The 72,089-nt window shown below is 43.2% G+C and overlaps 2 protein-coding genes across 2 annotated transcripts in view; both read left to right on the top strand.

Annotated features, from left to right (window-relative positions):
- LOC310671270 (keratin, type II cytoskeletal 75-like) overlaps positions 1-7,723 on the top strand; it is a gene marked incomplete at both ends in the record, with an annotated part of 10,385 nt that extends 2,662 nt beyond the window's left edge. The window contains 7 exons of the mRNA XM_083427015.1: positions 753-964; positions 2,265-2,325; positions 4,020-4,115; positions 4,773-4,937; positions 5,059-5,184; positions 6,886-7,106; positions 7,687-7,723. Coding sequence (XP_083283141.1) covers positions 753-964; positions 2,265-2,325; positions 4,020-4,115; positions 4,773-4,937; positions 5,059-5,184; positions 6,886-7,106; positions 7,687-7,723 — 918 coding nt within the window. The remainder of the gene's footprint in view (positions 1-752; positions 965-2,264; positions 2,326-4,019; positions 4,116-4,772; positions 4,938-5,058; positions 5,185-6,885; positions 7,107-7,686) is intronic.
- A 34,533-nt stretch (positions 7,724-42,256) lies between these two features.
- Positions 42,257-55,994, top strand: LOC310671434 (keratin, type II cytoskeletal 71-like). The gene is made up of 9 exons (XM_083427492.1): positions 42,257-42,863; positions 43,384-43,595; positions 43,756-43,816; positions 45,536-45,631; positions 47,005-47,169; positions 49,106-49,231; positions 50,813-51,033; positions 53,275-53,303; positions 54,738-55,994. The coding sequence occupies exons 1-9, from the start codon at positions 42,390-42,392 to the stop codon at positions 55,505-55,507; spliced, it is 2,154 nt and encodes a 717-aa protein (XP_083283618.1). The 5' UTR covers positions 42,257-42,389; the 3' UTR covers positions 55,508-55,994.
- The last annotated feature ends 16,095 nt before the right edge of the window (positions 55,995-72,089 follow it).

Raw genomic sequence — 72,089 nt, 5'->3', positions numbered from 1 at the left:
AAACTAGTTTCTTTAGTAAAGCGACAAATGTGAACTGGACTTATTTATTTATTATTATTTTTAATGGACTTTCCAAGCTCTGGTTCTGTGTGGCTTGCTCCCAGGCCAAACCTTAACTTGATTAACAATTAAATTGATTATGACTGAACGCTTAGATAAAACGTGCTTGGGAGTAAGCCCCATTCAACAATAGGAGGGCAAACTGTCGATTCTGAGTCAATAAACATAGGATTGCACTATAAGGCTTGCAGCTCTGTCTATTTGCAAACCATTCTTTTCCCCAATGACAGATTTAAATGCTCTTGTTCCATAGCTTGTCACTGTATACTTAAAAGTAGTCATTTCTTCTCCGATAGCATTCCCTAAGCAATTAGCTGTACTGCATAGTATACTACCCATCAACTCAGTTCCTGGGAACCACAAGTGGGAGAATGGTGTTACACACAAGGTACTGCTTGTGGGTTTCCCACAGACATCTGGCTAGCTACTGTGAGAACGGAACAATGGACTACAATGGGCCTTTGGCTTGATCCAGCAGAGCTCTTTATGTTCCTAGATAATTGTGGGTTTACTCTGTTTCTTCATTGTGAACTCAACTCTTCTGTTTGCTTTAGAAATGCATGAAATGCCAATGCCTGGTTCTGGCAAAACAGCCCAACCCACTGGATTCAAGAACTGAGGAGGAGATTTTTCTCCACCTAATAAGTTCCTGTGTTTAGTAGACTATCACCATGGCTCCATTTTAATTGCAGGTGAGGCACTTGGAGCAGCAAAACAAGCTTTTGGAAACCAAATGGAATTGCCTGCAGCAACAGGGGCCTGTTGAGAAGAAAACCATTGACCACCTGTTTGAGAACTACATTGCAACCTTGAGGAGGCAGCTGGATCTTTTGCTGAATGAGCGGGAGCAGCTGCAATGCGAGCAAGCTAAATTCCAGGATGTGGTTGAAGAGTATAAATGCAGGTAAATGGTTTGCGTGCTGAGATCCCCCAAACACCCCTAGCCCAATAACTCACACATCATACATTAATTTTTGTTTAAGGTTTTTGGCATAATTTTGGCCGCAACTTTATTCAACATACAAATTGTGAGTGGTTGCTTAGGCATTGGTTATGACTATCTGTCCCCCCCCCCCCCCGCCTTGGGGACAGCACTGACTCCCGGATTCCAGCGGAAGCCAGTGTGGAGGAACAAGATCGGGGATAACTGGAGCTGCGACACAGACCCTCAGCTTCTCCCCGCATGCTCCCAGGGGCTTACGCGGTCCAAACCCGATTCCAGGGGTTTGGACGAAAGGATGGTAAGCCCCTGAATTCCTTTAACGGAATTCCCGTGCAGCAGCAGCTCTGGGGGGGCAGGCACAGCCAATCCATACCCCTCCACCAACCAATTTAAACCAATGCCTAACCGCCAACCTTACAAGTTGTGACGATTTGCTACGCAGTAGGCGAAAACCAGATGGCACACACTAATCAGCCAAATGGAAAAATTCCTACCGGGCCCCCGCATCAAAGCAAACGACCCCATGACAGGCATAGCAAGGTCAAGGCACAAGCCCAAACAAGGGAGGGCGGGCGGGTGATCCGATGCCCACAGCGAAAGAGAAAGGAACTTGTTGTGGGCCTTACTTAAATATCCTCTGATCCCACCCCCAAATTGGCAACATACAAATTGCCCCAGCAACAACACATCCAATCCATGCCAGGCCCCTTCCTTCAATTCTGCCTGGCAATTACAGGGTGCTTGTCTGGTCCCAGCCGCAACACATGCTCTCCTTTAATGAGAACACGCTTTGCTGTCTTCCCCCCAAAAGGTCTGGTTTAAGAAATGAATAAGGGGCCTATTTCTCCAGGGATGTCCACTAACCATTTGTGATGGTTCTAAGGCACAGCTATCGGCAATTTGAGAAGAATAATGCTGGCCCACCTTATAGGGCTATTGTAAAGATTATGGTGGTAGTGTGACTAAAATGTTTGGACACTTGAAATGTGCTTTATAAAACATGTGCTAAGTGTTACCTTTATGTTATTTTCATTCTGAGTTCTACGAGGTAGATTCAGTGGAGAAATATTGCCTGGTTCAATATGATGAACATGCTCGCCCTTCTTTCACCCTGTGCTTCTCAGCCATGCTGAGTCCCAAGCCAGAATCTCCCCAGTGCAAGTCCAGCCCTCTGTCCATGCTCAGTCAGTGGCTCCCAGACACTTTGCAGTAGAGCTGATTCTCAGGAACCTTTGTATCTCCTTCTGTTCTCCACTGCAAGGTATGAAGAAGAAATCAACCGGCGTATGGCTGCTGAAAATGAATTTGTGTTGCTGAAAAAGGTGAGTCAAATTGGTCTCGAAGAATGGAAAAGGCAATTAATTAAAATGTTCAGAGAGTTGGAGGCATGGCATGGTCACTACACTTTGCCCTGCTTGAGAAGCTCCCCCCAAAGCATCTTCTAAGCACAGTGCTGGAAAAAGATCTTTCTTTTTATCCATCATATTCTTCTTACTAGGTACCTTATAATAGGCCTATCTTTGTGTGCACGTTGTCTATATTATAGTGGGATGCGGGTGGCGCTGTGGGTAAAACCTCAGTGCCTAGGACTTGCTGATCGCATGGTCGGCGGTTCGAATCCCCGCGGCGGGGTGCGCTCCTGTCGTTCGGTCCCAGCGCCTGCCAACCTAGCAGTTCGAAAGCACCTCCGGGTGCAAGTAGATAAATAGGGACCGCTTACCAGCGGGAAGGTAAACGGCGCTCCGTGTGCTGCGCTGGCTCGCCAGATGCAGCTTGTCACGCTGGCCAAAGTAGGGAACTGATGGCCTTCCAGAAGTTGATAGACACAGCCCCACCATTGGCTCCAGCCAGCATAACCAATGATCAAGGATGGTGGAATTTGTAGTCTGGCAACATCTAGAAGGTTGTGTGTACCCTATACCATTAAAAAATTTTTTTAGAATGGCCCGATAAAATCATAGTATACATACGTATGCAATGCTACAGTGATTTTTCTTTCTTTTAATCTAAGAGTTGAAAGCATGTAAAGTGCAAGTAGCTAAATAGGTACCGCTCCGGCGGGAAGGTAAACGGCGTTTCCGTTCGCTGCTCTGGTTCGCCAGACGCAGCTTAGTCATGCTGGCCACATGACCTGGAAAAACTATCTGCGGACGAATGCCAGCTCCCTCAGCCTATAGAGTGAAATGAGCGCCACAACCCCAGAGTCGTCCGCGACTGGACCTAATGGTCAGGGGGTACCTTTACCTTTTTTAGAATCAAGCAAATATCAATGGATGTCAGGTTACAGACAGTAAAACTGTGGGGTTCACTCTGTGGCAGCTACAGTGGATTGCAGGGAGTGACATGGTGCAATTCTAAACATCTCTATTCAGAAGAAAGTCCCATTGAGTGCAGTAGTGAGAGCCACTTCAAATGCATGAAAATATACCAATATGGGAAGCACAGTCCCATAAGTATATATTGTTTGGAAAAGTTCTGGTAAGTTGCACATTGATAGAAAGATTCCCTTCCTCTGACTGTGCCACTACTTCTCCCAACTCCACTTGAGACAAGTACACTGGAGAGCCAGTGTGGTGTAGTGGTTAAGAGTGGTAGTCTTGTAATCTGGGGAACCGGGTTCGCTTCCCGGCTCCTCCACATGCAGCTGCTGGGTGACCTTGGGCCAGTCACACTTCCTTGAAGTTTCTCAGCCCCACTCACCTCACAGAGTGTTTGTTGTGGGGGAGGAAGGGAAAGGAGAATGTTAGCCGCTTTGAGACTCCTGAAGGGGAGTGAAAGGCGGGATATCAAATCCAAACTCTTATGTGTTTCATCCATTCATAGCATGCAAATAAGCAGATAAGCTAAGCATAAGAGGCCTTTCCACAAGAATGGTTGATTTAATTATCTGCCATATTAAAGCTCAGGTCTTTCTTGACTGAAAGTATGGAGACCTCCTCTCCTCTCCTCTCTTTCTTAAGCAAGCCTTGTTGTCACTGAATTACAAGAGAAGTATTTATTGTGTCTTGTCTTTCAGGATGTAGATTGTGCTTACACCGGCAAAGTGGAGCTGGAGGTGAAAGTGGAAGCTCTAAGACAGGAGCTGGAGTTCCTCAGATGTGTCCATGAAGCAGTAAGTATTTCTCATGATTTATTTTGGATCTCTGTTTTCTTAACTTAAATTCATTTTTTTCACATTTCTGCAGCAATTTTTGAAATAAGAAAAACAAATGCTCATGAAATTCCGCCTGCAGTTTAGCATGAATATCTTCTAATAAACACATTTTATATGAAGTTTTCACCAATGTACATTTTTTTTTAAAGCAATGTCCCCTAAAATAAAGCAATTTTGCATGCTATTTCCCCCAGCATATGCATTCTTGTGAACATTGGTTGGAGAACTGCATTGTAAAAATGGATAGATCCACCTTTAAATGTGAGCTGAATCAAACCAATTCCCCATGCCAATTTCCAAGGCAACCGGAAGAGAACTTTAGATAGCTCATCCATCTCTACAGCTAATGAAGTAGTGTCTTCTATTAATATTGGATACAGCAGCAAGCTTTAAAAATACAAACTAATCATCATTCACATTAAAATTATTACCCGCCCTTCAACATCAGGTACCCTGGTGGGTTACAACACTTTAAAAGTCAGAACTAAAACCATTTAAAAGGTGTTACAGTCACAAGAATAGAGTGGCCACATGGAACAGCCCAAACTGTCTCCCTCCAGTATGGACAATTGATGACCTGCTAAAAAAACAACACCAATTATGTTTTCTTTTCAGGAAATAGAAAGCTTACAGACAACAGCAGCTGACACCAACGTTGTTGTGTCTATGGACAACAACCGAGAGCTGGACATGGAGGGGATCATTAACTCTGTGAGGTGTCAGTATGAGGAGATTGTACAGAGGAGCAAGGACGAGGTCAATGCTCTTTACGAAACCAAGGTAAACATGATATAGGCCTGTCTGTAACAGAGAGAAGGAAATGGCATTGACGGTTACCACTGTTTTAGATAGCTGAATCCACAGAGGCAAAAATAAAGGCATCCTTTCTCTCTGATTTTAGTTCAAAGATCTGCAGTCCACCTATGGGCATCACTGTGACGCTTTGGCTAAGGGCCGCCATGAAATCCAGGACCTGACTCGCCTTATCCAGCGACTCAAGGCTGATATGGAAAATGCCAAGAAACAGGTGAGAGAGGTGAAGGCGAACAGGAGAAGGTTGAGCAGCAGAAATAATTTTCCTGGTCTTGATGTACACCAGGGTTAGTCAATGAGGAACCTTCCAGGTGCTTTTTGTCAATGGGAGCTGTAGTCCATCAGGGATGGTAGGAGCCAACAGCACCTGGAGGGCACCTCATTGGCCACCCCCAGATTCACACTGAGCTTTGTGCTCACTATTCAGAACTGAAAGAAACATTTTGTATTTATTCAAAAATGGGAGGCAAAGGAAAGAAAATTCCCGGTTCTGCTGTAATAAAAGTTAAGGCATTAATGCCGTCTTAGCTTGCTAGATTCATTGGTTTATATTCTACTCATTCCAAAACCTGAAACCTCATTGATAATTAAAAAAATCCACCTGCTCATACATAATTTCCATTCCTGTTTGTACAAGCTGCCTTCCTTTCTGATTCTCCCCTCCAAGAAGTCATCTGATTTCCCCCCCACCACCCTACATTTCCTCTTTCCTGCCCCAGCTGTTTCCTTCACACCATAGAGTTTAAAGACACCTCTGGCTGCTGCTCATTTCTTAATTTCTAATGATTAGCCTGGACTAAACTGAATCAAAAGAATCACATACGGCTCCAGAATCTGGGGCTGCAGGCATACCGTATTCTTAAAGCACATTCTGCTGCCCTCCCCCAATAATCCTGGGAACTGCAGGTCACCCCTCAGAGAACTATAACTCTTAGCATCCTTAAGAAACTACATTTCTCAGGATTCTTGGGTGTGTGTGTGCTTTGAATATGCTTCAAAAGTATGGAATGCATGTAGTCTGTGACTATCTACTTAGACTGGGCCAGGAGGCAGAATATGTGCAGATCTTTCTCCTACTCATTGAATGTTACTAACTGAGGATGACTTTTCAAGCCCTAGACAGCCTCGGCCCAGTATGCCTGAAGGAGCGTCTCCACCCCTATCATTCTGCCTGGACACTGAGGTCCAGCTTTGAGGGCCTTCTGGCAGTTCCCTCACTGCAAGAAGTGAAGCTATAGGGAACCAGGCAGAGGCCTTCTCAGTAGTGGCGCCCGCCCTGTGGAACACCCTCCCATCAGATGTCAAAGAAATAAACAACTATCTGATGTTTAGAAGACATCTGAAGGCTGCCCTGTTTAGGGAAGCTTTTAATGACTGATGTTTTAATGTATTTTTAATCTTTTGTTACTGGGATGCAGGTGGCGCTGTGGGTTAAACCACAGAGCCTAGGACTTGCCGATCAAAAGGTTGGCGGTTCGAATCCCCGCGACGGGGTGAGCTCCCGTTGCTTGGTCCCTGCTCCTGCCAACCTAGCAGTTCGAAAGCACGTCAAAGTGCAAGTAGATAAATAGGTACCACTCTGGTGGGAAGGTGCGCTGCTCTGGTTTGCCAGAAGCGGCTTAGTCATGCTGACCACATGACCCGTAAACTGTACGCCGGCTCCCTTGGCCAATAAAGTGAGATGAGCGCCGCAACCCCAGAGTCGGACACAACTGGACCAATGGTCAAGGGTCCCTTTACCTTTACCTAGTCTTTTGTTGGAAGCCGCCCAGAGTGGCTAGGGAAACCCAGCCATATGGGTGGGGTATAAGTAATAAATTATTATTATTATTATTATTATTATTATTATTATTATTATTTTATATTTATTATTCATGGACCAACTCTTTTCTCTCTTTATCTGTGCCTTTTGAAGATTGATGTGCTACAGACAGCTATCGCTGACAATGAGCAGCGTGGCGACTGTGCCCTGAAGGATGCCAAGGCAAAACTTGCGGAGGTGGAGAATGCCCTGCAGTGCTCTAAGGATGAACTTGCCCGCCTGCTAAGGGATTACCAGGATTTGCTGAATGTCAAGATGGCTTTGGACATCGAGATTGCTATGTATAGGTCACTTCTGGAAGGAGAAGAGAGCAGGTGGGTGGGGAAAAATATAGCTCCCATGCAATACTCATAAATCCTTGATGGAACGTTGCTTATATTGCTCTTTGGAATGTAAATATAGAGATTTTTGATGAACAACCTAAAATCAACAATAATATTGCATTGATAAAACGAATACAGAAAAATGAATAGATTACTACATCATAGAAGGATCACTCCTCAGGGAGCGCTTGGGTTAAGATGCTGAATTAATCAGCTGGAATCCAGGAAGAAATCCTGTTATCAAGTTATTTCAATATTGTGTGGTTGATTCTTCACTATTGATAAGTTTTGAAACGTGGGGAAATAATATATGATGTGATTGAACCTTGTAAGCTTACACAAAAATCTTGCCTTTCAGTTATTCACTATTCCTCAAAGTCACATTTCGAAAGTGAGATTGGGAAATATTAAAGAAAATTTCAAAATAATTTGAATTCTGAAATATTTGGGGGGGGGACACAAAACACATTTTGACTACTGCTGCTACTTCTGCTGCTATTATTAAATCCCCGATTACTACAGAATTGTGGCACTCTTGGAATATTAACATTTTCTTCTCTTTTCTCAACAGGATATGTAGTTCTACTCCAGTTAACATAGGTAAGTAACTTTAAAGCTATATATTATTGCATTTGAACGCGGGTGGTGCTGTGGTCTAAACCACAGAGCCCAGGGCTTGCTGATCAGAAGGTCAGCAGTTCAAATCCCCGCGACGGGGTGAGCTCCCGTTGTTTGGTCCCTGCTCCTGCCAACCTAGCAGTTCAAAAGCACATCAAAGTGCAAGTAGATAAATAGGTACCACTTTGGCGGGAAGGTAAACGGCGTTTCCATGCGCTGCTCTGGTTCACCAGAAGCGGCTTAGTCATGATGGTCACATGACCTGGAAGCTGTCTGCAGACAAACACCGGCTCCCTTGGCTTATAGAGCGAGATGAGTGCCGCAACCCCAGAGTTGTCCGTGACTGGACCTAATGGTCAGGGGTGCCTTTACCTTTACCTTTATTATTGCATTGAAAAATGCTATTCATTTCACTGAGAGGCCTTAGATGTGTGTGTCTGAGTAACTGTTTCTTTTTCTCTACTCTTGTAGCTGTGTTGGGTTGCTCCAACATCTCTCCAGGTGGTGGAGCTGCATATGGTGGTGGAGGATTCAGTTCCAGAAGCGGAAGGCTGAACTACAGAGCTGGATTTAGCTCTAGGAGTGGAGGGTACCTTTCGAGATGCACAATGAGCTCTGGATTTGGGCAATGCAATACCAGTAGTGTGGCTGCCTGTGGACCTAGGGATTGTGGCTTAGGATCCATAGGCAGTGGAGGCTTTAGTTCTAGGAGCAGAGGATACAGTTCCAGAAGCGGGGGTTGCAGCTCAAGTGGACCATGCATTTCCTCAGCTGGCGGAGGCTACACCACTGAGAGCACAGGAGGCTGTGGAGTGACCCACACCTCTGAGTGTTCAAGCGGTGGCTACGCCACTGGTGCTGCTTCTTCCGCTAATGCCGGATGCAGCAGTGGAGACACGAGACGCAACTCTGGGAGTGGATGTCGAACAGGGTATGGAGGAAGCTGCTCCATCATCAGATAATGTTCAGGCCCAGAATATTATTTGAGGGCAGTGGGGGATGTTTCTGCTTGCTGAGGAAAACAATATACCATTATCCACCACTGCAATTTGTGTTAAAAACGAGGGAGATCTTGGCATTGGGGAATTCCCTTTCTTTGGCCTTTTAACTCCCCCCACCCCTCCCAAAGTCATAATATATGTTGGTCCAGAACACCTTGATTCTGAACACCACTACAGAAGTGGTGGGTTTTTGCCACATGATGGGTTTTGCCATAGTGGTGAGAAGGATGTCAGAGAGGGCAACCTCACTGAGAAACCTCCACCATTTCAGTCATTGCATTGTATCCAACTAAGTTACAATCAGAGTAGACCCATTTAAATTAATGGACCTAAGTTAGTCATGTGTCCACTAGCTTCAGTGGGTCTCCTCTGAGAAGGGCTAACTTTGGTTACAACCCATAATTATTGACAACCTCTTGCCTCATGATATGGCGCCATCCTTTCATGAAGATTTCTGCACCTAGTAATGTTCATTGTTTGCTGGGTGACTTAAAGTAGTCAATAATATCCATACTGAAGCCCAGAATCCCAGGGAAGACATTTTGGGTGGATTTCAGCATCATGCTGTGGTGAATGTCCCACCAGCACAAGCACTGCAACTTGCCAGGTGGAATGGTCCTCTCTCTTTGCCCCTTGTGTGTTGTTCTGGAGGTTCTCCTAATGCCCTCCAAGCCCATTTCAGGGGTGGCAGGGGGCATAAGAAGGTGGAAAGCCCTTTTGCATGAGGGGTGGCTCTCACACAGGGCTTGTGCTGATGGGACTCATTAGGTGAATCCCACACTATGTCAAGGGCATTGTAGGAAATTGAAATGGCTGATCTTCAGGCTCAGCCACGTAGTATGAGGTGCTGGAATCCCAGCAGCTATATGAGGACGCTGTGGGTTGTATTCAACCAACCCTTACTTGGGTAGATCCATCAAAATCAGTGGCCAAGGCTAACTGGGGCCCCATCTGCGCTATGCATTTAAAGCAGTATCATGCCACTTAAAAAGTCATTACTTCTCCAAAGAATTCTTGGAACTGTAGTTTGTTGAGGGTGCTTGGGAGATCCCATTCCTCTCACAGAGTGACACCTCCCAAAGGCCCCTGGGAAGAGAGACTGGTGGATAAACCACTCTGGGAACTGTAGCTTTGTGAAGGGAATAGGGCTCATCTAGCATCTCTTGGCACCCTTGACAAAACACCGTTCCCTTGATTTTTTAAAAGAGAAACCAAAACTGTTTAAAGTGGTGTGATACTGCTTTAAATGTATGACACATGTCTCATGTGCATTCGTTTTATGGGTCTGCCTTGTGTAAAAGTTACTTGAACACAACCCCGTGTTTCTAATGCTAGCCTTTGTGAACAGGTTCAGAAACTTAATCGTAACAATTTTTGGAGGTAGTTTAATTGACCTGTGAGATGGTGGAGGTTGATTCCTCCCATTATAGTATTTATTACTCAATGGATCAGAGAAAACCATTTTAGGTCCATTACATTAGATGAGGGGTAGGGAACCTCTGGTCATCCAGATGTTTTTGAATTATACTGACTGGGGTTGGTGGGAGTTGGAAGCCAACAGCATCTGGAGGGCCACATGTTCCTCATCCCTGCATCCCACAGAACATCTGTGTTTCTTTGATCATATGTGCACTATGCTTGCATCAGAGTTATATTTGTTCAATTATGGAGTCTCAGAAAGAGACCTGGGAATTATTGTTTGGTGAAGATGCTGTCTGTTCCTAGCTCAGATAACTACAGTTTCCAATTATTCATGGGAAAGCAAATACTGTTATATATTCTTTTTTGTAGTTCCCAGTGGAAATAACACTTTCCTCCTCGTTGCTACTGGTGGGAACAGATTTAATAGTTATTCCCATTTTCCAGAGATCCCAGGGGATTGTCATTCTGTGAGAAGGAGCTAGAATATTCTATAACAGAAAATGTTCAGTACTCCACTAAACTATCACTCTCAAAATCCTTAGGGTAGCTGTTAAATGTTCAAAAAACCAACACGTATTTCTCATGTAAATATGGCTTCATCTCTCTGCTGTGTAATTGTATCTTCTGAGGTTAAATAAGGATCAGTTGATAAATCTCTTTGTAGTACTAATGGCTTACACTTCTTATTTTCCACTCCATATACATGAAAGAAAAGCTTTGTGATCATTATGCATATATGTGATTACTATCACACTGCCTGCCCGCCACTTATCAAACAGCTCTCCCCTTTTCTTTGTCTGGCAAATAAACAGTATCTGTAAATCTTCTTGTGTCAGATGATTATTTTTAATATGAGGTGGTTCAAGGTAGGGATTGGGGATAAATTTGATTCTGCTCACATTAAAAAGCGAACCTACCTATTTTACAATTTCTGAAACAATGTGTGAACAAAAATGCATCCATCCTTCAAAAATCTACATTTTTCTGAATTTTGCAACTGTGTAAAAAGTGTGCATAGAAATGCATATATTAATGAAATACAACAAAAGTGCATTATATTAGAGAGAAATGCTTTGCAAATATGTATGTATTGGGCATACAACAAGTATAGACATTAGGAGAAATTTGACTAAAACAATTCTCAAACTGCCCATCTGTAGCTTAGGGTCAACCTGTAAAACAGGGGTAGTCAATGTGGTCCTCTCCAGCTGCTGTTGAATTCAAAGTTCCATCAGCCCAAGCCACCACATTCAGTGCGTCAGAGACGATGGGAGTTGTTGTCTAACAATATCTGGAGGATGGCAGATTGGCTGCCCTTGCTTAAAGATTCCAAGTGTTCACCAATGGCCATCTAAACCAGGCTTCCTCAACCTCGGCCCTCCAGATGTTTTGAGACTACAATTCCCAGCATCCCTGACCACTGGTCCTGCTAGTTAGGGATCATGGGAGTTGTAGGCCAAAAACATCTGGAGGGCAGAGGTTGAGAAAGCCTGATCTAAACTGTAGGATACAGCAATATTATCACAACTGCCCAGAAACTGAACACATTTATTGAAAGTTGGATTCCTTTGTTTGGAATGATAGTTATAGGTGGAATATTATGCTTTGAAATAACATTGCTTCATTTATAATTTTGATTGGAAAGTTATATGGCCTTGAGATTTTTAAAAAATCCACTTTTTTCTACCTGTTCAAAACTCGATTGTAAAAAGAGATTTCTTTAGGAGGAGAGTAATCATTGACCCGTGGGATGCAGGTGGCGCTGTGGGTTAAACCACAGAGCCTAGGACTTGCCGGTCAGATGATCGGCGGTTCAGATCCCCGCAACAGGGTGAGCTCCCATTGCTCCGTCCCTGCTCCTGCCCACCTAGCAGTTCGAAAGCACATCCAAGTGCAAGTAGATAAATAGGTACTGCTCTGGTGGGAAGGTAAATGGCATTTCCGTGCGCTGCTCTGGTTCTCCAGAAGCGGCTTAGTCATGCTGGCCACGCTGTATGCCGGCTCCCTTGGCCAATAAAGCGAGATGAGTGCTGCAACTCCAGAGTCGGCCACGGCTGGACTTAATGGTCAGGGGTCCCTTTACCTTTACCTTTAATCATCGACCCTAGCCTCTGAGAAGTAGAACAGAAAAGGCAATGATTGCACTACCAGGAGGTAGTTTTACACTACTTACATTAGTCCTTTGCATGTACCTGTCCCATACTTTGCTACACTATATGTGCCCACTTCCAGAACTGCCCCCCCCCCCTTCTGGAAATTGTGGAAATATAAATATAAGTTTGTTCTGGATCATCTGAGAACAAAACTACAAAAAAACAATTTTGTGTGCCCTGTGAGAATAATATACACTCTTTTAGATTCAGACAAGAGTATCAGTGTCATATACACTCCAAGTTTCAAGTTTTATTGTGGCAAAAGCCAGTAACACTAAACACCACAAGATCAGACAAAGAGAATTCAACAATGGGATCAGAAAAAAAAGAAAAAGAATTACACAAGGGAACTTCACATTGTGCCATTCAACAGAAGAGATTTACGCTTCCTGATTACCAAAGTGCAGAATTTGGCCACCTCATATGATATTGAGCTTGAGGAATCTTCCAGAAGGTATTTTCATAAAATTTCGGGGGAGGATTTCAGTGTCATATACTCTGAAAAATTATATCTTGCTTCCCATGGAAAATTTTTGCACTGGGACATTATTTGATGTTTATGAAATTCTCCCAGGATTATTATTATTATTATTTTTAGGGGGAGAGCAAGGATTACCAAATCTTGTTTCCAGAATGATACAGTTTTATGTGTTCAAAATCCAATCACTATGATATATATGGACTTTGTGCAGACTGCTGTGTGTATCATTTGGTATATTTTTGTACAGGTTACAATGATAGCATCACAACCCCAAAATGATGAGATTGTGGGATCACAACGGCACCTTCATTCTCTCTCCCCCTTTGCTCTTAAAAGTGGGGCCCCTGTGTTATACTTGCTTGGGGGCAAGGCCTGCATTCAAGGCCTTAGTTTGCCCCTCTGCACCACGTGTTAAGAAGGATGCTGATCAGGTGTGGTCTCACCTGTGGCCCTCCAGCTGTTGCTACAGCTGTTGTCCTGCCATACCATTGGCCAGGCTGATGGGAGTTGGAGATCTAATTTGTTTCCCTGCGCCAAACTTCGGTTCACTGAAGCTGTCATTTGTGCCTGCACAATGGCTGCCTGAAATGTACAGACCTCAGCTTAACTATGGCTTCCATTTTCAAATCGGATGGAAGCTGGTTTGAGGGGAGAGCACCTTGAACAGGGGCATTTCTTAAGAAGCTAAGGTAAAGGTAAAGGTACCCCTGCCCGTACGGGCCAGTCTTGACAGACTCTAGGGTTGCGCGCCCATCTCACTCAAGAGGCCGGGGGCCAGCGCTGACCAGAGACACTTCCGGGTCACGTGGCCAGCATGACATCACTGCTCTGGCGAGCCAGAGCCGCACACGGAAACGCCGTTTACCTTCCCGCTAGTAAGCGGTCCCTATTTATCTACTTGCACCCGGGAGTGCTTTCGAACTGCTAGGTTGGCAGGCGCTGGGACTGAACAACGGGAGCGCACCCCGCCGCGGGGATTCGAACTGCCGACCTTTTGATCGGCAAGCCCTAGGCGCTGAGGCTTTTACCCACCGCGCCACCTGCGTCCCACTCTTAAGAAGCTACAGGACACCTATTGATTGTGGCTAATATGATGTGTACTCAGCTTCAAAATCCAGCCATGGGAGGGCGCTGGAGCCACTGTAAGTGGTAATGTGTACACATTATTCTGCTGCCCCAAAGGACGGGACTGGAATTAATAGATTTATGTTACAGAAGGGTAGATTTCAACTGAACATTAAAAAAAAAGTCTTTACTGTTTACAGTAGGTTGACATTGGAACCGATTAGCAGGGTTGGTAGTCTCCTGCTTGTTGGAGGATTTCAAGCAGAAGGTGGACAACCACCTTAGATCTTGGTTTCCTGCATCAAGCAGGGGGTTGATCTATATGGCTTACAAGGAACCCCACAGCAGCTCTACAGTTCTATGGCAGTGACAGCCGATAAGATCCTTGCTAGTGATCCATCTAGTCCAGCATCCTGGGCTCACAGTGGCCAATCAGAGGCCTGTCCTGTGGGAAGACCAAAAGCAGAACCAGAGTGAGACAACACTCCCCCTTCACACACACAAACACTTGTGTTTCCCACCAACTAGCATACAGAGTCATGCCGTCTCTGACAGTGGTGGGAGAACACAGCCACTGTGCAAGCATTCACACCAGTGACCGGGTTACGGTGACAATAGTGATGGGCTTTTTCACAAGAAATATAAACAAACAAACAAGCCAACAAAAGTCCAGGCACACCAGCAAAATATTAGAATATGTATTGGCTAGCACCACCTAGTGGGAAAGGAATGGCAGAGAGTTTTTGTAAGGATTAGTTCTAGAATAATTTGGAGAGGAAGCATTCTTCTTTACTGCCGAAAGGTTGGATTTGAATTTACTTTCTCTCCTGCCCCCCCCCCATCATTTTCTGTTATGGATATTCGTGGAAGGCTTTCTGGGGGAGGGGGAAATAAAATGTAAAGTATTGGCTTGGAGAAGTCTCCATTTAATTTCCTTGAAATCCATCAACAACAAAAATGTGAGAGTGATGGGCAAACACCTACAGCTTGTTTTGGAATGGGTCTGCTTAAAGCAAATAGTACTGAAGAATGCTCAATGCACATTTGAACACAAGCCATTTTTGTTTGACATCATGCCAAATTAGGTGCCAATGAGCCCCCAGTGAGGAACTCAGGAGACAATGGGGCTTAGAGACTTTGCTCCAGCTGAAGCTGAACGTAACATCAAGGTCTCCCTGCTGCAATAGCTTCCCCCTTTCCTCAAATTTGCTAAGGCAGGGGGGCAGCAGTGCAGAGATCTCGTTGCAACTGTAGGTCCATCTGTGTCCATTGACAATGGGAAATATGGGGACTACATTTCAAAACAGGTAGATTGAAAGACCTGTTGATAGAATAAACCTATTTACTGCCATTTCTATTAAAAGAATAAGGACTGTTTACAACAGATAGGAAAATGCAGCACATGGCAACAAAAAGAACAACAGTGAACTAAAACCTACAAAAGAAAATATAAAAACCAAAATATAATAGAAAAAAAACTGACAGATTACTGGGTGCAGCTGGCATCCACCTGAGAGTTCCCAAAGAACTCAGTTGCAAAATTGCTGATCTTACAAAAATGCCCTTCTCAGGTGAGCCTCCATACCTGAAGACCAGAAAGTGTCCAAGGTAGCACCCATTTTTAAAAAGGGATCTGGGGTATGACCTGGAAATTGCAGGCCAATCAGCTGTACGTCTGCCCCAGAAAAACTGGTGGGAAGTATTGTTAAAATAACAATGCATAAAGAAGAACAAGCCTAGCTAAAGCAGAACCAGCATGGCTTCTGCAAAAAAAAGTTGTGCCTTGTGAACCTATAAAAGTTATTTGAGAATGTCACCAAGTAGATAAAGAGGTGGTCTGGTTGACACAATGCGCTTCAGGGATGTCTGAGCTGAACTCTGAGCTCTGTCTTTGGAGGGAGGGGCATGACATCTGAATTTTACCACATTGCTAGGCTTGATCCATTTCCATTTGCATGAGAGGGGAAAAGGTGCTTGAGCTTCTTGTTTCTAATAATGGGTTGCTGTGCTATTTTATATACATACTTACCAGGGAGGAAGAATAAAGACTTTGCATCACCCCCGCCCCGTCCTAGAGATGGATTGTGCTATATGGGTTTCATATCCCGCAGTGTCACTCACCTGGTGGTTAAGTTTCTGTCAATGGAATAAAGATTAAAGCAATTTTCAATTCTCTCTCCTGCAGTCACTCACCCCCGATACACCTCAATCCTCTGGACCAGATTGGGGGGGGTGGGCCTGCAAGGTAGAGGGGGTAATAAAAAAGGCGTCTCTCCTTGTTCTGCTGATAGACATCTTGCCAGCTGAGCAAAACCACTGGGTATTATCCAGTGTTCTTTAAAAGTATCCCTTGAAACTGAATTACTAGCATGTCATTTGTCCTGCATTGTTCAAGAATCTGTAGTCTCCTACGGAACACTGCAAAAATCACAGGTTGGGATAAAGAGTAGAAGCAAGGCTGTTTGTCTTATTTGTTCCACTTGTTTGCCCCTCGCATGCATGTAATAACTACATAATTCTATACCTTGCCAGGAAACAGAACAAGTTGTGAAATTTCTTTCTCTGGTTGCTCTTAGTGACTGGAGCAGCATACCTGAAAGGTGGTTTACACCTGAGGGCATCCTCTGATGCAGGATGTTGACAGATATGTGCAGTCCCTCAACAGTGTTGATTTTATAGTATGTGCTGACTGTTTTCACACATGAGTCTGTCAGCTGTAATAATGCTAAGATTAGCATCTGTTGCATCAGTGAGAGAAGAGGTGTTTTTTGGCTTCTGGCTATTCCATAGTGGTAAGAAGCTTAGTTTTAAAAATAATAATAATAATAAGGTGGAAAGCCAAGATGAAAAGTGAACCCCATATGTAAGAAGTAGAGCTACATTTCTAACATCAAAGAAATGCATGCTTCTGGTTCTACAGGTTTTAATTCCCAACACCTTTGACAGATTCTGAGCAGAGCAGACATACTTGATGGAACTCCACTGGAGGGCACTTTTAAATCATGCTGCTCTGCTCGGCCTCCTCCTCTGAACACAAGAATATCCCTCCCAGATTAGACCAATGGACCATGTAGTCCAGCGGCCTTGTCCCACAGCGGCCAACCAGATGCCTACAAGAAGCCTATAAGCAAAGTATGAGTGCAACAATGCTCTTGCCCACTGCTATTTTTCTAGAAAAAGAGGTGCCAAAACTCACCGTGAACACCTCCCTCGTCCTCTTAGAATGGCAATGGAGCCCACCTGGGAGGTGCTGGAACTGAGTTCCAGCTGACAAAAAGGCCCTGCTCTTGCCACTAGTGATTTCCAGCAACTGGTATTCAGAGGCTGACCATCTCTGTCGCTGGAGGAATTACGCAGCCATAATGGCAAGCAGCTATTAAGAGCCTTATCCTCTGTGATTTGCCTAATTCCCTTTTAAAGGCACCTAAGTCAGTGACTATTTCTCCTTCTTGTCTGATGTTCATTTCTAGAAAGAAACAGTTTGGTTAGAGCAGATATAAATAGTGACCATCTTACTGTTTTCTGAAGTGTTCCTCTGAGCACCTGGCCAAGGATGAAGTGATGCTGGGGACTAGACACTCCCCAGATCCTGACATATTGCTTGTACAATTGGAACCATAGGTAAAGGTAAAGGGACCACTGACCATTAGGTCCAGTCGCAGACGGCTCTGGGGTTGCAGTGCTCATCTCACTTTACTGGCCGAGGGAGCCGACGTTTGTCCGCAGACAGTTTTTCCGGGTCATGTGGCCAGCATGACTAAGCCGCTTCTGGCGAACCAGAGCAGCGCATGGAAACGCTGTTTACCTTCCTGCCGGAGCGGTACCTATTTATCTACTTGCATTTTGATGTGCTTTCGAACTGCTAGGTTGGCAGGAGCAGGGATGGAGCAACAGAAGCTCACCCCGTCGCAGGGATTCAAACCGCCAACCTTCTGATCGGCAAGTCCTAGGCTCTGTGTTTAACCCACAGCGCCACCCTCGTCCCTTAATTGGAACCATAGTATGCCACAAAAAGAGGAGCCCCATCAGAGAGGACAGTGCTTGAAGGTTATTCATTTATCGTCCTTCCCACCCCCCAAAAAAAATAACCCCAAGTGATTTACAAAATTGACTTAAAACCAAATTCAATGATAGAATAGAAATAAAGGCACAGCAATACATACAAGAGACAGATCTAATATATCCCCTTCCACTAAAAGAGGCCATATTCACTTAAAAACTTCTAAATTAAGGGCTGAAGGCCTGGGTTAAAAGAAAAGTTATGGCAGTTAAGCAGGGCCAGCTCAGCTGTTAGGCAAGGTGAGATTCCTTGCCGGCACTGCTGCCTCCGCCAGCAGCTCAGAAATGTCAACATTGGTGTTGATTTGGAGTGAGATCTCACCCAAAATCAGTACAATATTGTCACAGATCAGTGCTGATGGCGGTGGTAGATGAGGCAGGGTGTGTGGCAGCAGCAGAGTGGGCAGGGGAGGCAGCGGCAGATATGGTGGTGGCAGGAGCGGCCGCAATGGCAGGGCAGGGCAGCATTTCCCATCTCACCTCAAGCAGCAAAACAGGATGCACCGACCCTGCAGATAAGGTGGGGGAGGCTTAATGAAATGTTGAAACTCCACTCCTTGACTTCTGACATTTGGAATCAAAGCATGCCCTCTCTGCAATTTTCTTAAAAACTGTTCCAGTGATGAGCATGCCACAAAAGGTAAGGGTGATGGTGCCCATTCACTCACCCAAATAATTTGAGCGCTGGTAGAATTTCACTTGGGACGCGGGTGGCGCTGTGGGTTAAACCACAGAGCCTAGGACTTGCTGATCAAAAGATCAGCAGTTCGAATCCCCACGATGGGGTGAGCTCGCGTTGCTCAGTCCCTGCTCCTGCCAACCTAGCAGTTTGAAAGCACGTCAAAGTGCAAGTAGATAAATAGGTACCGCTCCAGCGGGAAGGTAAACGGCATTTCTGTGTGCTGCTCTGGTTCGCCAGAAGCGGCTTGGTCATGCTGGCCACATGACCTGGAAGCTGTATGCCGGCTCCCTTGGCCAATAAAGCGAGATGAGCACCGCAACCCCAGAGTCAGCCACGACTGGACCTAATGGTCAGGGGTCCCTTTACCTTTACCTTTAGAATTTCACCTAAAATGTTGCTTTTCACCTAAAGCAAAAGTTAGAATTAATTTGAGGGTTGCTCCGCAGGTGACACATCCAAAAATTTGGAAGAAAGCCCTCAAGGACTGGCAAATTTGCTTAGGGGAAATGGCTGCACATCTGCATCTCAAAGTGAATCAATCCAATCGACTTGAGCAAGAAAGCCAAGCCATGGCTTGCAAGGAAAGGCTGGATGTTGCAATCTGCTCTGGTCATCAGTCAGATCCTGAGAGGAAGCAGAACCCAGCCACAGTGTCACCTAGCAATAATATTGGGTGCAATATCACAACAGCAACCAACATCCTCACTTCCATCTGACTCACTTCTAGCAGCAGCTTGGAGCTCTCCTTCTCACGAAGGCTTCATCATTAATGCCACGTGACAGGGCAGCTCTGAGAGCAAGGGTGTGCATGCATAGCTGCCTTCTCCATGAATGGGCATGAATGGGCAAGCCCACACTTAGAAGAGTTCTATGTGTATGCGGGGTTCTGGGTGAGGGTACTTATTTCTAGTTACATCCCAATTTATTAGAAGAGCCAGGGGGATATTTACTGATTACATATATTTCCCACCTTCCACCCATCATGTGTAATGATCTCTGGCAGGCAAGTAAGCCTCAATAAGAAGTAATGACTTTCCGGCAGTTTTATGTACGTTTATTTACAAAACAAAACAAAACACCAAAACCCACATCTAGAGCATGGCTTCTCTCCTGCTCACATTGATGATAGTTGGTCAGTCTGAATCTTCACGCCTCCCATGGCAGGAAGGACTCCAATCTCCTGCCTTTCCTCTCTTGCTCTTCTGTTGCCCTCTGATCTTATCCAGTATCCTTGAACGGGGTCTGAGAGGCTGGCCTCCGCCCTCCCCACTTCCACTTGACACAGTCTCAGACCTTTGCTTATCTGCTGATTGCCTAGCAACACTCTGGCTGCCTTCCAACTCTTCCTCTTCTTGAGAGCTAAGAGAGTCTTCCCCAGGAAGGGGAGTCAAACTGCCCTTTCTCGACTCTGTCAGCCAGCTCTCCTCTGCAGAGTCGGTCGCTTGTTCACTTACTTCAATTTCTGAGTCTGACTCTTTCCCTGCGCTCCGGGGGCCCATGTTCCTGACATCATTGGAAGATGCTGCATGTGGGATACTTAGGTGATTTCCCATCCAGGCACATACCAGACTCCCAGACCAGCTTAGCTTCAGTAAGGTGGCAGCCCCAATTGCCTTCACGTGTGATTGTAATTCATTTTTATCACATTTCTAACCTACCATTCCTCAGGGTAGTTCTCTCCCTTATATGTTGCTTATGGCAACCCTGTGATGGTCAGTTAGGCTGAAAGACAGTGACTCAAACATCTTGGTTAATTTGTATTTGGGTGGTAGCAACTCTAACAGAATGGCGTTGCTAACAGAACAGGCCATGCTACCTGTTAAGAATATTACAACTGAGAGGTGTCTAAATGTAAATAAGCAATTGGGCATCACATAATTTTTATAGTCTTATTAAATTGGGAGCCATGGGATGTAGCCCTTATAGCAAGCCACCTAGCAAGGCTGTTCCTGCAAGTTAGTATTGGAATTACCAAACCTAGAATAAATTTGCTAAACTATAATTAATTCAGAGAGTTCCTAAAATGCATAATTTCTTGTGCAGCAGCTTTGCAAATGAAGCATTTATATAGATCCCCCTTAGCATTTCGCTGGGGAATTTATGTTTACTTTGCTGTTTTGCAATGGTGTTTTAACTGCTGGCAGGCAAAAACCAAACCCAAAGGAAGGCCTCATATTACTTTTTTTCTGGATTAACCAAGCCCATATATTGCAAACAGATATAAAGCAGAAGCTTGAGAGTGTCATATTAGAGGGGACCCTTTCTTGTTTTTCTGCTGCACCGACATTGTCTTACAAGGCTTGGGCATGAGCCGACAACTATACATGGCAAACTCCATCCATGCAAGAAGAAGGTTCTCTTCTGCCTCTGACATATGTGGTCTAAGCAGATGTAGACTGAGTGCATCTTCTATATCCCAGCCTGGTGGAAGAAGTGGAATTGGTGGCTATAGCACCAGGAGTCTCTCAACCATAGGTGGAATCAGAAGAATTTCTTGCGTTGGAGGCTACCAGATTGGGGGCTATGGAGGTCTTGGTGTTGGACATCACATTACCTATGGTGGTCAGAGCTATTGTGGCATTCCAAGAAGCTACGTTGAGCTCCAAAATTATGCTGGCAGTGGTCAAAATGACCATTTCCATGAAGTCAGCATCAACGAACGCCTTCTAAAACCACTCTGTATAGGAGTTGACCCTGAGATCCAGAAAATACGCACTAAAGAGAAGGAACAGATGAAATCTCTCAACAACCAGTTTGCTTGCTTCATTGATCAGGTCAGAGTATGAATGACTAGTCATTCATTCAATCATTCACTCATTCACTCATGAAGTAGGAAGTGGCAAATGAGGTTTCTTTCTATGGGGCAGTAGCGGGTAGATGACCCAATGCAACATGTGGTGGGAGGATTCAGTCCAAGAGCAGGTGCTTGGTATGTGTTCAGATACCACAAAGTTTGCACATGAGAGAAATGCTTGGGAAATTTTGATCTGAAGCAATTTTATGCCAGGGCTCTTTGAGGTATGGTGTGTGTATATGGGGAAGGGGACAGGGGTCTGCTATTTTGGCTCACTTCAGTATTTATTCATTTTGATACAAAATGACTGCAAGATTCAGCTACAAATAGTGTAGTTGTGTATTAGCTGTCAACTTTTATCATGTCCAATGTTCAATAAATGCCAAATATCCTGAATGCTAATGTACCATGTGCACCAAAGTGAACAAAGTCTAAAATAAAACTGACCATACTGCATTTAAAAAAGTAAATTGTGTTCATACTTCTTTTTTAAAAAAAATTCTAAGTGTGGCAACTGATCCATTTTAGAAAATCCTAAAGCAGAATTCTTGCAGTATTTTGCTGATATTGGGTTGGTGCTATTGTTACAGCAGAGTCTACCATTGTCAAATGTGGTGAAGCCGGGAGTAAATTTGCTAATCATGGAAAAGCTCTTTTCTTTTACCTCCAATTCCTCCAGATTGATTCCTTGAAATGGTCAGGACTGTCCCAGTTCACCATAATATGTAATCTGGTGGACACTTCAGGTGTAGAAGTCAAAAGAAAATGTCCTGTGTGAATTATTTAGACAGTTGATGGAATTCCACACAATGATGGACAGTTCAAAAGTGCAAGCATTAGATGATAGATAGATGATAGATAGATAGATAGATAGATAGATGATAGATAGATAGATAGATAGATAGATAGATAGATGATAGATAGATAGATAGATAGAGTGGCTACTATGTTAAGGCATGATATGGGGAGTGAGTGTGGATGGGGGGAATTCAGTTCAGTTCGCCCATGAAAAGTGAGTCTGCCTAATTTGCACTTTCCAAAATAAACAGCAAACCAAAACACAGCCACCCTTTGAAAGTTGTATTCCTTCAAATTTTGCAGTGCCGTTCTCCAGCCATGTGTACAAAAATGCACATTCTGGGATAAGTATTGCATGTATTAGTGAAAATAGCATACAAAATGCATTGCATTAGGGAAAACCACTGCTGAAATGCGTAGCTTAGACAAAATTGCATACAAAAATGTGCATATTAGGATACCTTTACACTAACATGCAGGCAGATTTTCTTGAGGACTCCCCTCCAATGCAAACTGATTGCAGATATGGAGAATTGACTTAACATTGGAAAAAGGAGAAACAGAGAAGTTGAAATTGTCAGATTCACCCATCCTTTGGGCTGACAAAGCTGGACAGCTGAATATAATCTCCACACTGTTCTTATAGATTTTCAGCTGTAAGCCTTTGTACAACGTCACAACATGCATTATTGTAAGCAGCTATGCCACTGCAATTAATTTTCAAAGTGCACATGCTGTGCACATCTGTAAGAGCAATGTGGCAAATAATATGTGGGAGAGAGAGAAAAGGTAAAAAGAAAAGAGCTGTGTATAGGGGTAAATAGATGGGTGTCTATATTTAAAGACAGGTACAACACACTATTCTGACAACATTAAAGGAGTGTCATCCTTTGACCCACAAGTGTTTCTGAGACTGTTGCGCTAACTGCACCAATAATCATAGAACTGTAGATTTCAAAGAGACCATAAGGGTCGTCTGGTCCAACCTCTTGCAGTGCAGGAAATAAAGCTAAAGAATCCCAACCTCTGTTGAAAAGCCTTCAGTGGAGGAGAGTCCACCATAAATAAATCTATTCATTTTCTGAGAAATCTGCAAAACTGGTGTGGGTGGGTGTATTGAAAGACAGATGGTGGGAGGATGGATGTTAGATAGACAGCTAGATCAGGCATAGGCAAACTCAGCCCTCCAGATGTTTTGGGACTACAATTCCCATCATCCCTAGCTAACAGGACCAGTGGTCAGGGATGATGGGAGTTGTAGTCCCAAAACATCTGGAGGGCCGAGTTTGCCTATGCCTGAGATAGATACAGCTTTTCTTAAGCGCTGCAGCTGAGGCTGAAATAGAATGACTTGCCAAAGGCAACCCATTCATAATCCATGACAATATAGGAACTGGAGTATTTTACCTCAACATGCTCTTGACAACACAACTATGCCACTTGAATTGAGTGTCTTTCTTGTCTTTAATTAACACTTATAAAGTTATTCTTCTGAAGGTTCCTCTATTTCATGCTTTTACATTTGATTTTATGTTGCTTTTAGGTTCTATGGGCAGACATTTTTTCAGTGGTGACCTTGCTGTGGAAGGGTGACTGCTGCATTTTGTCATGTACATCATTTTTATTTAGTATGCTTGCTGAAACAAAACAATGTCTTTAGCAGGTGCCGAAATGGCAACAGTCGAGACACCTGCCTGCCATTCAACAGAGGGCGTTCCAAAAGTAAGGTGTCACCACAGTTCTGACACCATGCAGAAGGGATCTCCTGACAGATGCCCTCTTCTGAAAGATGTCCTGCAAGCATACATTGATGTGCGATTAACTGTTACCCACAGTGCAATTTGGAAGACTAACGCAAAATAACTGTGTGTGGCTTATCCCTCTCCCCTACAATCCCTACTTCCATCCCCTTGCACTTCAGATTTTCCCTTCTTTGATTTCAGGTCCGATGTCTAGAGCAGAAGAACAAGGTGTTGGTGACCAAATGGAACTTCCTGCAAGAGCAGATGCCACCTGCTAGGACAGATCTTGATTCCCTCTTTGCAAGATGCATCTGCGGCCTTCGCAAGCAGCTGGACTTTTTGCAGAATGAAAAGGAGCAAATGGAACCGCAGCTGCAGAAAATACAGCAGATCGTAGAGGAGCTTAAATGCAGGTAGGCATTGCCAATGCCCAGTCTGATAATAATAATAATAATAATAATAATAATAATACCTTTATTGTCATCGTATGACCTGTGTACAATGAAATTAAATGAGCCTCCCCCCCACCCAAACACTCAAACTCTTATTGAACAACACACCACCTCGCAAGTCAATTTCGCTATGTTATTTTTTGTTCAACAGCCTAACAGGCCATGGATAGAAGCTATTTTTTAGCCTGTTGGTATGACTGATTATACTTCTATATCTCCTGCCTGAGGGTAGAAGATTAAAGAGGTGATGGCCGGGGTGTGAGTCATCCCTGAGAATTTTTCTCGCTTTCCTAAGGCAACGATCCCTTGCAATGTCATCTAGTGGACTCAAGGGAAAGCCCATGGTATCATGTGCTGTGTTCACCACCCTCTGTAGAGACCATCTGTTTGTGGCAGTCCGGCCAGCACACCACACTGTGATACAATATGAAAGGACACTTTCTATTGTGGACCGGTAAAAGGAGTTTATCAGTTGTTCTTTAACATTATTCTTTCGCAAGACCCTGAGGAAATGGCGTCTCTGTTGGGCCTTTCTGACCACCTGAGTTATGTTGATTTTCCAAGTGAGGTCCTCACTAAGGTAAACTCCCAGGAATTTAAAGGAGGAGACACTCTCCACACAGCCCCCCCCCCCCGATATCCAACGGGGCTAGTTCCCCTCTCTTCCTCCGTAAGTCCAACACCATCTCCTTTGTCTTACTAATATTTAGGTGCAAGTTATTCTCTAAGCACCATGTAGATACTTTTTGAACCTCCCTCCTGTACACTGTTTCATCTACGCCTGCAATCAGGCCCATTATGGTAGTATCATCTGCTAACTTAATAATTACTGTGGATGGATCAGATAATATGCAGTCATATGTGTACAATGAGTACAGGTAGGGACTTAGCACACATCCCTGTGGGGTGCCAGTGCTAAGCTTCAGGGAGGTAGATGTAACAGACCCAATCCTCATTGTTTGTGTACGATCCCTCAAAAAGTATTTAATCCAGTCACAGATGGTAGAAGAAAGGTCAAGATCCACCAGCTTTTTAATAAGAATGTCTGGGAGGATGGTATTAAAAGCCGAGCTATAATCAATAAATAACATTATGACATAATTCCCCGGTCTCTCCAGATTACTCACTGCCAGGTGAGATGGCATCATCTGTGGACCTGTTTCTCCTATGTGCTGATGAAGTTCCATTGTGCCAAAGGACCCACTTTAGTTTATGGGTACTTAAGCTTACTTGCAGAAGAGAAAGAACAATCTATTTGTCTTTTATATTTTTTCTTGCATTGGATCAGCATAGATGCAGAAATAGGGGTGCTGCGTAAATTTGATCCTTGTGAATTCTGCGCTGAAATGTTTTCTCTAAATCCGTGTGCTTTAAAATTGTTGTAAGTTGTTAACAAGTCCATTGTTAACAAGTACGATGGAAAAGTCCCATAGCAGTGACTGGGATAATAAGAAGGGGTTAAGATCAGAACTATGATATTGGGAATAAACAACAGAGAAAACACAGGAACAAAAACAAAAGATCGGCCATGACTGGACCAAATGATCAGGGGTCCCTTTACCTTTACCTTAAAGCATGAAGGAGGCTCCACGAGGACATGAGCTTTCCCCACTGCACACACAAACAACCTGGGACATGTGGGGTGGTGGAGTTAGCACACTCACACATACTTTCCCCTTTCCCCATGGCTATCCTTTTGCTTGCTCCCTCCCCATCTATTGCAGTGAGCAAGTTCCCAGACGTGTCATGCACATAGGATGCAGCTGTCTGCCCCTGTTGTTGTTTAGTCATTTAGTCATGTCCAACTCTTCGTGACCCCCTGGACCAGAGCACGCCAGGCACTCCTGTCTTCCACTGCCTCCCGCAGTTTGGTCAAACTCATGCTGGTAGCTTTGAGAACACTGTCCAACCATCTCGTCCTCTGTTGTCCTCTTCTCCTTGTGCCCTCCATCTTTCCCAACATCAGGGTCTTTTCCAGGGAATCTTCTCTTCTCATGAGGTGGCCAAAGTACTGGAGCCTCAGCTTCAGGATCTGTCCTTCCAGTTAGCACTCAGAGCTGATTTCCTTCAGAATGGATAGGTTTGATCTTCTTACTTCCATGTAATTCAGTCTGTGCACATCAGAAGATTTGCAGGTCTTTGGGGGTTCCGCTGTTGAACACCCAAGTCATGGCATGTCCTCTTTCTCTGCTGTCTCCAAACAGGTACGAGGAGGAAATCAACCGGCGCACGGCTGTAGAGAATGATTTTGTTCTGCTTAAGAAGGTCAGAAATTCAGGTTGCTGTAGGGCGATTTGTGCTGGCATTTCATAAAAGAGAGTGTGCATACTTTTAACCTCAGCTGATGTTCAAAGACGGTGCAGGCACAGGGACATCAAAATCTGTATTTGCATTCACCTGTGCTCATGCAGCATGCAAATTCTCTTTTCTTTTCATAGGAGAAAAACACATCCTTTCCCTCTGCCTGCCTTAGAGGAATGATCAAAATCATAAATGGGTTAGAACCTCCACTTCATCCATAAGCCTGCACTGATTTATTTTTTAAAAAATCTCCCTTGGCTGGGGGTACCACGGTGTGTTTCAATTAATCTGTGGGTGCTTTCAGAGTGACTCACTATTTTCAGGTGGGATTCAGCCACACATTGGCAAATTCTGGTTACACAGTTAAACAGTCAACATTGTCTAATCGCCCCGAAAACGTATCAGGATAAATGCTTAATAAACAGGTTGTCTGGAAGCACTGTATGTTAAGCAGTTTTTTTAAATGTATTTTTATTTTTTTAAAAAACTCTTGGTTTACAAAAGTATGAGCAGTGTCTCTCCCCCCCCCCCTTTTCCAAGTAACATTTTTACAGGTCAGTTTCATTTGTTGAGACATTAGTGTTACATTAGGAAGAAAAGGGGGGAAGAGGTGGAGGGGGGAGAGGCAAGTGGGGTTGGGATTGGGTGGCGATGTTTCTATTTTACTTAATATAAGTGTAGGATTTTGTGCCAGTGTCGCTTGTGCAGGTTCTCCGCTATTCGCTTGTGTTCCTTTGGTGGTGAGAGAGGTTGGAGCTAGCCTAGGGTGTGGTTGTTTGCTTGTGATTGGCTGTGATGAGCTTTGTTTTCATGCGTGAGTGGGGAAGGTGGGTGTTTTGGATCACGTTAGCTATATTGATTTGTATGCTGTTGGTGGATTCTTGTCTTTGTCTCGTTGAACTGTGTACGTGATAAAGGGGAGCCATACCAGGGTGAAGGAGTATTCTTCTATTTGTTCCCGTGTCAGCCAGTATGGTGTAGTGGTTAAGAGTGGTAGTCACGTAATCTGGGGAACCGGGTTCGCGTCTCCGCTCCTCCACATGCAGCTGCTGGGTGACCTTGGGCCAGTCACAGTCTCTCAGCCCCACTCACCTCACAGAGTGTTTGTTGTGGGGGAGGAAGGGAAAGGAGAATGTTAGCCGCTTTGAGACTCCTTAAAGGGAGTGAAAGGCGGGATATCAAATCCAAACTCCTCCTCCTCTTCTTCTTCTTCTTCTTCTTCTTTTTCTTCTTCTTCTTCGTCTCGACCATGCATCACATTTTCTTTCTTTCTTTCTTTCTTTCTTTCTTTCTTTCTTTCTTTCTTTCTTTCTTTCTTTCTTTCTTTCTTTTTCTTTCTTTCTCTCCCTCTCTTTCTCTCTCTCTCTCTCTCTCTCTCTCTCTCTCTCTTTGATGTAGCCAAAGCTCTCATAAGGTGTGAGCTGTGTGTTGGGGGTGGGGATAGTTTTGATGTACAAACTTCCCCACTTATTTCCAGGATAATTTTGAACTGAACTCAGAACTGTATGAAGTTCAAACATAACCTCATAATTGACGCAACCCAACCCCAGTCTTCCTCTTTTCTGCAGATACCGTCTGATCTTTTCTGCTGACGTTGTCTCAGTGGTGGCAGGGGAAATAATGACTGCTGCTGGTGCCTTCAGGGGGCAATAACAGCATCCCTGGATATGAGAACCTCTGGGACTCATCATTTAACCATTACAATTCTCAGGAGTCATGGGATCTTGGGGCAAATCTCAAGCATACATTAATTCCCCCCGATAATATTGTGGGCAGTAGATTCCTCCGCACAGCACCCTAAACAGGAGCTCATGAGCATTAAATGTGTGCATTGGATGTGTAGTTTAAGTACATGGCATGGATCTGCTGGTGTTTCATTTCTCAGTAAATGAATCAACTGCTCTGCATTTTGTTTAGACAGCTGAGGTCAAAGAGCCACTGGGAAGCTTAGGGCATCTCTGAACCTTGTTAAAAGCACAGTCAAGCTCAGAAATTTGAGAACCTTCCCTGAACCACCCCAATTCACCTTGTAAATCAGGGTAGATATACAGCCCATGCACACCCCAAGAGATACCAATGAATATCAACAACTTCTTTGACTGTGTTTGAGCCAAAAGCATCTGAAAGTTTCCTCTCTCCGCTTTGCAGGATGTAGATTGTGCTTTCTTGAATAAGGTGGAGTTGGAAGCCAAGGTGGACACAATGAAGAGGGAGGCTGAATTCCTGAGGTGTGTGCAAAAGGAGGTAAGAAATCCTAAATGAGTTTTGGTGGGTGCAATAATGGAATACTGATTGGTATAGTTTTTGTAGAATATGCAGGGATTTATGATATGTACAATGAACCATGGAAAGAGAAGAAGGGAAGTCATTGATATCTTAAGGATGTAAAATGAGCGTTTTAAATTGTAAAACAGACATTCATTCAGACATTCTAAATGCATGTCATTATCCCCTGTGTTTGGTTTTATGTCGCGCTCTTTAATATGCTATGGATTTTACAGTGGTACCTCAGGTTAAGTACTTAATTTGTTCCGGAGGTCCGTACTTAACCTGAAAGTGTTCTTAACCTGAAGACCACTTCAGCTAATGGGGCCTCCTGCTGCCACCATACCGCCGGAGCCCAATTTCTGTTCTCATCCTGAAGCAAAGTTCTTAACCTGAAGCACTATTTCTGGGTTAGCGGAGTCTGTAACATGAAGCGTATGTAACCTGAGGTACCACTGTATTGGGTTTTTGTTATAATAGTTTTGCTATTGTGTTTTGTATTTTGTATTTTTGAAAGGGGAGGTTAATAAATGCTCAAAATAAACAAATAAATCTCCAAACCAAGCTTAAGCATTTATAACACAGACGTCAGTAAATTATTTTCTTAACTGTTCGGGAATGTGAAGAACGGAGAACACTTACTGGATATTCAAACTTTAGGAGGTTGCACTGCTGGAAAATCAGATTCAGTGTCAGGCTTCAGTCATGGTGCAGATGGATAACAATCGAGATCTGGACATGAACGCCATCCTCCAGAATGTCGAATCCTGGTATCAGAGCATTGCACGAAGGAGCAAAGAAGAAGTGAATACTTTGTACCGAAGCAGAGTGAGTAATCATACTGACGTCTTGTACGGAAGCCCATAGAGCTCATAACATTGTTACAAAATGCAAAATGTACTTGTGACTGCAAAGGTTATTACAGGGGTCAGCAAACTTTTTCAGCAGGGGTCCACTGTCCCTCAGACCTTGTGGGGGGCTGGACTATATATTTTTTTTGGGGGGGGGGAATGAACAAATTCCTATGCCCCACAAATAATCCAGAGATGCATTTTAAATAAAAGGACACATTCTACTCATGTAAAAACACGCTGATTCCTGGACCGTCTGCCGGCCGGATTTAGAAGGCGATTGGGCCAGATCCAGCCCCTGGGCCTTGGTTTATCTACCCATGGGTTATAACAACCATGCAAGACTAGAATGTGTGACAACAAGGAACTTTACTGGAATTGTTCAACTCTTACAATCACTTCTGTTAAGGTCAGCCAGAAGCGGGGATCCTGGTAGCTTCACTGCTCTCTGGAGATGGTGGAGGCACTCTGGGAGAGGACATGCTCTGTGGCAGCCCCGAAGTTGTGGAATTGCTGCCCCAAAGAGGTGCAATTGGCACCTTCAGTTTGTAGCTTCTTCTCTACCTTGGCCTTTGACAGCTAACATATATGTTGATGGCTGGAGTCCCAACAACAGGGAGAGGACACCAAGTTTATAATACATGGTTTAGTGAATGGAACTACTCAGAAATGGAAACACTCTTCCTGACAGTTCCTGAGGTCCACAATGCACACCAGTGGAATCGGCGATGGCACTGTTTCCTGGGAAACAGCATTACTGTGCTGTGTGTGTGAAATGGATCTTTAGGTATTAGATGTGAAGTGTCTGTGGAAAGCAATTTAATGGCATAATGTTCGTACATCATAGTTAACTTATTTTACGAGCATTTAGTACCAGGAACTCCAGGACCAAAGATGCCAAATTAGCAATGATCTGAAGATCAACAAGCGAGAGATTTCAGAGCTCAACCGGATGGTACAGAGACTGCAGTGTGAACTGGAAAAAACCAAGAAGCAGGTAAACATGGGAAAACAGCTGCTGTCTGGGGTGGGGGTGGGGTGGGGGGATTTGGCACAGCAACCTCTTGTTACCAGCAGGAAGCTGTCTCAGCTGTTCTATACATACATTTCCTTTTGTACAAAAATGTTTCAATGGAGTAAATGTTGGGATACTGCCAGGGAGACAAAGTCAATCTTGACTCCACGTCGTCTCCGGACGTCCATCGATCTCCTATAGACACACAGTATCAGCAATTAGCGACATGAGCTCCAGAAATAGCTTGCCACATTCCAGAGCCGATGCACGCTCTTATCAGCAGTGCTCACACAGCGAAAGATGCACACAGGAGAGCATTATTTCCAAGTTTATTCAGCGTTGATCAGAACAAAGAAAAACACGACTGCCTGCTTGAGAGTTCCGGCAGAGAGAGGTAGAAATGAAAGCAAAGACACAACATAAACATCCTGTGAAACAGGAAATACGCAGACTCTGTGACTTAAAGCCTGCTCCCTTTTAAGGTGGAATGGAAATATCCTAACAGTAAAAACAGGACAAATGAAGATTTTTGTTTTTTAAGAATCATATCTGAATAGTTGGGCATGGTTTAAAGCCAGCTGCTTGCCCCCAATTCAGAGGATGTAATACATGGATGTGTGTGGTATTGGCTCTATCTCGGTTTGCTACTGATGTCCAGCAACCCAGTAATATATGCAAAACTCATTGCTTTGCTTTATAACTGCAGATGCAGCCCTCTAGGCCTCTATATCTGACACTTGGGACTCTGCCCAGGCCACACCTCACACCAGCCTTACTTTGCACTCTCCCAGAGTGTTTTTGCCTAGCTGGACTGGGTGTTGCCAGGGGTTGGGGGGGTCGGGGTCCTCTTCTGGGCATGCAAAGAATGCAAGACAGTATTAACCTAATTCCCACTACCGTTGAGTAAACATGGCATGCTGGCTTCCATGGTTCATTCAAATTTAGACGGTATGTGGAACTCGAGGCAGCCCAGATGTCATTGAACTCCAACTCCCACCATCTCTAGCCAACATGGCAATTGTCATGGTTGATGGAAGTTGTATACCAGTGAGATCCAAAGGTCCACAGCTTCTTCCTTCACTAGAGATACACTGATTTTTTAGCAGCATGCTGGAATTTCGAATGTGCATTCTGATATCTTGAAAATTCAAAGTTCTCAGATGACTCTGATGACGACGAGTGGAAATTTGATTTTGAAGGATGAATGTCAGTTTTCAGTGAGCCAGTGCCTGAGGGCAAGTAGAATCTCTTGCTTTACCAATTGGCAGGTTGCATGTCTACAGTTGGCCATTTGTGATTCTGAGCAGCGTGGTGACTGCAGCCTTAAAGATGCACAAGAGAAATACGACGATCTATCTAGTTCCTTGCACCGATCTAAAGATGAGTTGGTATGCATGCTGTGCAACTATCAGGAACTTCTGAATGACAAGCTGGCACTGGATATTGAAATAGCTACATACAAGTCACTGCTGGAGGGAGAAGAAAACAGGTATTCCTTGACTATTTTCCTACAGGATATAGAAAAGTTACTGTCACTGTCTAAGCTGTCTAGTTCAATTGAATCCAGGACCAGTTAAAACATGCATAACTGGAACTGCACGACTAATGATGGTGGGCAGGGTAATTACAATATATACCTATATACCTGCATAAGAAAGCAAGCACATTAGGCTAGCCTAAAACCTTTATCTCAGACATGCTAGTTTCCTGTGTGCAGGATTTTTTACAAGCCATTCCACCCCATCCTGGAATCAACCTCTACTGATAGAATCTGCACATGGTTTCACTACGCCTTTCTTTGCTATTGCAATTGCATATCCTTTATTTGGCTAAAATCCTAGATGCAGGGAATATCCACAGAACCACACATATTTGGCCCTTTCCCTCAATAATAATCTTCTCTGAGGGAAACCCACCACCAGGCAGTGTCCCCTGTATAAACTTTGGCACATTTTTAGGTGCACATGTCAGATTTATCAAGCATAGATCTTGAATGCAGAACCAGCCCAAGACATGTTGCTGCCTTGGAGAAGAAGGAGAAGTTTCCCCTTCCAGTTTCATGTACCAAAACCAACTGGACTGGCAACTGAATCTCACTTCAACACGGGTGATGCAATAGCATCCTCCAACACACCAGAGGGAGCAGGCTACATTGTGGGACCAGGAGAGGTGATGGAGCAACAGAAGGGAACGGCTGGGTGCTCAAGATGAATAGCCAGGGACTGCTACTGCTACCTTTGAGTGTAGGAATGATTGAACAGGAGATAGAAAGCCTGTATCATACACCCTAAAGGTGGCCTGCAGCTCCCTGTTCAGTGTATGTTGGGTGGCTTCTTCAAGCATACCATGGCAGTAGCCCACATAGGGCTTTAAAAAAATAATCATTATTATTTTGATGAAGTAATAATAATAAATAAATAAAAATAAAATGTGCACCCCACCCATGAGACCATTCCATTGTAACTATCCAACCTCCCAAAATTTCAACACCTCTTGCGATGGTTTGACCCCTTTGATGGTACAAGATCTACAAGATCTTCCATATCTCCTCCAAATCATTTCCCCATCTTACCTTAATAGCACGTGTCACTTTATCATTAATAGTTATATCCCACACCTCTTTATACCATTCTTCCATTTTGTATTCACCTTGCCCCTTCCACTTCCTAGCAGTAATAACTTGCGCAGCGGTCAATACATTTGTGAGCAAGTCCTTCATAGGCTGTGAACCTTCGACCCCATTGTGAATGGATAATAATGCTACCTCTGGACTTTTGGTCAGCTTTAACCCAGGGATTTCTGTTATCTCCTTAAACACCCTTTGCCCAAAAAATTGTGCATATTTACACCCCCACCACATGTGAACCTAATACTGAATATTCCTTGTTTATTTGATTTAATCAGACTGGTGTTAAATACCATCGCCACATCTCCAAACTAACTTATAATAATTTTCTTCTAACCTTATAGACAACATTCTCAAAGTGTGTTTCTCCCATATTTTCCCAGCTTTGACTATTTTTCTTTTTTAATATATATATATATATATATATATATATATATATATATATATGCCATTTATCAAACCAATCATATCCAATCATATTCCAAATTATATCAATTCAAATCACAAAGTCCAAATGTTAAGCCAAATTTTAATTTTTTTTGTGGGGAGTACCCATGCTTCGGGTTCGGCAGGAGTCCAATCTTCTTGTATTTCTGCTGCTTTGATGTTCACAGTCCCATCTTCTCATCTCCTTGTCATTATCCTTTTTCTTCTTAATTACCTCCGAGTTGTCTCCACAAGCGAGATAAAAGAAACAGTCTTGTTTATATTTCTGTGTGAACTTTGAAAATGCTTTCCCGTAATTCATCTCACATAAATCCAAAGGTCCAAGAGTCCGTTCAAGCGGCAGTCGCCATTTTAGTCAATTCTGATGAAATACAGTCTTGGTGTCCGCTCCTTAATTTTTGCAGACCTTATGCACTATAAATCAGCCTTTCCGGGAGGTTTGTTGCCCTTTCAAATTTACGATCCAACCTGATAACAAAGCAGTGGCTCATCCTCCCTATGACTGGAAATCTTGCAACAAGGTCTGCCCCTTAATGGCGGATCGCTTTTGTAACTATGCACAAGAAAACCTCCATTCTTTCCAGATCTCCCACAGAGTAAAACCTTTTATTAGCATTTTTTTGTTTCTGCACAGTTTATTTTTCCATCTCATTTTCTGGCTTTGACTATTTTTCTGCCCACACAGGGCTCTTAAATGTGGCAAACCCGACTGCTTTGTGTTATTGTTTGTTCCTTGTTTGTCTTTGTTTACTGTTTCATGCATCCTGTTCTATTTGCCGTTGCATTTTTGTTTACCTCTTTGATCATTTTCTACAGGGAAAAGTAGTTTATACATTTTGTACGTGAAGAGGATGATGGATAAATGGGAAAGCTAAATAGTTATCAGAATATAACCCCTACCTCTATTAGAAAATGCAGTTTCTCACATGATCTATATTACATCTCTTTCCCAAACAGGATATTTTCGGGGAACCTTGCAAGTGTAGGTAAGTAATGGCAAAGTTTACCTGTTGGAATTCCAAAGATTGCTCTCTAGATGGGAACATAAGAAGTGGCTTTGCCACGTGCAACGGAATGAGGTGGAAATAAGGTGTTATGTGTCCTAAAGTGGCAGAAGGCTGAACCACTTTAGACTGCCAAAACAAACACCAGCATCAACATTATTTGCATGTAGAAAGCTAGTACAGCAGGGAGGAGACAGGTATTTGATTTTTAATTAGAAATTGTGATTTAGCATAGCATAGCATAGCATAGCATAGCACTGTAGAGTTGGAAGGGACCCTGAGGATCATCTAGTCCAACCCCCTGCAATGCAGGAATATGCAGCTGGTCCATACAGGGATCGAACCTGCAACCTTGGCGTTATCAGCACCATGGTCTAACCAACTGAGCTGCAATGGTCTATTCCGTCTGCTGCCCGGGTTCACCAGAAGCAGCTTAGTCATGCTGGCCACATGACCCAGAAGCTGTCTGCAGACAAACGCCGGCTCCCTTGGCTAGTAAAGCGAGATGAGCGCCGTAATCCAAGTCGTCCGCGACTGAACTTAACTGTCAGGGGTCTTTTACTTTATCTTTTTATTCCATCACCACGTTCTGCTGCATGTACATAGGTTGCCATATGTCCTCTTTTTCCAGGACGTGTTCTGTTTTTCCAGGGTAGAATCATCATAGCGATCCATAAGGTAAAGGTAAAAGGTAAAGATAAAGGGACCCCTGACAATTAGGTCCAGTCGTGGATGACTCTGGGGTTGCGGCATTCATCTCGCTTTATTGGCTGAGGGAGCCGGTGTACAGCTTCCGGGTCATGTGGCCAGCATGACTAAGCCGCTTCTGGCGAACCAGAGCAGCGCATGGAAATGCCGTTTACCTTCCTGCCGGAGTGGTACCTATTTATCTACTTGCACTTCATGCTTTCAAACTGCTAGGTTGGCAGGAGCAGGGACCCAGCAACGGGAGCTCACCCCATCGCGGGGATTCGAACCACCGACCTTCTGATCAGCAAGCCCTAGGCTCTGTGGTTTAACCCACAGCACTGACCTTCTGATCAGCAAGCCCTAGGCTCTGTGGTTTAACCCACAGCACCACCCGCGTCCCATAGTTAAAAGTAGAAGTCAGCAAATGTGTCCTCTTTTTTCTCTCTTCAAAATATGGCAACCTTATCCCTGCCACAGCACCATTCTCTACCTCAAACTGACAGCATCTCTCTAAGATTAAGGTAAAGCCCTTCCTAGCCCTTGAGATACCAGAATTTGCATCGGTGGGACGTAATGCATGCAAAACTCAACTGCATAGAGGTGTGAGGCCTCCCCAAATATATATTAGATATCTGGGGAAGTTCCAGTATTGCCATACCCAGCTAACCAAGAATGCTGTTGTCATGCTATTGTAACCATGACTGTGATTACTATTGCAGCAGTGCTTCCTAACCCAGGCAAAGTAGCTGATGACTGTGGCCATGAACCTGCATATGCCTCTCTAAGCAGAGAGATCGGATGCAGAAGTGGGAAATATAGTTCTGGTGGCCCAGGGAAGAGACAGAAGTCGAACCTTGGAGATGCAGAGTGCACATCGAGATACACATCGAGAAATGTACCTAACTCTGTGGGTAGGCTGTACATCCCTGGAGGTGAAGATTTCAGCCCAGATGGTGGGTACCACATCACCAGTGGCGGTGGAAACAACCATGCCTCCAGAGCAGCTCAGAGACCCAGAGGTGCAACTGGTGGCTGTACCACTGCCATTGTGGCAGGTAGATGTGTCGGTGGCTACTCCAGTGTTGGTAACTCAGCTGGTGCATGCTGTCACGCACATTCATGCAACCATGGTACGAAAATATCATCATGCTTCAGCAAAAGCACCAGGATGTGAACACTCAGTTCCCAAGGCTAGGACCAAATTATGTAAGAAGAAGAAAAGAAAGAGGCTTCCAATAAGAAATGCATCTTATAAACCACGACACAAGAAATATTGTTGTTGTTGTTGTTGTTTTTAACTTCCATAGAAATTTCCATGTGCACAGTGGCTCCTTCCTCCTGCAGTAACTCCTGTAATGGAGCCTATGTTGGTCCCATTTCACAGATGAGGAGCTGAGGCTGAGAGATAGTCCAAGAGGTAGTTCAGAACAAATTAAGATGTTTGGATTGTGGGTTTAAAATAATTGCTTGACCTTGATTAGAAGTTCTATGATGTTGCAGAAAGGCTGCCATGTGTGAGCTGAGTTTCTGAGTTCAACAGGAACAAAAAATGCTTCACGGGGAATCACATCAATAACCCACCTAGCCCAGGGCTGGCAGCAGTGCTCCAAGGCCACCTTTCCTGGCCTTGTTATTCAAAGTCCCCAAGCTCCATTAGGAATTCCCATGCGTGTGTGGAGATCTCTGCAGTGAATGGCAACATCTTATAAGCCCAGGATGGCCAGATGTTACTCTTCTGGCCTTGAAAACCCATTAAGGTTTTGCAAGCATTCTGTGTTTTGAAGAGTCATGTGAGTATCCACAATGAATGCTTGCAAAGTCCTGGCTTATGTGCTTCCTTGACCCTCCCTTGCTGCCCTTCAACCTTTTGCAACCAAAGTGGGAGCGAAACACTGCTATACAGTTGCAAAAAAGGACTCGGCTTACTTGTTGACTTGTCAGCCAGTAGAAATTGAACCGATGTTTCAGGGCATGTTCAAAAGCATGGGACAGAGGTACCAACTTGATTAGACTATGGGAGGGGGCAGGTAAGCCCCGCCCTGCATAATCGACCACAAGACATTGTGCACGCACACCATTTGAATGACAATGCCCATCAACTTTGTGGGGACTGAAGGAACCTCGGTCTCTAGCAGCTGGGATCAGTGGGTTGGTAGTTTTCTAAAATGTGTGACCCCCCCTGCAGGATTGATCCAGACCCTCTGGATTTGCAGCTACACAAAATGAGCAAAGTCAGTTTTCAGGAAAAGAGAGAAGTTTATTGAATACTAAATGAGTTGTGGTCCTTCTCTAGGAGTCTATCCGCCATCTTTTAACACATGCCTGCAACGGCATGGGAACTGTTTCGCTAGGCTTCCATTCCTCGCAGTTTGAGAGTTTGTGTAAAAATGGCAGGCATGTGAATGGGAGGGTGTGATGCCAATCACATAGCAGAGAGGGAGCTAAACCAAGCAAAAGAGCAAAGGTGGGAGGATTGTGTGTGGAGGGGCTGTGCCAACACAATAAGCACCTCCTTGCTGTTGTTTCATTGTTGCATTGCATTGCATTGTTAGGCTTTTGGTGTCTTTTTCAGTGTCGGCTTAAAAAGATTGTTTTCAGCCATCATATGTTGCCCTGCTAGGAGTGGAAATGTGGGAAGTGAATATACAATATTTATTTCACCTTTTATTTCACATCTGAAGTTGTTTCTGTGCACAAAATACATTTTGTCTTGAATTTCCAGTGTGTGTATCAGGCCGAATTTTCCTTTGTGAGCATCTGTAATTTGCAAAGGCAACCCTCCGCCATCAGCTGTTTTTGGTTACAAGAGCCAACTCTTTTCTGCTGTATCTACAATAAATTGTATGAAGAAACGATACTGCTCGTATGTGTGTGTGTGTGTTATTGTTTATCTCTATTAAGGATGGGTAACTCTAGAGATGTAGCAACTCTATCTAAATTTCCCATCATCAAAGAGTAATGGGGCAGTCATGTCCAGAGCAAAATGGTACAGATGTCTCAAAATATTCCATGTTGTTCTCCTGCTACCAGGGCCAGATCAATATATATTGGCATCGAGGTGAACCTCAAAATGGTGCCCTCTCTCCACTAGGTAAGGGGTAAGTGAAGATCTACATTGGAAACAAGGAGGTCATAAAGGTTTCCATTGGGATCTGCTGCCCCATGGAACCTGCTGCCCAAGGCAATTGCCTCACTTTGCCGCATGTGTGGGTCAGCTTTTCCTGCCAGACAAGATGACAACATGTTTCATATAATAACTCAACAATGAAAGCAAAGTTTGTGCCTTTTCCTTTCCCATCTCTTGTCCTCAGTTTAATTCCAAGTCCACACCCAGTACAGCAAGCTATTTTAACATCCCAAAGATAAAGCGGGGGGGGGGGGGGTTGTCTTGTAATAACTTATGTGTCACTTTAGGACCTTAGGGTTTGTTGTGACTGCAGATACAGAGCCTCCTACCCCCCAGCAAATTTAATTAATCTCATGTGAAAAGAGCTACAAGAAACCCGAGGAATTGTCTTCATCTCTTCTGTGCTAGGCACCAAAACAAAGGAAGAGAACACTTAGGAAGGAGAGGATAATACCCTATTTTCAGTTCCTTTATTGCTTCGGGGATTCATTCTGCCCTGCATTCCATGCCTCGTGAATTGTTTTTTTTTTTATGTAGTTAATTTATATACCGCTGCATAGATCATATCAGAAATTTGGGAGCGGTTTACAAATCCCAATAAAAAGGAATCAACATAAACGATAAAATGCAAATTCCACATTCTTATGGTTTAACTATGATTTGCAAAATAAATTCCACATTTGGGACATGCATAGTTTGCCCTAGTCTTTTAGTTGTTACAGTTTCTTTGCTTCTGCCCCCATTCCTAATGCACAACAACAAAGTAGTCTTCATCACATAGATATGATCACATCAGTATTTCTTGTTGTGCAGAATGCACCCTTGAATGTTGGTACCCCACCCCTCAAGTTGTATGTACAATTTATCTCCATCCCCAGTCCCCAACTGAGCATTTCACAGAAAGAGCCAAAGATGAACAGCTACTCTCACCACACCCACTCATAGAATCATAGAATCATAGAGTTGGAAGAGACCACAAGGGCCATCGAGTCCAACCCCCTGCCAAGCAGGAAACACCATCAGAGCACTCCTGACATATGGTTGTCGAGCCTCTGCTTAAAGACCTCCAAAGAAGGAGACTCCACCACACTCCTTGGCAGCAAATTCCACTGTCAAACAGCTCTTACTGTCAGGAAGTTCTTCCTAATGTTTAGGTGGAATCTTCTTTCTTGTAGTTTGGATCCATTGCTCCGTGTCCGCTTCTCTGGAGCAGCAGAAAACAACCTTTCTCCCTCCTCTATGTGACATCCTTTTATATATTTGAACATGGCTATCATATCACCCCTTAACCTCCTCTTCTCACAGGCTAACACTCAACACAATCAGCTATGAGGAATGAGACCATGAGCTGCCGCCTGGCCCACCCATCTTGTTTCCATCTTACCTGCCCAGCCAACAACCTCCAGATCCTCTCATTCCCACCAATCCACCTCAAGCCTTATAGTGCTAGGCACAAATTCAACCATTCAGCCCCTTCCTTGGCCCTCCTGCTCCACATTACACAGTCCTCAGAAGCTGTCACTGATCCTACCCATAATGCCAGTGTAGGTCTAAACCAGGGTTTCCCAAACTTGGGTCTCCAGCTGTTTTTGGACTACAGCTCCCATCATCCCTAGCTAGTAGGACCAGTGGTCAGGGATGGTGGGATTGTTGTCCAAAAACAGCTAGAGAACCAAGTTTGGAGGAAACTGATCTAACCCAAGCTCAGGCCCATTCTCAGGCTGCTGTCTTCTCATCAACCTCTACCCCACCCTCACCATTAACCTCTCTACTTTATTCAAATGGAGTTGGCCTGATCCTGTACCTGGCACCTGAATCTCCCCCACTTGGTTAGAAGCCCCTGTGCCTGCTCCATAGCTGTCAACTTTCCCCCCTTTTTAAGGGAAATTCCCTTATTCCGAATAGGATTCCTTGCAAGAAAAGGGAAAAGTTGACAGCTATGGCCTGCTCATGCAAGCACCCTGTGTCTTTCCTAACTAAGGTGCTAGGTCAGGGCTAAGTTAGAGCTTTGCGCTCCCTTCTCTGCCTCCTCTCACTACAGCAGTGCCCATTGGGTGCAGACCTCTGTCTCAGCTTTGTACCTATTGTCTACTGCCTCTGTCTACCCAGTTCACAGTGTCCCATTGAGACACATATCCTATCGAGAGAAAATTATCGTGGTGGTGAGCAGCATAAAAATCAGCCATAAAATTGCAACCATAAAACAAATAGAGAACACACCACGAATCAGTCATTCAGATTAATACATGAACACAACTGGATCACTGTTATGTACTGAGTTGAATAGGATCCAAAGGCAGTAGTCTGATTGGTCCTAGAATAATAGGATTCAGAATGCAGCAGTCTGATTGGTCCTAGAACAATGCAGCAGTATGATTGGTTGGCAGGAACCACCCAATCATGCTCCAGATAGAAGTGAATCCACAACCTGATTGGCTTACAGTAGAATTCCGGAATTAGCCAATCATGTGCAGCCCATTGTGTAAATAATGTATATAAAGCAGATACTTTGAGGGGACATTCATTCAATCCTCCTCACCACTATGAGCTGAATAAAGAGCATGAAATCCACTCTCGACTCTGAGTATATTTCAATCACCCTCTGGGAAAGTCTGGGGGAACAAGTGAATTTGAAGCACCAACACCGTAGATGCCTGCCTTGCAGTAGTTTAAGAATCAATCCTCTACCCAGGAAACTCTGGGAATTCCAGTTGCTATGGGGAGAATAGGCCACTCCTAACAACTCTCAGCACCCTTAACAAATTATAGTTCCCAGGATTCTTTGGAGAAAGCCATGGCTGCTTATATGGTATAATACTGCTTAAAATGTACAATGCAGATAAGGCCTAAGTCAAACAAAGCAAGCTGGTTATACCTGTGTTCCTTCTACTTAAATAAATAAGTGGCACAAAGCTGTGCATAATGGAACTTTCACAGAAGAACAGATTGCTGCTTTAGTCGCATTGTGACACTCATTTTTGTCCCCACTGAAATCAACAGAGCTTAGTAAGTAAAACTGGGCCATACGAATCCATCTTTTCCCTAGTCCACAGTTCTATGTGCATTTCTATTGAGTACTTGACACATCTGTGCATTTATTAAGTCTCCATTTATTCAAACAGGAGTGGTAAATCACATTTTAATTTATCCTTTGTATAAACAAAGTTTGAGGATAGCTATTTTTTGATGGATGGCAAAGAAGCAGCAAACATGAGTTCCATCTGTTGCTCAGAGAAAAAAGGGACAGTAACAAGAAAATTAAGATCCTAAAAGCACAGCCTTGACTTGCAACTCTGCAGAATGTTATCGGCTGTGGTCAACGAAAGAGGAAGACTCCCTTAAATAATTTTCTGTCTAAAGTGTAATTAATGCATTTGAGGGAAATGGTTCTCAAATGTAATATCCTACAAGCCAAGCTTGCAAACAAAGCAATTCCTTTAAAAATCCTCATTATTTCTTAGGTTTGCATTCACTATTATGTTCTGTACATCGAAGGGCATTCCTGGGCCTGAGGCAGGCCAAACCCATGCATGCTCCAAAATTAAAATGTTAGACCAATCAAGGCCAACTCCTCAGCTGTATATAAGAGTTGGCTTTGAGGTATTGTGCCAGAGGATTGCTCTCTCCACTTTGCTTCTGCTGCACCTGCTTTTTGGAACTAGCCTATCCCAGCTTGCTGCAATGACTCATCACATGTCTGCTGCAAGGAGCTTCATGGGAGCAAGGGGATTCAGTTCGGCGTCTGCTGTGTGTGGACTAGGCGGGCACAGGACATATGTCGCCTCTGTACGCCATCCAGTCAGAAATGGATATGGGGTCCGCGGCTTCAGCAGCCAAAGTCTTTCTAACCTGGGCGGAAGCAGAAGAATTTCTTATGGTGGCTATGGTGCTGGATATTTTGGTGGGTATGGTGGCATGGGGTTTGGTGGCAGGGTGATTCATTACAGCCCCAAAATTTATGACTCTGTTGGAAGTTACGGGCCTTTCCCAGGATATTCTAACTTCAGGGGGGAGGGCATCCATGGAGTCAGGATCAACGAGAAGCTCCTGAAGCCTTTACATGTGGGAGTTGATCCACAGGAACATGTCGTACGAAATCATGAGAGGGAAGAGATGAAGAACCTCAACAACCAGTTTGCTGGCTTCATTGATAAGGTGAGAAGACAAATGTTTTTGACTTAACTCGAAATAAGAAGCCCAATCAGGCCCACGACATGAGTACTTTTAGTTCGGATCACTTTAAAAATGGCTCTGCATCATCATGCAAGCAACCAATCGGATCGAACTGTGTGCACATGATTGCACATGTGATTATGTACATTTGTAGAGGCTGAAATGAATTATAAAAGAGAGTTATCTCAAGCGATTAGACAAATTCATGAAGGATAAAGTTTTCACTAGCAACTGACAGAGTCGCTATGTTATATATTCTGCCTCCAGAATCAAGAGGAAAAAACAATGGGGCAATGCTATAATGCTCATATTCTGCTTCTGTACTTCCCAGAGCTGGTCAAATAGCTCTTTCGACAAATCCAACAGGGTTCCTTTATTCTTTAAATGCAATACACACAAAAAGCAATTTAAATGCCTGTTCTGAAAGTAGGTTTTCTCTTTGGTTTCCCCCCCGATTGACTGTATTTTGGTATCATTTGGGTGTTTCTTTGTTTTGAAACAGGTACGAACCCTAGAGCAGCAGAACAAGGTTCTTGAAACAAAGTGGAACCTCTTGCAAGAGCATGTCACACCAGCAAAGAAAAACCTTGAACCGTTCTATGAAAGTTTCCTCTGCAACATGAAGAAGGAGCTAGACTGTTTACTGAATGAAAGGCAACATCTAGCAAGTGAAGAGGCTGCTATCCAACAACTGGTAGAAGAACTGAAGTGCAAGTAATTTGCATTTTAAGCATTATTATTATTATTATTAAAATAAATAAATAAATAAATAAATAAATAAATAAGTATCTTTGAACATCTTGTGCACCTTACTATATGGGGTACAGAAAGGTGCTTTTCAGTTGCACAGAGCTCTCCCTTCATGTTTCAACAGATATGAAGAGGAATTCAAAAGGCGCACCACAGCAGAAAATGAATTTGTACTACTCAAGAAGGTAAGGTGTTCAGATTGGTGTTCAGATTCAGTGGTTTTCATATGGAGCATAAAAGTCTCACTGCAAATTAAACCCCTCATTTATTTACATCAGTGTCCTGGGGGCAACACGGAGCCCCTGCCAGCAATTCAACCTTTGAGTTGCACTTTCCCATTTGTGATTCAAGGACCCACCACCCGCTTGAGGATAAGAAAGAAACACGGACACGGTATATTAGGTTAATGGGCTAAAAAAAGGCCACAACTTTATTGATTACAGCATGTGAGAGGTATTGGCTTAGGCATTGGATAAAACAACAGAGCGTGACTCAACCCCCTCGGGGAGGGGTGAGTCTATCAAGGGTTAACCACCAGTGGGAGGAGCCTGTTGATGCAAATACAACTGAAAGCTCCCCCTGATGTCACCGGGGGCCGTGCCATGGCCCTAGCCACCAGCAAGGGCATCGGACAGGATCCACGACCACCGGATTCCTTTACCGGAATACCCATAAAATGGAGGGGTGGGCGATGGCCTCAATTTTGTGGGTGCTTGGGCACACAGAGCCCCAGGGAGTTGGCACCTATGTGTCACCCTCAGAATGCCATCTGCCAGATGAGTCTCAGCACCTTGCAGATACCTTTTGACCTGGCCAGAGTTATTCCCTGAGGAAGTCAGGGCCAAAAGCCAGGAAATGGAAAATTGTTCCAGAGGCCTCAGCTGCCTTTCTCTAACCTCTCCACACAAGTCTCTTTGGGTTGGATCCAGACAAGAGCAAACAGAACTCTTCATACAGTAGTGCTTCTGACTTTTCTACCACCCCATCCTCCTGCACCCCCAGAAAAATCTGTTCTCAAGGGTTAGGACACCCTGCAAGGGATTGGGTATGGGTTAGGGGGTTGCAGCAGGATGGAGAAATCAGAGCAATTTGTAGGGAAACCCTTGCAAAAGCTTTTTTGCTCATGTAAGAACTTTTGGATCCAAGTCTTTGGTCAAAAGGAGCCATCAGGCCTAGCCTCTCTATGTTGCTAAGCAATGGCCCCTGAGTCTAGATTAGGTTTCTCCAAGATTATATTTCTGCAAATTTTAACAACTCTTTAAAATACTGTTTACTTTCTGCCTGTCTGTTCAGATACTGACAAAGGCACTGTTCATCTGCCATGAAAGATGGTCAGATAATCAATGCTATGTGTCAGGTACTGTCAATTGCTTTTACTGTTAGTGCTTACCAGTTACAGGCAGTGGCCATTTTATGTGCATCCGATTGACACGCAGCTGGGCACATGACCTGGAATTGGCCTGAAAAGCAGGTGGGGTAGAATGGGGGGGGGGGGACAGGGCAAGCCTATGTGTGCTTCACCGACACGTGTGGGGGTCAGGAATGGAACCCCCGTGCAAAATGGTCGCCACCTGTACTGCATCTGTTTATTATGGATTGCCAAGCATCAAATACCTGTTGAATATTCATGAACCCTGAGAATATTCACCATGAACAAGGTGGGTGTGTATTTATTCCCACTCTAATTCTTGGGTCTGTCGTTTCTTGAAGGCTTATGTGTATTTCAGTCATAAAAGAGAGCATCTTTGTTTATCTTCTTGCTTCATGGACTTGCAGTTGGACATATGCAGTTGTCTGTTCTGAATATTTAGTTACTTGTTCTGAACATTTCCAACCTGCAGCTGGCCTTGTCATTATTATCTCAGCAATTGTTCAAGTTTAATTAGCAGTTCCATCTTCTTTAGGATGTAGACTCTCTCGCACTACGCAAGACAGAACTGGAGGGGAAAGCAGATTTGCTGAGACGGGAATTTGAATTCCGCAGATGTGTTTATTTGGAGGTAAGTATGATTCAGTCTTGGATATAGAGACTCATGGACTGAATGTGTAAACATAATTCATAGCACTTTATGCTATGAAGACAGGCCTGAGGTTTGTTTGAAGTAAAGAATGAGAGTGCATTCTCCTCGGTGAATTACTACTCACAGTGGAAAGCTAGTGTCCCATGGAAATGGTGAATAGTTGTCTCAGAGGTGATTGATATGTGCAGACAAAATAGAAACTAAGTGAATACCCTTTAGATCAGGGCAGGGGAACCTGTGACCTCAGTTATCCACAAAGGAATATTTTTGAGATAAGGATAATTGTCCATAAATCAGTGGCAGGGAGGAAAGGAGTCTACCAGCTGCAAGAATAGAAGCTTTTGGATTAACTGTTTGCAGTCTGGATTCAGACTTCTTCCTAGGCTGGAAAAATGGCAAAGACGGTTTGTTTACTGGAAGCCAAATTACAGGACGAAGTGATGCAGTGACTTCTGGAAACTGTGAGATAACCGCTTCTCCCAAGGCATGACGGGAACCATCAACAGTCGTAGGAATGAAAGATATAACACCATATATGGATGGGAAAACATCACACACAGGAAAGAATAAGGATTGCAGTTAGAGTTCCTCACTTGAAATTTTATAAATTACCTAATGTACCAACACAAATGAAATCCCAAGTTTGTAGCTGTTATATAAGGAATTATTAAGATTTTGGAATGCAGAAAAAATGTAGAAGAACGAAAGCATCAAATCTAGCACACAGTTTGATTAAATTGTATAATTTGACATTTGAATAATTATATTAATTGGATAAAATTGGTACAGCGGTACCTCTGGTTCCTGAGTCCTGAGATAAAATTGGTGCAGCGGACTCTGGTTCCTGAGTCCCGTTCACAATGTGAAAAGCCCACAACCTGAAGCGCCATATCTGCGCAAGTGTGCTGTGCGATTTGGTGCTTGTGCGCATGCGTGAAGCGTGATTTAGCACTACTGCACATGCACGAGCGGCAAAACCCAGAAGTAACCCTTTCCAGTACTTCTGGGTCGCCGCGGGATGCAACCTGAAAAAACATAACATGAAGCAAACATAACATGAACTATGACGGTATTGTTATAATGAGGCTGCTATTGGAATGATATTGGAAAATAAAGAAAAACACATTTTTTAAAATACCCCCACCCCAATACTACTACCACTACTTTTGAGTCCAATGCAGAGTGCTTATACAATTCATATCTGTTGAGCCTATATTCATTAGGTCAGAGCTTCTAGAATAGTGGGTGCCATCTGCCAATTTACTTTTACCCTTTCGCTTTTTAGAAACTAAACCTAGAGGTGTTAGATTCCTTGATTTCTCGTTCACATGCAGACTTTCTGTGAATTGCAGGAATTAGCACAGTTGGATGGCCATGTCTGTGACACAAATATCCTCTTGCAAATGGACAACAATCGAGGCTTGGATGTTGACTGCATCATCAGAAATGTTGAGGCCTGGTATCAGAGCATCGCCCAGAAGAGCAAAGAAGAAGTCAATGCTTTGTATGAAAACAGGGTAAGCCAGGACAGAGGTGCATTGCACTGAACTGGGAGAGCAGGCAGCTTTTGAGACTACACATTTACTGTCATGATAAAGGGAAAACTACTGGATGCAAGTCTAGGAATGCTTCCAAAATTTAGCTCATCTAAACTTATGATATTCCAAATTAGGTTGACCATGTTTCTGAAGTGGAACCAATGCATTACAGACGTTCATTGTTCTAGCTTTTATTTCTGAAATCTGTACAGGGTCCTGTATATGGCTGGGTCAAAGAACCTTTTTGCTTTTTGTCTTAACCAATGTGAAAGAGGGCATGTGGACATCAGCAAGACACTATACCTCACCTGGAGTACTGTGTCCAGTTCTGGGCACCACAGTTCAAGAAGGACACTGACAAACTGGAACGTGTCCAGAGGAGGGCAACCAAAATGGTCAAAGGCCTGGAAACGATGCCTTATGAGGAATGGCTAAGGGAGCTGGGCATGTTTAGCCTGGAGAAGAGGAGGTTAAGGGGTGATAGGATAGCCATGTTCAAATATATAAAAGGATGTCACATAGAGGAGGGAGAAAGGTTGTTTTCTGCTGCTCCAGAGAAGCGGACACGGAGCAATGGATCCAAATTACAAGAAAGAAGATTCCACCTAAACATTAGGAAGAACTTCCTGACAGTAAGAGCTGTTTGACAGTGGAATTTGCTGCCAAGGAGTGTGGTGGAGTCTCCTTCTTTGGAGGTCTTTAAGCAGAGGCTTGACAACCATATGTCAGGAGTGCTCTGATGGTGTTTCCTGCTTGGCAGGGGGTTGGACTCGATGGCCCTTGTGGTCTCTTCCAACTCTATGATTCTATGATTCTAGTACTATTTTTCTAGAATAGAGGTGTTTGAACTCACCATGAACATCTCCCTCGTCCTCTTTGAATGGCAATGGTGCCCACTTGAGAGGTGCCAGAACTGAGTTCCAGTGAGTTCCAACTGAAAGAAAGCCCTGACTATACTTAATATTTCATCAAGATTGCATTTTTGGTCACAATTTTTCAGTGTGCATATATTGATAATGTAGAGGGATTAAAAGGTGGTAATGAACCAAAAGTACTGCAAGTGCACTCCAATTTTGAAGTTTTGGGAGCCCTCCATCCCGCTACTGTGAAGTAGTGCTTTTTTAAAAGAAGTAGCCTTTTTTAAAAAAAAGCAACCTTAACCTTTTCTCAAAATTATTTTCATATTTTGCTCAAGGAGAAACATCCAAATCTCATTCTAAGTGATACTTTTAGGGGGGGAGCAAGCTGGTAACCAGTGTACAATGGTACCTCAGGTTAAGTATTTAATTCGTTCCGGAGGTCTGTTCTTAACCTGAAACTGTTCTTAACCTGAAGCACCACTTTAGCTAATGGGGCCTCCCACTGCCGCTGCTGCACGATTTCTGTTCTCATCCTGAAGCAAAGTTCTTAACCCGAGGTAATATTTCTGGGTTAGTGGAGTGTGTAACCTGAAGCGTATGTAACCTGAAGCGTATGTAACCCAAGGTACCACTGTAGATGTGATTGTTTTTTGGCAGTATTGTGTGATTTCATTGTTTTATAAACATGGACGGACATGGTTGGCCTCCAAAGTTTCTCACAGTCCTCAACAGTTCCACACTACAATATTTTCTGGGAATATTTGTTAGTTATAATTTATATATTCTCCAATTATTATTATATGTCTTGTTTCTATACTGTTCTTACAATTTGAGATGTATATATGTCTTGTTATAAGTGTGGAATTCAGTTTATTTTTTAAGAAAGGTAAATAGCTAATAACAATCTACATATATGCAGATCCCCTTCACAAGAAACTTTTGGTAGACCCTACTGAAACTCAAGCATCCTTCACGGGTTTCACCCAAGGAGGAGCTTTCAGATTTCACTTGGTGACAATTCTCTTATTAACATCCTTCTCTTTTCTGGGTACCAGTTCCAAGAGCTCCAGGAGCAAAGAGGGAAATACTCAGACAATCTGAAGATAAACCAGCACGAGATTGCAGATCTGACCAGGCTGGTCAATAAGTTGCAGTCTGAGAATGATGCTATTAAAAAGCAGGTAGGAGAGAATTTGTCACTTGCTATGTCTTTATTTGGGAGCAGATGGTCAACCATACCATATCTACAAGTGACAACAGACTAAACCAAAACACCTTACTATTTCTTGAGAACTTCAGTGTTGAAGAACGTTTTCCCCTTGAAGATCTTTCTGAGCACAGAAACTGGGGGGTGGGGGGGAGAATGCTAGCTTCTTTGGTCAGTTTGATCTGCTTCTCTTTCCTCTCTACTGAGCTGTCCTCAGTAACATTGTAGCAAAATCTGACTGGTGATTTCATTTGCCATTGTTTCGATATCAGTATCAATATCAATATCAGAAGCAGAGTGAATGGTGGAGCAAAGCTTCTGCCCTGGGTGAAGTGGGGTGGGTATCAGGAAGGCCAGCATTGTGTAGCTGCACCATCAGGAATGCCACAACCAATCCAGTGTTCTCACCAGTGCAACCATGTGACTTTGACCTCACTGCTGCCCCACCCCAGCCCTGCCCAGGTAAACAGCTTTGATGCTAGTACAGTGGTGCCCCGCAAGACGAATGCCTCGCAAGACGGAAAAGCCACTAGACGAAAGGGTTTTCCGTTTTGGAGGTGCTTCGCAGGACGAATTTGCTATGGGCTTGCTTCGCAAGACGAAAATGTCTTGAGATTCCAGGGGGGTTTTTCCCGCTCCCCATCCCCTTTTTCTAAGGCACTAAGCTGCTAATCGAAAGGTCAGCGGTTCAAATCCCCGCGGCGGGGTGCGCTCCCGCTGTTCGGTCCCAGCGCCTGCCAACCTAGCAGTTCGAAAGCACCACTGGGTGCAAGTAGATAAATAGGGACCGCTTATTAGCGGGAAGGTAAACGGCGTTTCCGTGTGCGGCTCTGGCTCGCCAGAGCAGCGATGTCACGCTGGCCACGTGACCCGGAAGTGTCTTCGGACAGCGCTGGCCCTTGGCCTCTTTGAGTGAGATGGGCGCACAACCCTAGAGTCTGTCAAGACTGGCCCGTACGGGCAGGGGTACCTTTACCTTTACCTTTAAGCTGCTAATAGCCTTTTAGCAGCTAATCTGCTAATCCCTTAAGCCTTTAATAGCCGCTAATAGCCGCTAAACCGCTAATAGCGCTAATCCGCTAATGGGCTTGCTTCGCAAGACGATTAAACCGCTAGACGAAGAGACTCGCGGAACGGATTCTTTTCGTCTTGCGAGGCACCACCATATCAGGAAGTCAGTTCCATCCCACCACAGGTGCTGCTACTGATAGCTAACAATTTAAAATATGACAACAGGCCTCCAAGATGGCTTCCAAAATAAGTAATCTAAGTTATTTGCAGAGTGGGGAAAGTTCAGCCCTTTCTTCTTCTTTTGTCTTGGCCACTCTGCTCCCACGTATTTGAACTGCCTGGATTTAAGTGGGTGGCTTCTTTCATGGTTTTGATCCTTTCCCTCCAATCAGAACTTAACATTTTTGTTAATGGTTCTGAATTGAACGGTAGAAAAATGAGAAATGGAGAGAAGCAGAAATTAGCTGATTCACCGATCCCTAGTCACCACATACAGAATTTCCTCTTAAATCAGTTCAGATTTTTGTTTTGTTTTGTTTGACAGGTTGATGTTTTGCAATCAGCCATTTGTGATGTTGAGAACCGTGGAGATGGTGCTCTTAAAGATGCTCGAAATAAGCATATTGAGCTGCAGACAGCCCTGCAGAAGGCCAAGGATGACCTAGCTGGCTTGCTGAGGGACTACCATGAACTTCTGAACACCAAGTTGGCTCTGGATATTGAGATTGCTACATATAAGACACTCCTGGAAGGGGAGGAGCACAGGTAACTGTGAATTATACAAAAATATATGGGCACACATGCAAACATGCTAAACATAGTTAGTTAAATGCACCGATATTTATTTTAGCCTCCTTTATTTATTTTTGATTTGACTCCGATTTCATTAAAGAGCAACTTTGCTATAATCAAAATTCATTAGCAGCCCTCAAGATGTGTGGTTGAGTCATTGCTGCAGTCTTGGATGGTGAGGAAGAGAGGTGAGGGGTTGACAAAGTTGATGTGGTGCAAACATGCTAGTGGAGCCAATCCACTGCTCCTGCTGGCGCATTTGCACTCTGCTGACCTCACAGCTTCCACCCTGTCTTCATCCTTGTATGCAGCAGTGAGTCAGCTAGAGGACGGCCGGGTGAATGTCATTGCCCCGCCATGCCATCTGCTCCTGGCTCAGCCATGAAGAGATGGAGCTGAAAACGTTTTTGCCTGCCAGTGAAGGCCAACTAAGGAAGTGTCCACACAGATCTCTGTTAGCAACTCATTCCAAATTGTGAATGAGAAAGACTCTGCTCCTGGCCAGCAGCTGGATCCAGCCTGATCTGAAGCATAGGAGCCAAGTCCTAGGGGCCAGCCATTCCCCGAAGTTGATGGGCATTGCCATTCAAATGGTGTCTGTGTACCCCATCGTGTGATCAATTATGTGGGGAGGGGCTTACTTGCCCCCTCCCACGATATTTTATTCAAATTGGCAACCCTGATTTGAAGCTGTGCTGATGACTTTTGTAGATCCTCTGGCTACAGCCTGATGCCAGGCTGCCCTTCTTGGAACATGAGACTTATCCACAGAAGACAAACCTATGAACAGAGCAAGCCCAAGGCATTTTGCTGTCTGAAGTGAAGAGCAATTTCCCCGCATTCCACATTTAGAAGACCAGCAGCTGACCCTTGCCCTTACCTCAACACTCATCCTGAGACAGTGTGTCTGAGGGCAGGAAACTTAATTAGGGACCAAGGGCACTCCTATACTCTAGCACCTCAATGCTGTTTCAACACACTTTCACTAACAGTCCTAGAGAAAACACACACCTTAGTACAGTGGTACCTCGGGTTAAGAACTTAATTCATTCTGCAGGTCCGTTCTTAACCTGAAACTGTTCTTAACCTGAAGTACCACTTTAGCTAATGGGGCCTCCTGCTGCCACCGTGTCGCCACCATGTGATTTCTGTTCTCATCCTGAAGCAAAGTTCTTAACCCAAGGTACTATTTCTGGGTTAGCGGAGTCTGTAACCTGAAGCGTCTGTAACCTGAAGCGTCTGTAACCTGAGTTACCACTGTACCTCAGTTTAAGAACAGTCTGGTTTAAGAACTATTCGGTTTACAAACTCCGCAAAACCGGAAATAGTGTCCTGGTTTGAGAACTTTACCTTTCTCTAAGAATGGAATCCGAACAGTGGAAGGGCACTGGTGGCAGGAGGCCTCATTAGGGAAAGCGTGCTTCGGTTTAAGAATGGTTTCGTTTTAAGAACGGACTTCCGGAACGGATTAAGTTCGTAAACCGAGGTACCACTGTATAGTTCTCCATTAGCTGCTGGTTAGGTAAGTCAACTCACAACAAGATGATGTCACATAATGCATTTTCCATCATCAAATGTTATGCAAGGACAGGAAGAGGAGACATGGTGCAGGCTTTGCTCAAGCAAAATTGGCTTCCACTTGTGAAATGGGGGTTCCTTCCCCCTCCTCCCTCCATGCCCCCTCGCATGCCCCCAAATGGGCTTGGTGTGGTTGGGAGAAGCCCCATCCCCAGAACAGTGCATGGGAGAAGTAAAGGCATGATCGTTCTGCCTGGCAAGCTACAATGCTTGTGTTAACAGGACATTCACCATAGTGCAACACTGAATTCCATCCATGGTGTTTCCAGTTTTGGAGATGGCCATGCCGTTCCGAGCACAAACATTTCTGTGAAACATAGGCATCAAAACAGGAAACCATGATGGGGCAATCTGGTAGATTAAGATGACAATCAACTGGGCTAGCGTGACCTTAGATAAGCAATAAGTGATTTTAATTAAGATTGAACTTGTTTGATTGTATAGAAACTAGTACTTTCTAAATAAGATATTGACATGCTATGTGCTCTCCATTGAAATGAAGAGATGCTGTAGGTGCGAATTCCACCCTGCATTTGAAAAAGGCACGTGCAGCAGAAATGCCTGGGTGGATTCTGCTTCAAATCCATAATCAAGGTAAACTAACAGCAATTATGCATTTCCTTTTTTCCGCAACAGGATAGTCAGAGGAAATCTTGTTGCTATAGGTGAGTAAAACCAATGAGGTTGTGTTGGGCTTGGGCAACCTACTACATGCTCTTGTTGTTTCCTTTTTCATGTCTGCTGCCTTTATAACTTTTCTGCATCCTTAACAATTGAAGACTGGAGTGGGGTGTGTGTGTGTGTGTGTGTGTGTGTGTGTGTGTGTGTAACTTCACTCCTTCTCCAGGTTCTTGCTTTGTGCCCCTGCTTAGATCTGCTGAACCCCAGCCATTTTTATGCTTCACTGGCTAGACTTCCCAGATGATTATTTGGCATTCCCCAAATAATTTCTAGCAATTATTTCTAGGAGGGACGCGGGTGGCACTGTGGGTTAAAGCCTCAGCGTCTAGGACTTGCCGATCGAAAGGTCGGTGGTTCGAATCCCCGCGGCGGGGTGCGCTCCCGTCGCTCGGTCCCAGCGCCTGCCAACCTAGCAGTTTGAAAGCACCCTCGGGTGCAAGTAGATAAATAGGGACCGCTTACTAGCGGGAAGGTAAACGGTGTTCCGTGTGCTGCGCTGGCTCGCCAGATGCAGCTTGTCACGCTGGCCACGTGACCCGGAAGTGTCTCCGGACAGCGCTGGCTCCCGGCCTATAGAGTGAGATGAGCGCACAACCCTAGAGTCTGGCAAGACTGGCCCGTACGGGATGGGGTACCTTTTTACCTTAAATAATTTCTAGCAATCAACCAGACTATTCCCTTTATCGTTCTGAGGAATCTCAATATGGTGCACTCTTTGGCAGAAGTGATTCGTTGGGCTGGGCAGAGCTGTAACAGTAGCTATCCAGAAGGCGGGTCATTATTGCTTCCTGGGAGGGAGAGGGGATGGGCTGAGGTGACAGTGAGGTCAGTGTAGTGGATCTGAATTTGTTCTGCCAGTGTGTTTGCACTGCACCAACGTCCCTACCACCTTCCCTCTGCCAGTAAGCAGCAACAGCCCACCTGCTGGGAAGATAGCCCACCTGATTAACCACTTTTGCTCTTTGGTCAGTTCCCAGTCTGCAACAATGAGGGCACAGTTCTGTTAGCACACTGATAGATCATAGAGTTAGAACTGATTCTTACATTAACTTTGTCCAATATTGGCCACTTAGATAGCTAATGAAGGATTGTGCCAACACTGAAGGTGTCATGTCTCTGTGTTAAACTCCCACCTGAGTTGGAGGTAATCTGAACTGTGTTTAGAAAACTATTGATTTTCAGGTCATTGCACTCATCTGGTTCAAACTGACCTACTCCAGATGAAATCCACTTCATTCAGGCATTGCTATTCATTCACTCACACACAGAGAGAAAGAGAGAATGCTAGGGAGATTTCCAATGCAGTTTTCACCTCATGGCAACTCAGCAACAACAATGCTGCAAAGATAAGGGGATAATCAGGTCTCTTTCTGGCTGGGTCAGTTCCAATCTCACTTCTGAATGTTTCCTCCTTGCAGATGTTTTCAAGCCACCCTACGCAGAGGGCTCTGCTGGATTTACTTCTTCAGGTGCACATGGTCCTACAGGTGGTGGATACGGTGGAGGACACAGTGAAGGACATCGTGGAGGTTATAGTGCAGGAGGCCATGGGAGCTACAAAAGGAGCTCCAGAAGTGCTGGAAACCACCCAAGGACTGTAGATAGTCATGTAGATGCAGGACATGCCTCTGCAGATACAGAACTCTACTCAGGAACACAATACAGCTCCCAGAATGTGTCTCCATCTGCTTGTAAACCAAGTTCTCCTGTAGGCATTGACAGTCCCACAACAGGAGGAAGAGCTGGCATAGGGGTAGACTGTGGCCCAGGTACAGGTTTTAGCTCAGGAAGTGCCCAAGCATCAGCCAGCAAGGGGCATGCCACTGGGAGTATAGGAGGAGGTTGCCCAGATGGAGGCTACCTGTCTGGGGGTTATGGACCACCTGGTGTCATCCCATTTGGAGCTGGATTTGGACCTAGGATTGCAGGTGGCCTGGGGGTTGTGGGTTGCCAGCCTGGGGTAGGTGGCCCATCTATAGGAGGTTTTGGCTTTGGGGGGGAACCCTGTGTAGGAGTAGGTGCCCCTGTTGGTGTGTGTATTCCCAGAGCCATAGGTGCTCCTGTAGGTGTGTGTTGCCCTGGAGCTATAGGTGCTCCTGTAGGTGTGTGTTATCCTGGACCAGTAGGTGCCCATGTTGGAGTGTGTTATCCTGGAGCAGTAGGTCCTTTCAGAAATACTGCAATTTAACATGATTCATATAAACTCCTCATATTTTGAATCAATTAGTTCTCAATCTGCAAGCACTACCTGAAGCAGTGATCAGGGCCCCTGCCAGTGCTATAGGATTTTGTGACACATGAAATCTTTTAAACAACATTCCTCCTTTCCTTGGGCCATTCTGTAGTTGCACTCTAATGAATCCACTTCTTCCTTAAAATACGGTGTCTGCTGCTGCGTCACATATACTTTCCCCACCTTTTCTTCCTTTTTTATTTTTGACACTGACATCTTCATGAAACATATCCTCAATAAAATCAATCATATTTTTTTTTGTTTTATTCGAAAGTACAGGTGAAACTCGGAAAATTAGAATATCGTGGAAAAGTTCATTTATTTCAGTAATTCAGCTTAAAAGGTGAAACTAATATATGAGATAGACTCATGACATGCAAAGCGAGATATGTCAAGCCTTTATTTGTTATAATTGTGATGATCATGGAGTACAGCTGATGAAACCCCCAAATAACAATCTCAGAAAATTAGAATATTAAATGAAAACAGCAAAACAAGAACTGCAAATAGAGCAATATTGGACCTCTAAGAAATAGAAGCATGCATATGTACTCCGTACATATGTACTCGCTTTGCATGTCATGAGTCTATCTCATATATTAGTTTCACCTTTTAAGTTGAATTACTGAAATAAATAAACTTTTCCACTATATTCTAATTTTTCATGTTTCACCTGTACCTCTTTAAAAAGGCTTTGTGCATTGGTTCATTTTTTAAGTCTCTCTTTGTGATGTAGACAACTTTAAATGACTCTTATCACACCTTCGCTTCTGTACCGTTCTGACCAATACAAGGATATGCCTAGCTCCCCCCTCCTAGTTCATTGTATCCTCTGTATGTTTGGACTACAATGTCCTTCTCTTACTCTGGTAATGTAAACGGTACGACATCATTGTCAGACTCTTTTGCAATACAAAGCAAAAATATTTCAAGCAGAAAACAGCTTCAGAAATCCAAATGCACAAAATCTACAAGTATTCATACAGCATTTCTAACTGATTTGTAGTGCAAAATGGATAGGGTGCGGAATATAGAATTTATTGGGAAAGACTGCAATGGTGAAAAGTGGGTGAGGGAAAACTGGAGATCAATAGTAGAGATAGGAAGTAAGGACAGAGTAAAGGGATCGGTGTCCATCCAGAAAGATGAACCAAGAATAAGAAGCTCAGCATCAAGACCACTCAAAGCACTGACACCAGCTCCCCTCCAATGACACACATATTCTAAAGGCTTTTGAATGCTGAACCATAATCAGAGAATTTCCCCCATCATCATGAGGACTAGAGATATGCTCCTCAAAAAAAGAGATGGAAAACTTGACTTGGTTTATTTTCAAGATTCAGTTTGTGCCACCACATTCTTCCCCTGTCAGGTTAATTCTGTATTACATGGCATGACAAGTGACCACAGAAATGTTTAGATGCCCTATAAGTAGTAATTATGGTGATTCATAGCAAATGATGGGTTTCCCTCAAAAGTTGCCTTTCATAACATCACAAGAACACTCCATTTAAGTGACGGTCATTGTGTAAGACCAAAAGGCCTTCTTCATGTATCATTTTTTGCCATCATTGAAAATGAATTAGATTACACAAGCTCTGTACTTGAGGTTGGGGTTCTTCCCAAGTGTTCTTTTCAGGTTCTGTGCCTACAATATTTGTGGTTGGTGGTTATTTCTCATCTCAGTGCGTAAAATTGTTGCAGCATGGCATTTGGCTTTTCAGCATTGCCAGAAATCCCTATGTCTCTGTTGTTCTCTACAATAAAATGCATGGATAACCAAATGGTTGCTTGTGATCTTTTACTAATGACGTGTCATGGAATCAAATACTGGAAGAAAACATGGGATTAGCTAGATATTTTTCATCTTGCTTCCTTCTTTGCAGCAGTTGCCTCTGCTCAAAAGATAAGATGATCTTGGTTGGATAGAGAGATACAAGACAGAGGTCCTCAAATTGTGGTCTGTGGAAGAAGAAGAAGAAGAAGAAGAAGAAGAAGAAGAAGAAGAAGAAGGAGAAGAGTTTGGATTTGATATCCCGCTTTATCACTACCCGAAGGAGTCTCAAAACGGCTAACAATCTCCTTTCCCTTCCTCCCCCACAACAAACACTCTGTGAGGTGAGTGGGGCTGAGAGACTTCAGAGAAGTGTGACTAGCCCAAAGGTCACCCAGCAGCTGCATGTGGAGGAGCGGAGACACGAACCCGGTTCCCCAGATTACGAGTCTACCGCTCTTAACCACTACACCACACCGACTCTCTTAACCACTACACCACCAGATTGTTCCACCATTGGAACAATGGTGGTCCACAACCTCCATTAAGGCATTCCATGAAAAGTTTCAGAGCATTAAAAAAACAACCATCCACCTTAACTGGCCACTGTACTTGATTTATTCCATTTTTTTATGATGGAGATTGAGGTGCTTTTGTCCAGGGCTGGATTACTGGGGCAGAGGGGTCAGGGGAAGCCAGATCTGGGAGCCATGGCTTTCATAAGCAGGTATAACAGTCTGGTAATGGGCTATATTTGATTTGTAGTACCATAAAAGTTTATTAACTGGTTTGCTGAGAGCACCAGCAATGTTCAAGTGGTCTGTGCGGGGAGGAGAATTTAAGATTCATTGTTCTGGGATGTCTAAAGATGCTTGTGGTGGGATAATAGAGTACCCAAAGCTGTTTTCCAGTCTTAAAGTTCAGTTGCGTCCCGAGGCCCCAAACCCATCACCAAAATAAATACACACGGACACTTATATTGGTTTAAGTTTTGGGGCAAAATTTTTGGCCATAACTTTATTGAAATATTTTTTTTTTTTTTTATTCTTCTTTTTATTGAATTTTCCAAACTATTCTTCCATAATAAACAATCCAGAAAAAGTCATATCATACAAACAACATCCAAGAAACAAAACACAGGTCACCGAAAAACCAAGCAGAGGAAAACGAAAACGGGAAAAAAAAAAAAAAAAAAACACCTTAAATTAAACAAAGGATTACTTCCCTTCATCTCAGTCTGGGTTGTATAGTCAACCTTCCTTTCAGCGGTTTCCGATCTCTTTCCATATCTCCACTTCACAGATTTTATATTTCGTCTACTGTAATTTTGATATTGCCTAAATTTAGTTCTGTATATGTTATAAATTTATTCCAATTGTTAATAAATTTTTTACTTTTTTGATGCCTGATTCTTTGTGTCAATTTATCTAATTCTATGTATTCAAATAATTTGAGCTGCCAATCTTTAATTGTTGGGATCTTGGAGGTTTTCCAATTCTGTGCCAGCAATATTCTGGCTGCTGCCATCGCGTACTGAAACAATATCTTGTCATCTTTTTTAATCTCCTCACCCACCATCCCTAACAGGAAGGCCTCCGGTTTCTTGGGGAAATTGTATTTCAAAATCTTTTTTAATTCCTCATATATAAGACCCCAAAACCTTTTCACCTCTGCACATGTCCACCACATATGGTAGAAATCACCCTCTTTTATTTTGCACTTCCAACACTTCTTATCCCCAGTTTTATACATTTTCTGCAGCTTTACTGGAGTGATGTACCAACGATACACCATTTTTTCCATATTTTCCCGGATTCCCACACAGGCTGTAAATTTCATATCTATTTTCCATAATTGTGTCCATCTATCATATTCTAAGTTATGTCCCAAATCTATAGCCCATTTTATCATAGCCTCCTTCACCTCCTCATCTTTAGTATCCCAATCCAGTAATTGACCATACATCTTGGATAGAAGTTTGGTGTTACCTTCTACTATTTCCACCTGGAATTTCGATTTTTTCTCATTTATTCCTATTTTTTTATGTTCGTTCCATAAGGCGTTTATTTGGTGGATTTGTAACCAACTTACTTGCCTATCTTTTAATTCCTCATATGTTCTAAGCTTCCATCCCTTATCCGATCTAACCAATAGGTCTTCGTAAGTCCATCTTTGCTCATCCATATTTGGTTTTTTAATCTTTAAAATATCAGTGGGTGATAACCACCATGGAGTGCTTTTTTCTAAGAGTCTCTTGTTTCTGTCCCAAACCTCTAATAATGCTCCTCTAATAATATGGTTTACAAAACCCTTATGTATCTTCCCTTTATCCTGCCATAGATAAGCGTGCCAGCCGAACCTAGTGTTGAATCCTTCTAGGTCCAACAAATCGGTATTATTTAAGGTAATCCATTCTTTGATCCAGCACAGGCACGACGCATCGTAATACAATTGCAGGTTTGGAACAGCAAACCCTCCTCTCTCTCTACGGTCGGTAAGAATTTTGAACTTAATTCTTGCTCTTTTCCCCTGCCAGATAAATCTGGACAGGGTTCTCTGCCAATCCTTAAACCTAGTAATGCCTCTAATCACGGGGATGTTTTGAAATAAAAACAACAATCTCGGCAGCACAGACATCTTAATTGCAGCCATCCTTCCTGACCATGATAACCTTATCCTGCTCCATGTGTCTAAATCTCTTTTTATCTCACTCCAGGTCTTATTATAATTATTTTCTATCAATTTTATGTTTTTCGTTGAAATCCAGATACCCAGATATTTTACCCTTTTCACAACCTTAATTCCTGTTTGGACCTCTAGCTGTTTTCTTTGATCTTCTTCCAGATTCTTTGTTAGGATCTTGGTTTTAATTTTGTTTAGTTTGAAGCCAGAAACTTTCCCAAATTCTTCTAATATCTCTATAACTTTGCCGATACCTTCTACTGGATCTTCAAGAGAGATAACTAAATCATCTGCATAGGCCTTTAATTTGTATTCTTTTTCTCCAACTTTAATTCCTCCTACTTCAGGTGTTTTCCTTATCTTGTTTGCCAGTACTTCTAGAACCATTATAAATAAGAGAGGGGATAGAGGACATCCCTGTCTCGTACCCTTCGATATCGTGAATGATTTGGATAGATTATTGTTAATGATTAGTTTAGCTCTTTGTGTTGAGTAAATGTTTTTTATTCCTTTCAGAAAGGGTCCATCTATCCCTGCTCTCTCCATGCACTTTAGCATGAATTCCCACGATACATTATCGAATGCCTTTTCAGCGTCAATAAAAATCAACGCTGCAGATATATCAATTCTAAGGTCTAAGTATTCGATAATATTAATTATATGTCTGACGTTATCTTTCAATTGTCTATTAGGGAGGAACCCTGCTTGATCTTTATGTATAACTTTTGCTAGGTGTTTTTTTAGTCTAGTCGCCATTATCTCTGCAAAGATCTTATAATCATTGTTAAGCAATGATATCGGTCTATAATTCCTTATATCTAATTTGTCCGAATCTGGCTTAGCTATTAATGCAATATGAGCTTCCTTCCAGGAATCTGGTAGCTTTCCTTCTCTCATGATACTGTTCATCACATTACATAGCACCGGAGTTAAGTATTCTTCTAATGTTTTGTAATATTTTGCTGAGAGGCCATCAGGACCAGGTGCTTTCCCCAGTTTCATCTTTCTTATTGCATCTTTAACCTCATCTTCTGTTATGGGTTTATTTAAATGTTTTTTATCTTCATCTGTCAAATATTCTCCTCCATTCTTTATCAAATAATTCCCTATTTCTTCTCTATTTTCCTCTTCCTTTTTATATAGTTTTTCATAAAATTTAAGGAATTCTTCCCTTATCCTATTACTATCTTCCAAGATCTGTTCTCCTATTTTTATTTTGTTAATTAAATTTTGTTTTTTCCTCCTTCTGAGTTGCCACGCCAATAATTTCCCGGTTTTGTTCGCAGATTCAAAATATTTTTGCTTCATCCATTTAATTCTCCATTCTACTTCCTGATTAATTAAAGTTGAGTATTGTAATTGCAATGTTTTCAAAGTTTGTCTAATCCTTTCATCCCTGGGATTTATTACCAATTTTTTCTCACATTCTCTCAATTGTTTAATAATTTCTTCTTTTTTAGTCTCTCTTAATTTCCTTCTATAGCTGTTTTGTTGAATCAAGAATCCTCTTAGGACTGCCTTACTGGCATCCCAAACTGTTTCTAACTTAGTCTCTTTATTCAGGTTTATATCAAAGTATTCTTTCAAGGTACTTTTTGCCTTCACTATCACCTCCTCATTTTCGAAAAGGTATTCATTCATTCTCCATCTATACGTCCCCACAAATTCACATCTTAGCTCTAATATCATTGGATTATGATCAGAGAAGGTTTTAGGTAATATTTCACAGTTCGTTGTTCTTAAAGATAATTCTCTTGTTATCCATATCTGGTCGATCCTACCCCAGCTATGATGGGGTTCAGAAAAATAAGTAAATTGTTTTTCTACTGGATTTTTATATCTCCAGATATCAATCAAATCTAGATTTTCCTCCAGATTGTTAAATGTTTTTGGGAGCTTCCCTTGATTTAATTTCTTTTTTCCTCCACTTCTATCTAGCTCTGGTGTTGGTACCCCATTTAAATCTCCAAGCAGAATTAATTTATGACTTTCTAACTCTAGTAATATTTGTTCCAATTTTTTAAAAAATTCTGCTTTGTTTGTATTTGGGGCATAGACAGTCACCACATTAAATTTTTCACCTTGATAATTAATTTGCACTCCCAGGATTCTTCCCTCATCATCCTTGCATATCAATATCGGGTCCCATTTTTCCTTCACATATATCACAACTCCTTTTTTTTTAGTTACATCTGAGTTAATGAATTCCACACCTAACTTTTTATTCATCAATATATATTTGTGCTTTTTAGCCACATGTGTCTCTTGATAGCAAATTACATCATAATTTTTGTTCTTTACCACTCTTTCTATTTTATTCCTTTTAGATTTTTCATTCAGGCCATTTACATTCCAAGACAGGATTTTTAAGGACATTATTACAATTAGATTTTTATTTATTAAAAAAGTGGAGAAAAAAAATTTCAAAAACTTTAACAAGTTTTTATTTTAAGTTGTCCTATTTCCTATCTCTTCCTCCTCTTCTAATTCTTCTTCTTCCCCTCCTTCCGCTTCTTCCACCTTCTCCTCCTCTTCTTCCTCTTTCTCTTCCCTTACTCCTTTCTTCTCCTTCCTTTCCCTTCTCTCACCCCTTTCTCTTTCTCTGTCTCCTAGCCTGTCTTCCCCCTTGTCAAGCTCTTTCTTGTATCTTCTTAGGAATTTTTCCCCTTCCTGAGTGTCCTTCAACTTGAATCTCTTATCTTTGAAGAAGAAGGTGATCCCCTCCGGGAACTCCCATCTATATTGTATGTTGTTTTTTTTCAAGATGCCTACTATTTGTTTATAGCCTTCTCTTTTGCGTAACAGTCTAACTGGTATTTCTTTTAGAATAATAATTGGCCTTCCGTCAATTATTAATCTTTTTTGGTAGCTTAATTTTAATATCAAATTTTTTATCTCTACTGAATTAAAAATTACCAGGCAGTCCCCAAGCAATTTTTTAGGCTTATTTTGTTGAGAGCTTCTTCTTATCCTAAAGGCATTTTCAATCATATTTGCCAACTCCTCTTCTTCTAGTTCTAGCCATCTGGCTAGCTCTCTGGTCATCTTTCCCTTTATATCCTCCTTCGCCTCCTCTCCCACTCCTCTAAATTTCAAATTAAGATGTTTTTGTCGCATTTCTGCCATCGCAAGACTATCCCAGATTTGTTCCTGTACTTTACTGACCTCTTTCAATTCTTCTTTTATTTTCCCTGTTTCCTTTTTCTGTTCTCTCATCTCTTTTTGGATCTTTCTATTATTCTCTTCTATTGCTTTGGATTTTATTGATAATTCCTGGATTTTATTGGATAATTCCCCTACTGCTCCTTCTATTTTTTTATCGATCATCCCCTGCATTTCTGCTAGTTTGTTTTCCATGTGTGTTTCTGTTTGTCTAAATTCTTCCTTGATTTTAAGCCATAACAGATCTAAATCTTTAATCTCTTCCTGTCTTGATGTCCTTCTTTCCATTAATCCCCCCCCTCCCTTTTTACCATTTTTCCCCTGCATTTCAGCCTTTACCACTACTGTAATTTCCTTCTAAATACCTTATCCTCTCCCGTAATAGGGCTCACACTCTTCCTATTTGTAGAGACAATAAGTATATAAGTTGTCTTAAAGGTATATTTCTATTCCGAGGGGATTTTTTCCTTTCACCCGTTACGCTTTAAGTTTACGTTTAAGTTTTAGTGTCTACTATTCTACTATTCAATTAAACTGATACTGCCAGCTCCAGACTGATACTGTCTCAATAATGTCCCAGTATCAGATATAACCTTTCTGTTGTAAATTTCCTGGCCGAATACTAAACAAGAATAATAAAACCAAAATATTTTCTCAATAGTCCACCAGTAAGTTTCACTAAAGATAAACCAGTCCAATCCGTAAAGTCTTGCGCTCTTCAGCCACTTGGCGGCTCAATCCAGCGACAATTATCCAGAGGGGGGAAGTTGGCTAACAGAATACAGTCCCCTTTATCAATTTTCCAATTACAACCCTTTTGTTATTTAACTAATCAAAAAACAAAATTCTTTAAAAGGTGTTGCAATGTCTTTCACTATTGTCTATTAAAGATGTTGCAATGTCTCTCAGTATTGTCTTTAAAGATGTTGCGATATCTTCCAATATTATCCAGAGGAGTTGGCAATAAACAATTAGACCTGAGGCATTTATCAAAATTTAACAAGATTTTCTAAGTTGTCAAAAATTACTACAGATACTATTCTCTCACTACACAGGTGAAGAAGCAGAAGAGAAAGAAAAAAAAAAAAAAAAAGACAAAAAATCATATTTTATAAGACCTCATTATAAACGGAAGAAGCAGAATCCAGAGTTCCAATTTTCGAATGTCTATTATATCAGTTGCTTCTGTAAAGGCACTTTTATAGTATTATTACACAAATAAGTCCAAGTCCCTTTCTTCCCTTTATTTCCTTTTTCCCATAACTTTATTGAAATATGAGCACGTGAGCAGTATTGGCTTAGGCATTGACTCCCCACTATAACTGGCTCCGCCTCTCAGGGTGATTGTCCAATGGGGTAAACCAAACGAGGGAGCTAGGTCGATGAGGACCAACCTAAGCTCACCCCGGGGTTCCTGTGGTCCTGGCATGGCCCTAGCCCCTCAAGCGGACTTCGGGCGAGATCCAGGAGCCCCAGATTCCTTTAACGGAATACCCAGTTCCTGGAGGGGCAGGTGATGGCCGCACCTCCCCTCCCCACAGTCCAACTGAGCCAATGTCTAACCGCCACCTTACAAGTTGTGATGATTTGCTAAGGGGTAGGTGAAAACCAAATGGCTAAAGCCAATCTGCCAAATGGAAAAATTCCTACCCAGCCCCTGTTCCAAAACAGGCGACCCAAACCAAAGCAAGGCCAAGTGACTCTACCTAAACTAGGGAGGGTGGGCGGATGTTCAACAGTGCAAAGCAAGTGCCCCTCCTTGCATCACACTGCTGTTTTTAAAGCCCCTGGGATCACGCCTATGAGGTGAGCTCTTGGGTTCCGCGTGCAACCAGGACCCTCTGTTATGAGGATCCCATTTCTCCACATTTCCATGGCAGTTTGCAAATTATTTTTTAAGAAAACGTCACCAGCATTTTAGTGCAAATTTCTCCTAGTATACATGTTTTTATGCAGTTTTGCCATCTATCTATCTATTGCAAAGAAACTGCTCCCATTATAATGGATTTTTATATTATTTTCACTAATATTTGCATTTGCATTTACAGTGGTACCTTGGTTGGCATACGTCTTGGTTTGCATACGTTTTGGATTACAAACACGTCAAATGTGGAAATGTGTGTCCCGGTTTGCAACCTTTTTTTGGATTACAACCCATTTTTTTTCAAACACATTTTTTGGGGGCCCCATTGGTGAAAGCGCGCCTTGGGTTACAACCTGTTTTGGTTTACAAACGGACCTCCAGAACGGATTATGGTAGTAAACCAAGGTACCACTGTATATGCTGGGTTTCACTTGCCCAAGGGATGGATGCATCTGTCAGTACTTGTTGCTCCCAACTTCTCATCTTTGCAATCTTAAATTCCATTTTCCATATTCCTATAGCAGTCTGGGGTTGTTGTTTTTAAATCCTCATGAATATTTGTCAGTATTTTAGTGTGCGTTTCTAATATATACATTTCTGTATGAAATTTTGCTTAATGTACACACTTTTGCTTGCAATCTCCCCCTATGGAATGCATTTTGTATGTTGTTTTCACTAACCCGCTTTCCCCCTAATAAGCACGTTTCCAAATGGATGTTTTAATGATCCCACATCACACAGTTTAAGTGATAAAAGTGTGACTCTTATTCTAATGCATAACAGTCATCTCATGTCATCTTTATAAGATGGGCACAAAGCTGCTGATTTTATAAATTTGGTCTCAGAATGTTCACTTCAACTGAGTGCAGTTGCAACTCCTGACCTTATTTATTTATTTATTTTAAAAATACACACTGCTTGGTTCTTAAAATAAACCTAACACAATCCTCTATGTGGTTTACAGCAATATATAATATCATTGATGTTTTGTCTAAAGGACATAAACTTTGGATAATTATTTGCTCCGTCCACTGACAGCCCATGATTAAAGTTATGGTTGTGAAAGTCAAGGTGTTCAGATTTCGTACCATAGTTATTACAAAATAAAACCAGACCCACCTATTTGTGTAGTAACTCAAAACTTACTACATTAAGAGCCAATATATTATACTCCAGCCTGTACACAGGAAATTCTGGTCACCCTCTTTGCAGAAGTGGCTTGCGGGGCAGGGGTGGTGGGGACAGAGCCACTAGGCTAGCTTCCTGGCAGGTGGGCCAGTGTTACTTCCCAGGAGAAAGGGTGAATTGGCAAAAGGGTCAGCATGGTGCAAACACACTAGTGGAGCCATTTGGCATTCCTGCTGGTGCATTTGCACCATGCCAACATCCCCTTCACCCTGCATCTTCCCATCTGTTTGCAAAGGGGAAAAAACGAGGAAAGGATCCACAACCAATACTCTTCTTGTGGATCTATGGATCAAATTGCAAATATTTTTAAAAGCATGTGCTAGGCCCCTATGTGCAGGTGTTACTGCAGCTGGCCTATTCATCCCAACAGCTGCTCACCTGAGCTGTGGTCACCTGGGCCACTGGACCTCTCTGGCCACTTTCTAATGTTCCAATGAATGAGCCATTAACAGGAGCAGCATTTGCAAAAATATGCCAGTCACAGCAGCTTGCTAGCATCTCTAGAAGTACGAGATGTGAGGAGTCAGCTGTGGTTTTTCAGTGGCAAGAGAAATGCTCTCAGTGTGGGTTCAAAATCGCTGTGTGTTGTTACTCATATGCCCCATACAAAGCTGACTGAGCATAGCTATGCTAAACAGATGCTTGCAGTGAATACTGAAATTCTTGTCTCAGAAGGCCTACTGTGTACAAACCACAGGAGCTGGGAGTTTTCTAGCTCTCACTTCTGGGCCTACAAAGACATGACGGAGGCAGCTACATATTCATATGCCTGCCCTGTTCATCTGTAAAGGAGGAATGAGGATCTATATTCTACTCAGGTACAACCTTATTCCCTCCAGATGTTGTTGGGCTACATCTCTCATCCTCCTTTACTGATTGAGGCTGATGGGAGTTGAAGGATGGCTCCCTGTCCTTGGGCAAGGTAGTTGCATTCTTTGCTTGGCACGAGGTTTTAATCAAAACCCATCAGTTTAAAACCACAAGTGGTTATCCCTTGAGTTCCTTTCCACAATCTCCCTAAAACTGATAGGAATCTGGAAATATTTGTTAGCTTGGGAATCAAATGCTAAGCCTGTACTCTTAGAACTTCAAGTACGAGAAACGCTGACTGCTTAAAGAAAATAGGTATATAATAAGTACTCTGAATGCATTTCCCAGTTGAAATAAGGGAGAGGCTTTTCAAACATTTGAGCAAACATCTGATAACCTAAGAAGGTTGCTAGAGATTACATCCAGAACAATGTTTTTCCTGTTAAACAAGGGTGGTTCTGTTTACTCAGTGCTCCTGATCTAATTTATGAACACCAGAACTGAAATGAATGTGATCCCAAAATCATTTTCTGATCTTCAGAACTGATATTTAACTTTGAGATTGTATTTCAGTATTGATAGCATTCTTTGTCATCCTGGCATTTGACAGTATCTGAGAGGTGATATGCAGTAGCATTTCACATTTAACAATATTTGACTGCTTCTGAGATTTCATATTTGACTCCTGCCAAAAATCAAAATATAATTTTTTAAAACGTGAACAACTCTTATGGCGGAAATCATGTATTTATTCACTTATTCTCAGTCCTACAAAATGGAATGGGACTTGCATCTGGGCAGGTGTGTATAGGATTGCCTGCAAATTACTCAGCTCTCACATCCAAAATTTGAATCATCAGTATGAAATGCTGTATTTGAATGCTTCAGTCCATAGAAGTACTGGTGAAAGGGAGTAGGTGGGAGATGACTTCCATGCTCCTTCCTCTCCCTGGCAGCCCCCTCACCACCACCAAAAGCATTTAAGAGGAGTCCTGCTGAGTCAGACAAAGGCCCATCTAGTCCAGCATCCCATTTCTCAAAGTGGTCAAGCAATGGGAAGTCCACAACCAAGACATGAGTGCAATTGCCTTCTTGCCATTATTGTTCCCCAGTGACTGGTATTCATTGAGATGCTGCCTGTGATCCTAGAGGTAATATATAGCCATCGTGTGTAGTAGCCAGGGATAGTCTTATCCTCCTATAATTCATCTAATCAAGTCACCACGTTCGTAGCCATCACTACAACTTGTGGTCGCAAGTTCCATAATTTAATTAGATACTGTGTGAAGAACTACTTCCTTTTGTTTGTCGTGAATCTCCTATTATTCCACTACATTGGAGTAAATTCTCCTCCAGATTCCTTCTGTACATTCTATTTTTTAAAAAATATATTTTCCTGCTCTCTTCCAACTTGTTCTACTTGGTTAGACTGGTTTCGAAAACTTGATCCTTGTAATTTACTGTCAAGATCTTTAGTTTATTTTGCAATTACTACCCAGTGAAGGATGGTCCTGATTTTCAAGTGGTTCCTTCACGGTGATTGGCAACATTATCTTCAAAGCTGGAATAACATTAAGTTTCCTCCTGAGAAGGAACCCCACCAAATTGGTACTTTTCTTGTATGGGCCTATGGCCGTAATAAATAAATTGTTGTTGTTGTAAATTGGTACTTGTGCCTATGTATCTGAGGGCTATTTCGTGTTTTCTCAAAGATCATGTTTTGAATACACCCACAAGTCACTCCCAGGTCTAAAAGCACAACATGGAAATTGCTTGGTGCCACAGGCGGCCACCTAAGATGTTAGGAATGAGGATGTGTTGCAAATGACTCTGTAGAGAAGGCAGAGAAGGTGGGAAATTCTATGACAAGAGTAGAACTGATAGCACTGTGCAGAGGTGGGGAAGATTCTGCCCCCCAGTTGTTGTTAGACTCCAGCTCCCAATTCTTGTCAATCTCAGCCAGGGTCAGCAACATCTGGAGGGCCATAGTTTCCCCAGCATTGGTGGAGAGAAAAATCCATATCTGCCCAGACTGCCCAGATAGTATTGACCCGGGAGAGAGCTTTTTCAGAAGTGGTTCTCCATCTGTGGAATGCTCTCCTTGGTGAGAGGCATCTGCCTCTGTCAATTCTGCATTTCATGAGGAATTTAAAATCATTCCTGTTTACCCAGGCATTTGACGGGTGAAGGTCACTGTTCCTGAGAGCCAGTGTGGTGTAGTGGTTAAGAGCGGTAGACTCGTAATCTGGGGAACCGGGTTCGCGTCTCCGCTCTTCCACATGCAGCTGCTGGGTGACCTTGGGCCAGTCACACTTCTTTGAAGTCTCTCAGCCCCACTCACCTCAAAGAGTGTTTGTCGTGGGGGAGGAAGGGAAAGGAGAATGTTAGCCGCTTTGAGGCTCCTGAAGGGGAGTGAAAGGCGGGATATCAAATCCAAACTCTTCTTCTTCTTCTTCCTGGCAACCTTGAGATCACTGGATGAGAGAATGTTTTGAACTGTTTGTAGAATGTCTTATATATTTTTTCAAAACTGTGACTATTTTTTAAATTTTAAAACTGTTTTTAGCATGCTTCTTTTTAAAAAGGGTTTTATTGCAGATGTGCTCGCTGTTCTGGGCATCTCTGGGAGGAATGGCAGGATATAAATTCAAATAAAATTATTCTTGATGTGTAGAGAATGCCTTTTGATACGTTGTCTTCCTCTGAAGTGAAACTGGTGACTCTTCCTCAGATTTGACTCAGCCCCAGACACACTGACCAGATGTTTGGAAGCTGTGGCTGGATGGTTACGTGGAAGCCGGTTGAAGTTAAATCCTTTGAAGACAGAGGTCCTCTGGCTGGGACGGGACGATATGGGATTGGGGGGGGGGGCAACTCCCATCTCTTGCGGGGGTGCAATTAGTGCCAGCACTGTCCGTTAAGAGTTTGGGTGTAATCTTCGATACCTCCCTCTCTATGGAGGCACAGATTACAGCTATAACAAAGGCGGCATTTTTTCATCTCTGCCAAGCTAAGCAGTTGGCCCCTTATCTCTCTCGCCCTGACCTAGCCACTGTGATCCACGTGACGGTCACCTCCAGACTGGATTATTGTAACTCGCTCTACGTGGGGTAGCCCTTGAGACTGACCCAGAAACTCCAGCGGGTGCAGAATGCTGTGACGAGACTCCTTATGGGGTCTTCGCTGTGAGATCACATTCATCCGGTACTATACCAGCTGCACTGGCTCCCGGTGGAGTACAGGATCAGGTTTAAGGTGCTGGTTTTAACCTTTAAAGCCCTATACGGCCTAGGACCCTCGTACCTACGGGACCGCCTCTCCTGGTATGCCCCACAGAGGAACCTACAGTCTGCAAATAAAAACATCCTGAAGGTCCCAGGCCTCAGAGAGGTTAGGCTGGCCTCAACTAGAGCCAGGGCTTTCTCGGCTGCGGCTCCAATCTGGTGGAACGCTCTGTCACAAGAGACCAGGGCCTTGTGGGACCTGACATCTTTCCGCAGGGCCTGCAAGACAGAGCTGTTCCACCAGGCCTTTGGTCAGGGCACAGCCTGACTCCCTCCTCTGGCAACCTGCACAGAATTTTGCTTAACGGTTGCCATTAATTTGATTTTAATTAATTTTTATAATGAAATGTTTTTAGAATGTTGGATTATTTGATTGTTTATTTGATTGTTGTTAGCCGCCCTGAGCCCAGCTTCGGCTGGGGAGGGCGGGATATAAATAAAATTTATTTATTTATTTATTTATTTATTTATTTATTTATTTATTTATTATTATTTCCCCTCCCCTAAGAACAACAGCCTGGAGCAAATCCAAAAGATATTCAATAAAACTAGTGACATTTCCTGGATGTGAGGTTGGGAAGAGCAGTTCTGTATATCTCTAGACCAAACACATCACAGGAGTTCTCTTAATCATCTCCTAGAACTGGAGAACGTCAAAATGAAAGGCATGGTTCTTTTCCTATGTCAAAGGCTGCCTGCAAAACAAACAACATGCAGACACAAACACTGAAGTTTGTGAGAACACTTTTGCCTGCAATGGTGAGAATACTTTCCCTAACCATGTGCAGTTTCTACAACCCTATTAGGCATTCACAAAGGGGCCTAAATGAATACATGGGTGGGAGGAGCAGAGTGTAAGCTGCTGCTAATTCACCACCATTATTCCCTGTTACACTGGAAACCAGCACCTAGTGTGAGAGACACGGCTAAGCCAGGGAGTCCTGAAGTTGCCTAGGTACTAATCAAGACAGAGTTCAACAGGGAGCTGTCCTCATTGACAAGTCCTCCTCTTCCTGCACAGTTTCTCTAGGCCATTGTCCACAGCCACCTTCTCCCTCCTATTGAGGAGACCCTGGCACCTGAGGAAGACCCTGGTGCTAGAACTTCCTGATAGCCAAACAGGTCAACTCTGGGCTTCCCGCTGGGTCCTTTGCTGCTTTTGCAGCTTAGGTGGAAAAAGCATGGATCAGGTAATTGTCATGGAGGTTATTGTGGGGCTCGGGTGAAACACACATGAGCTAAATTTGTTCAGGGCATCTCAGGACTTCTGTGAGTTCTTCCAGTTCCTCAGTTGTGGTGGTGCCTCTGTGGGAATCCCATGCCTCTCGCTTAAAGGATGTATCCCTGAGAACTGGGTTGGGCTGGATCTTGACATGGTGAATTCAGGGGCACCCCTCTGCAGAAGGGAAACCTCCTGTACTCATTTTGGAACCAATACAAATCGGTATGGTTCCCTGTTGCACACTTTGAACATGTGGATTGTTCCTAATTTACTTGCCCCATGCCCATAACAGTCTTGCAGTATATCCTACCCCAGCCTGGACAAAGCCTTTACTAGAATAACTTCACACCTCACCCAGAGTTACCACCTTGCCTGTTGACAAAACTGCTTATGGAAATGGCTCTAGGACAGTTACACTGCAGAAGTGGTGATGATGAGTCTGGCTGTGGTTGAGCATAACATTCACAGATCAAAGCCCTTTCGAAAACAGAAAAATGCCATTGGTGTGTCCCACTTCTAAGCAATTAGATGACAAGGAACAGGTTTCAGCT

This window comes from Podarcis tiliguerta (assembly GCF_965153285.1).
Source record: "Podarcis tiliguerta genome assembly, chromosome: 2".
Classification (NCBI taxonomy): Eukaryota; Metazoa; Chordata; class Lepidosauria; order Squamata; family Lacertidae; genus Podarcis; species Podarcis tiliguerta.
The sequence above is the reverse complement of the archived record's forward strand: the minus strand, read 5'-3'. Positions and strand labels throughout refer to the sequence as shown.

What these genes read in the sequence shown, in the direction of transcription:
- LOC310671434 (XM_083427492.1), top strand. Translation starts at nt 42,390, where the DNA reads ATGACTCATCACATGTCTGCTGCAAGGAGCTTCATGGGAGCAAGGGGA. An exon ending in CTGGAAGGGGAGGAGCACAG is followed by an intron (nt 51,034 to 53,274) that starts GTAACTGTGAAT and finishes TTTCCGCAACAG; the next exon opens with GATAGTCAGAGGAAATCTTG. An exon ending in AGGAAATCTTGTTGCTATAG is followed by an intron (nt 53,304 to 54,737) that starts GTGAGTAAAACC and finishes TCCTCCTTGCAG; the next exon opens with ATGTTTTCAAGCCACCCTAC.